The 58,731-nt window shown below is 43.0% G+C and overlaps 5 protein-coding genes across 7 annotated transcripts; 3 read left to right on the forward strand and 2 right to left on the reverse strand.

Moving 5' to 3' along the window:
* The first annotated feature begins 1,027 nt into the window (after positions 1 to 1,027).
* On the forward strand, positions 1,028 to 30,700 carry LOC128300366 (uncharacterized). Its single transcript, XM_053036393.1, has 9 exons — positions 1,028 to 1,102; positions 20,728 to 20,851; positions 24,255 to 24,340; positions 24,486 to 24,581; positions 24,930 to 24,992; positions 26,469 to 26,552; positions 28,508 to 28,649; positions 28,761 to 28,955; positions 30,582 to 30,700. The coding sequence occupies exons 1-9, from the start codon at positions 1,028 to 1,030 to the stop codon at positions 30,698 to 30,700; spliced, it is 984 nt and encodes a 327-aa protein (XP_052892353.1).
* LOC128300365 (serine protease SP24D-like) lies at positions 16,270 to 17,876 on the reverse strand. Its single transcript, XM_053036392.1, has 3 exons — positions 17,515 to 17,876; positions 17,080 to 17,452; positions 16,270 to 17,000 (listed from the first exon to the last, which is right to left on the reverse strand). The coding sequence occupies exons 1-3, from the start codon at positions 17,859 to 17,861 to the stop codon at positions 16,851 to 16,853; spliced, it is 870 nt and encodes a 289-aa protein (XP_052892352.1). The 5' UTR covers positions 17,862 to 17,876; the 3' UTR covers positions 16,270 to 16,850.
* Positions 30,701 to 37,206: 6,506 nt separating the features above from the next.
* On the forward strand, positions 37,207 to 39,075 carry LOC128301069 (chitotriosidase-1). Its single transcript, XM_053037380.1, has 4 exons — positions 37,207 to 37,356; positions 37,431 to 37,890; positions 37,973 to 38,498; positions 38,573 to 39,075. The coding sequence occupies exons 1-4, from the start codon at positions 37,257 to 37,259 to the stop codon at positions 38,996 to 38,998; spliced, it is 1,512 nt and encodes a 503-aa protein (XP_052893340.1). The 5' UTR covers positions 37,207 to 37,256; the 3' UTR covers positions 38,999 to 39,075.
* A 257-nt stretch (positions 39,076 to 39,332) lies between these two features.
* Positions 39,333 to 42,648, forward strand: LOC128301068 (glucose-6-phosphate exchanger SLC37A2). 2 transcript variants are annotated; one of them, XM_053037377.1, is made up of 6 exons: positions 39,333 to 39,634; positions 39,797 to 40,880; positions 41,073 to 41,114; positions 41,617 to 41,800; positions 41,866 to 42,014; positions 42,074 to 42,648. In XM_053037377.1, the coding sequence occupies exons 2-6, from the start codon at positions 39,933 to 39,935 to the stop codon at positions 42,440 to 42,442; spliced, it is 1,692 nt and encodes a 563-aa protein (XP_052893337.1). In that variant the 5' UTR covers positions 39,333 to 39,634; positions 39,797 to 39,932; the 3' UTR covers positions 42,443 to 42,648. The 2 variants fall into 2 exon arrangements, with proteins under 2 accessions (XP_052893337.1, XP_052893338.1); XM_053037378.1 differs by lacking the exon at positions 41,073 to 41,114.
* A 2,559-nt stretch (positions 42,649 to 45,207) lies between these two features.
* LOC128301367 (mucin-19) lies at positions 45,208 to 57,668 on the reverse strand. Of its 2 annotated transcripts, XM_053037809.1 has the most exons (6): positions 57,330 to 57,668; positions 52,187 to 53,678; positions 51,797 to 52,103; positions 49,864 to 50,066; positions 48,773 to 49,099; positions 45,208 to 48,263 (listed from the first exon to the last, which is right to left on the reverse strand). In XM_053037809.1, the coding sequence occupies exons 1-6, from the start codon at positions 57,582 to 57,584 to the stop codon at positions 45,931 to 45,933; spliced, it is 4,917 nt and encodes a 1,638-aa protein (XP_052893769.1). In that variant the 5' UTR covers positions 57,585 to 57,668; the 3' UTR covers positions 45,208 to 45,930. The 2 variants fall into 2 exon arrangements, with proteins under 2 accessions (XP_052893769.1, XP_052893770.1); XM_053037810.1 differs by lacking the exon at positions 48,773 to 49,099.
* Between the last annotated feature and the right edge of the window lie 1,063 nt (positions 57,669 to 58,731).

The raw sequence follows: 58,731 nt of genomic DNA on the forward strand, positions 1-58,731 counted from the left end.
GCGCGATTTATGTTGATTTCTGATTCACGTTCCAAAAATTCAACCCAAAACTTTTAAAAATTGAGCAAAACTGTTGAAAATCGAATGAACTTTGTGTATTATCCAAGGTTGGCACCTTGATCGATATCATGCTTGAATTTTAATATATTAGTAAAAAAAAATATTTTTTTATAAGCTACACCCTGTATTGCCAATTGTTTCTGTTACGATTTATTGGTTCTATTACGATGGCCATATGGAGTAATGAACAAACTTGTGAATAATGTGATGATAAATATTGAAGCAAGATAAGACAAATGCAGCCATCATGTTAGCTATAAGCTACAAAAATTGATAGATTTTTCACTAATCAGAAATGTTATAATATAACAAATTATATATAGAATAATTTATTTTATTTATTTTTCTCTTTTCTTTTTTTCAGCCCAATCGATGCAACGAACTAAGTGTATCTAGACTGCTCGGTCTGCCGCTGATAAATATTTATAAAACACCCTGTGCACGGTTTCAAGAAAATCTACACAAACACCTCATAGCCATGGCTATAGACGAATGGAAAAATCCACCGTGCGTTACGAAAATAAAAGTATTCGCACACAGAAGCGGAGGTTCGTTTCATGTCTATTGAATTCAGACGCACAGAACAAGGCTTCGGTGCGTTTGTTTTAACTACCGCCAACGAAAACATCGTCAGCTTTTCTTCGTTTCGGTTAAAGGTCAATCTATACCTGGTCCGCCTCTGGAGGGGGTTGCGAGCTCTAACCTCACCGCATCAAACGGCACGAGGAAATTCAATCTCACGGTTGCCACACAAACGAAAAAAAAGGAGTTTGAAAAAGCAGGACTGCCAACCGAGTGTATAAAACTAACCGATTGATGCGGCTTTTAAGTAAACAGCTTTAGATTGAGTGTGGTGTGTTTGTGTGCCCGTGTGTGTCTGTGTTTTATTGTTAGGAAATAAGGTGGAAAAGTAAATCAAAACACATTTGGTCGTGCGTTTGATCGTACGTCGCAAATATAATACAAAATGGCCATACTGCATTCCTGCTGCTTGTGGCGAAGCGTTCGTCGGGGAAGTTTTGCGAGCGTCATCTACACACTGGTAAGTACACGGTTCGATAAATAAATACTAATAAGTTCAACAAAAAGTATTGTAACCTCTTTAGTGAAATCACAAAAAGATAAAGCTACAATAATTAAAATTATTTTTCAATCCACTGTTTTAGTGAGGTGAGCAAGATTATTGTTTTAATTGGAACGCCACATTTTACTACCGGTTAAAAATGCTAGGGACAAAAATCATTTCCATCAACAATGGACAGATAAGCCCTGCTCAGCTTGGGCGAATAAATCACTCCAAATCGATAAAGCGACCGGTTGTAAAAGCAGATCGATAAAGTTCTTTCCTTCCAAGGCTACAGCAAGGAGGCAGGCAATTGATGACCAAAACCAAAAATGGTCAACCACGCCGATGCCGACATCGGTTGATGCGTTTATTAATAGCTATCAGCGTCCTAATTGGCCTCTAATAGCATTTGATCACGCAACGCGCACAGCCGGATGAAAACCGTTGGGTAAAAAAAAAACCTTGGGCGAGAGTTTCGGCAGTGGTCACCGCTTGGCTGGAATCAGTCACGTTGGAAATGAAGTCCTGAGTGTAGTTGTACATCTGTATTGATGCTGTACATTGTGCGAGGTCCGACGCGACTGGAAACGAATCCATACGAGGGCGAAAGCATATATCAAAGCTCATTCATTCGCCAGGAGTTGGAGAAGAATTATTCTAATACAGACCAGGCTGGCGTTCCCTTTGAAGAATTTATATTATTTAAAAAGGACGCAAGACATCAAACAGAATGTCCTGGGGAAGATTTTCGGTTTTTGTACCGCAACGAAGTTCAAAGTCATCCGAATAGGAAGGCGAGCATGTATTTCGAAATGTTCCAAATTTTTATGAGATCCTTCCAACGCTGCGAATTGTTTCCTTGCTATTTTTAGCCGTAAATAGCGGGCGCACCCCAAGAAGCAAGCTAACAGAAAATGACGCATCGAGCGTTGCACTAGATTAAAAATTAGATGGTGACGTACGCGTGGCTGGTATTTGCGTGTTTGTCGTACAGATCCTTGAAGAAAATGGACCTAAATTCACTCAAAAAATGTGTCTTTAAGCAAGTAAAATTGCCAAAATTCCTTTGGATTGTCGATACGTAGTCCAATCAAATATAACAACATAAATTCAAATTGAAGGTTCATGGGCTTTACAATAGCCAACATTGCAACATTGCACACCTTCAATTAAGCTTCATTTGTGCTCATAATAGCATTAAATTGGGCGTTAATACACGGCTACAATTGACGCTCGTTACAATGCCTTCAATCCATAAACGATCGTTCCCGGGAATAAATCAACTTTATTTGTTATTAATTACTACTGATTAAGACACATTACACACATGTGCCACAGTTGCGAATGCCATTGTTAATAGTACGGAAACGAACGAGTTGCAATTAACTCGTAACACAACCACCTTTAAACGGTTGAGGCCCATTAAAGAGATAAAAGCATGCAAATTAAATCACATGTTACCGCTAAACTTCATACAACTGAAAATGGTCAGAAATTTTCTTTTTTCCCACGAGTAAGGAACGGAATAGTTAGGGTGAGGGAAAATTGTTTTTCACTGTACGACTGTGGATCAACCTGCTCGGAGAGAGAAAGACAGAGAAAGAGAGAGAAAAACGTCACAAAAATCAATCAATCATTAATCAATAGATCAGAATGAAAGAACGATTTCTTCCACGCTAACCAATTTCAGTACCAGACTGGGAACACATTTTGCTGACCTCATTGAGTCCGAGCAGCTTGTATGTGTGTTTTATTTAGTTCTTTTTTTTCGGGCCATAAAGAAACAGACCATTGGCACAGATTCCGCGTGAAGCCGAACCAAGGACAGTAAATTTTATCCCGTATCAACGTTGTCACCCGCTGGTGCGGGTAGAATTGCTGTGGAGAAAAAGATCCGTTCATATAACCTTCAAGAACTGGCGATGGGGCAACCTGATTTTCCGGCAACCTACATTTTGCCATCCACCCCGTAGGTCAATAGCAATGGGATTAGGAGACACATCCGTCCCGAAAGTCCCGAAACTCGCTCGCTAAGTGGCCACACCATAATCCGGGACGACCGGGGATATGCCGGGTGCTTCCCGGCGGTAATTATTATCCGCCCGTTTCGAAATTGTGCCACTCGAGAGATTCGTTAGTGGCAGCCAGCGATAGAGCAGTAAGAGTAGCCTCTCAGGATTTGGACCGGGGTGTGACACGCGGTATGTGGATTCTCGGAAAGATTAAATTGCAAGCAACAGGAGAATGGACACGAAAAAGATCTTCAACCACCGCAAAAGGACACTCACAGGTCCCACATCCGGATCTCGACACCCGCGTTTTGGGGGGGGATTGGGGGGATACAGGAAAAACCGGACAGGCTTTTCGTGCATGTTTTAGCGCAAACAGAGAGAGCATTACCATTATTTCAAAGGTGTCCTGTCGTTTTTTTTGCGGTGGATTTTGTTGTTATTTCGTTGTCTTTTGATGCGAAGTTTCAGCTTGTTAAGGTAGTTCAAGAGTCACCCCCTGTCACTGGTTCGATGGTCACGCGCTTCAAGTGTTATAGGGCCAGCACACGGAGTAAATCTGACATGCATTCAAATTACAGCACCGTGCTGGTCACACCCCATACTTCAAAACTAACTACTGGTGAACTAGAAAAAGAAAAACAGGAAGTCTCTCGGTAATGGAATGCTTTGTTAACGTCGAGAGTGTACCCTTATTATTGCCGTCCCCATTCGAACCCCCGGAGTAGGGACGAACTGTTTGCAAAAACCATGCGGCACCGAGGGGGGTGTACCGATCCTGGAAAGTGCCCTGACCAACAATGCAGCACGAATTCTTTCACCGATCGTTCGGTGAATGGAAGCTTTCGAGCGAAAACATTTGCCACAATAGTGCAGGGAGCGTTCGAGAGTTCCCGGCACCAGCGGCACACGGCGGTGGTGGTGAGACGGAAATAATGGGGATCGGTTCACAAAAGGCATTTGCTTGCACGAACAGTGCTGCCAGTGGACAACAGTGAAGGTCATGTTTAACAATGGATAATGTTGCCATTATGCTGTCGTTATGGTGGAGATGAATATGAAAACTAATCCCATATATTGTATACGAATGCAGATTGTGCGTTTATAATAGTGTAGTTGTGCAGTTGACATGCCGGTTGGTGGTTGGTGTCGAGGTTGTGGTTTGCTTTTTTTTCGTCAAGCCTGAATGAGTTTGTGTTGTCCTTTGTTGATGTCGGTTTTTTAAGATATGATCATTCTCTTTTATAGTGCAATTTGTGAGTGTATTTTTTTTATTTAGTTTCATTGCTATTATTAGTATAATACTGTACAGAGCAGCTCGATATACATCTTTTCTGTTACATAGTGTAACTTGCTATCTTTTTATTGGTCTATGACATCAAAGCTCAGAAAATGCTACAATAGAAAGAATAATAAAAGACGAACTTTTAAGATTTTTTTTTAAGACGAGACTTTTAAGTGCAAAACAACTGTCAGAAGCTCATAATACACTACCTGTGGATGTTCCCACCACTAATAAAGCTTTTTCCCGTCCAAATTTTCGCTAACCATCTATCTTATAAAGCAGAGTGAGCAATTTCTTGAAATATTCTCTAATATTACTCTGTCTTTTAGAATTATGTTCTTACTGTCAAATTATTTCCTGTCATATGTGACCGGTGCAACTACCAAATACACCACAGGCCCTCCCACCAATCCAAGTAGCCCTACTCGAAATATAGTTCTACTGCCGTTATGGCATCGATGTTTCCATCGAAAATGAAAAGAATAAAGAGAAGAACAATCTCGCCCAGTTACTACGTAAAGCCGTTTGACATTAAAATACCAAATTCCCCTTTCTTCAGCCTATTGTGCATAGCTTTCGAATCGGATCAGGCCATACTACAGCAAGCAGAGTATTACATACATTTCATCCAATACAATCTCTTTAAATTCTTCGTACTACTCCGTGGCAAATGCGAAACGTACTCTAGCTCTATGCTTGCATTTACTGTGCTATGATACATTCCTAACTGACACTTCATTCGCAACGAAACTACGTCGACTCAACGGCAACAGGATTACGCGTTCAGTGCCATCAAAACACTCTCCCTCCCCAAAAACCCGTACGATGTGCTGCAGTGGTCTAATCCTTTTCCCATCCCAAGTGCATACGGCTCCTTCCCGTGCAGCATATTTAGCCGTTCATCGTACGCCACTTGACACCCGGCGCAGTGCGGAACGGTGCAGATTCGTTGCAAAATGAGATGAGGTTTCGGGCGGTGATGTTCCATGAAAGTGCACCCGTAAACCATCATTGCTTCCCGGGGATTAACGATTTAATTACGCGAATCGTACGAATGACATGCGAGCGAAGATAAACGAGCAGCTGCTGATAGAGACATTCCAGCTTCTCCAGTCTAGCAACGGTTGCCACGCGGTGAACCTGCTCGAATGAATGTTCTTAGGGCGGAAACGATATGATCATTGGTTGAAGTAGAGAAATAATTATCCTGATAATGAGCATGTGCATATCAGCGAAAATAAATGGGAAGTAAACCATATCAAGTATTTTTTTAATCTTTTAATTTTCGGTTTACATTTGGAATTATCAGGTTCAAAATTGGACAACAACTTTCAAAGTATTTTAATACACACACAAGAATGAACTTGTCCTATTCCTTTACTGTAATAAGGGCGGTCACGCTCACCCATCCCAAAGCAAAGGTCACCCAAAGCATAAACACGTCAATCCCAATGGCACGTCCTCGTTCTCAATTATTATTCCCCTAATGGGAATGCTCGGTCAATCCAGGGCAGCGCGCCCTCGACCACCGCCATGACACCTGTTGAGCGGCTGTGCTCCTGGTGTGGAACTTCTCGGAATTCTCACACCTAACAAGACAATATCTCGCCGGTGCGAGTGGGAAAATTCGGTAACAGTCTTCAGGCAAGGCAATCATCTTCCTTCCACCGACAGATACATCCGGAAGATAGGGGAACGAATGTCTATTTCCGGTACGGAACATCCGGAATATCTGGTTTCGTGCCGTTATTACCTTATGCCTTCCCGGCCTGCGCTCTCGATCGCCACTGTACGTTAAGGGAAGAAACGGCAGCAGTTGACAGAATCCATGTCGTTTATCTTGTTGACTAATGGCAGCATTCAAGTTCGATTCGATTTCTCGCTCCACCTACTACTGTGCCGAATGCCATCTTGACGCAGATGGTTGCTGTCACATGATTTCTGAACCGACTGACCGGCTCGACACGGCGAACTTATGGACAGTACGGGGGTGTGGTGGGTGAGTGTGTGTGTGATTGAATCGAATTCTCAGTAAAATAGGTTTGTTTACTTGCACCGTTGGGTAATTAGGACAATGCGAGTCTCGGTTGTCATAGATGGTGGACTCGGCGCTGTACTTGCTGGATGCTTTGCAATATTGAAAATATTTACGCCATTTGCGGCAACTTCCCGGAACGATTGCAATATGTAATGTCAAGTGCAAGACAGCATGAAGATGTAATACTTTGGATAGCATAAATTTGCTCAAAAGTTATCATAAACAATCGACAATGAGGGTGAAACAAGCAGGAGAAGTTTTGATTGCTTTCAAAAACTTATGGCTTGTATTCGATACCAGCGAACAGAATATCGCTGTTCGCTCTGGAATAACGGACTTTGGAAGTTTCTGGCAATAGAATAGGGATTTTGTGATTGTGTTCCACACGCGGTAGCAGTAACGTCGTTGTATAAATTCATTTGTTAATTTGTTTTGAAGCTTTAGACTTTATGTTGTTCTTCAAAATGTCAAAATTGCAAACATGAATTTGATCTTTTGCTGCGATTCTAAGGCTTTTAACCGGAGAGTTGTCACACGTAAGTTGGCAACCGGCATACCCGGGTATTCCATACGTTTTGACGTATACAATTAATGGTTTTCGTAGCTAAACAATGCTTTCTATCTATTTATATTCGTGTCAATCTTCATTTGGAATGTTAAATGAATATAGAACTATAATGCAAAATAATATACATTTTTTCATATCACACATATTATAATATAAAAAAACAAACAAGTAATAACACTCGAAACAAGTAATCTTTCGTATATTCGTAATGAATCATTTGGGGATCATTCGTAATTAAAGGAAAAATAAAATGGTAATATTAAAATGTTATTCAAATTTACTCGCAATAACATATTGCTTGAGGAATTAACCATTAGCGAAGTATGATTTGCCTCTGAGTTAGAAGAGTGAAAATGGAATTTAAGAATTTGATATACTCTTCTCAAGGTTTTGAGCACGGGGCGGATGTTAGACGGAGCTTATCTTGCAGGGTACTTTGCTGCATGTTGTTTGTAGATGGAATAATTCAGAAAAACAAATACAACGTGAAATGACTTTTTTGTTCAATTATAATTGTATTGTGTAATGTCACGTATTTATTTATTCTTTCTGTTGTTTTGCATTTATTTGATCTAAAATCTATTTGATTCATTCATTATGTTTTTTTTATTGTTTTGATATAATTAACGATCCATTTAAAATTTTAAAACGATTGAATTTGACTCGGAAATAAGCACAATATACAAAGAAGAAGAATAGAGAAACGTCATTGTCCATACAAAATGTATGGAATATCCGGGTATGCCGGTTGCCAACTTACGTGGTAAAGTTTAAAATAAATCAAAATAAAATACTTACTACTTGTTGAAAATTACAATGTATACATCAAAAAATCAAAAATAAAAAGGTAGGAGGCTACTGAAAATTTCAGGTCAATACAAGCAGTGAATCAAAAGTAATTGCAGTTTAAAGTTGACAAAAAATACCCGGGTATCCGGTTGCCTACTTGAAGGTTAATTGACAATCTTTTGAAAAAACTCATATTTTAAACTGTAATGATTTTAGAAACGATGTTAGGTTTAAAAAAATCGGTGCAAATATTGCTTATCTCGTTTTTACATAGAAATTACACAAGCCATTAGCATTAATAATAAAAAAACTAAACTGAAAGAAAACCAGTGATTAATTACCTTTTCTATATGGAACGTAGAAAGTTGTGTACTTATTATGTTTCAAAACATCTATCACGGTTTTAGTGAAATGAAACTTTACCTACATATTACGTTCGTCACAATTTCTCGTAAATTATGAATATTTGAGACACGTGCATCGACGTATCTGCTCATCAGGCACCACTTCAAACCATTTAACCAAGCGTAAGCCATCTATTTGCATTTGATAACAACATTCTAATGTATTACCACAATCCAAAACAATTCTTGTTTGATGTTTTGCTCCCTATAAAGTATATGAATAACACTCATCAAAGCATTCTCCCTCTATTCGTTCGGCTATGTTGAACCGCGAATATTGCTTCAATGTTCACTCATCCGGCAAGGCGCAGGATAATTGTATGCACTCATTAGTTGCACCGTATCGCTGGTATCGTTAATTGGTTCAATTAAATCGAACACACTTCAACAACTGGTGCCATCGCTGGAAGTGTAAACAGCAGCAGCAAGTGCCATTTCTTTCACCGTACATCAATGCAATGCCCGTAATTATATGCGCACGATACACGAACAATAATGAATACTTCTAACCGTTCGATTGAACAGACACACTGGCGGCGTGCGGTGCGGAAATAATTGCTCAGGAAGTGGTACCAAGAAGCACTCATGGGTCGGTAAGAATAGCCGGTTCGCTGCCGTATGGCGTTTTGCGTTCGAGTGCACGGCCGGAACGTCTTTCTAATTTCTAATTGGATTAGCATAAGCTGTCGAATCGTATCATAGCTCACAGCAGCCCTTGGGCAGGTGGAATGATTTAAGCTGAATGCTAATGGCGTATCGAATGGTCGTGTTGTGAAAACTGGACAAGATGTTCAGCACCTCCTGACCTTCACAGGGTGTATCTATTCAAATCAGTTTCTTCTTATGGCTAAGGTCGTTACAGGAATGATTAGTAGGTTGACTACCCAAATGAGTGTGTTAAAACGACAATATTATCACAACACGTGCCAACTTCTTCTTCTTCAACAACTTCTTGGATTGTGTTCTTACCTGCAATAACTGGCTTACTAGATTTCGTTTCATGTAGTCGGATAATCAGATCGTTACTTGGGGCAGTAGGCTTTGGGTGAAATTTGGTATGAAGTCCCATTGTGAGCGACTCCATTTTTCTCTATTTTTGCTTAATATAACAAGCGAATAGAAATTTAAATCAGGACTTAAAGCAGAGACAAAATAAATAGCATCACTACGTAAGTGTGACCTCAAAAAAAAAAATAAGCAAAGGAAAAGCGTGAAGAATTATTACATGGAGGCGCCCAGTATCTGATGTGCGTGACTTGAATTGAGAAACATTCACTCCAGAAACGGTGGATATTCACGTATTTTGAATTTCCGCCTATCCAGGTGTAAGATCGTTTATACTTGTAACTTATAGAGTCGGCTTCACTTGCTTGTTTTTATCCCCCAAAAGCCCCCTTTATTGGGGTTAACATGAATATGAAAGACATTTTGTTCAACAGCTTCGCTTCATCGAATGAAAAAGGCATTGTTTTTTTTTGCTCATTTATTAGAATTCTGTACAATGAGCACAACGACCTTGAAAAACTGAATTATGTAAAATCTAAACATAATTTTATTATGTGCCTTTAAGCAAAATTATATCATATTTTGGCTCAATTTGCGCTACCGACTAGGAGTACGAAGACAAATGATAACGTGTATGATAATACTTAACATGAATAGTTAACTAAATGGTAAGAAATCAACCATTATGATGGGATTGCGAATGAATCATTTCCAACGTTCATTTCTAATGAAGTTCTTCAACCTTTTCCTGACACACTAGATCAATTGCAATATATTCATTCCCGTTCGGCCTGCAGGAAGCGTATGGTATATAATCCTATTCACACAACGAACTAGCAGTGCCTTGGGATTTCTGTACGGATTGATAAGCTTCCATCAAGCATTCCCTTTTTTGCTGATACCACATTCGACATGTCCACGTCCCACGGGGTGGGCTCTTGTTGGTGTGACACTTCCTTTTCTTCTCTCTCCAGACCCATATTTCCCGACTGGCACTGTCAGCCTACCCAAGCAGCTTTTGTTGGTTCCGAAAATGTGTAGAAGCAAACAAAAAAACCAAAATGCTTTCAAAGCCAATCATTGTTTCAATGGGACCTTTCGTTTCGCAACACATGTGTTGGCATTATTACAATCACTGCACTCCAATCGTCTACCTCCATTGTTTGATTCGATTGAGGTTGGTTTTATTTATGGACCTGTCAATCCTTCTTGCCATACCTTCCGGATTATCGTTCGGGTTTCTTACACCCAGGCGCCGACTGAATAACAACGACTCAGTGGTTCACGTGGTTTGGCACGTAATTGATTTGGGTATTTTAGGCAAAACATGAAACATTCCACAGTTTTACAGCAAAATCAGCAAAGTAATTCAATGGTCAAAAATATGCTTCATCACTTAAATACTACCGAATGGAATTATATTTTTGCAACAAACAACAAACATGGGGATCATCATAAACAGCTCGTTCACTGAAAGCTTTTTGTGATGCGATGGTGCGCTTTTTCTTTTTATGTTTTAACACCCTTCTTCGCTTAACCCATCGGCACTCCAAACAAAACCACCCTTTTGTCGCAGCACCATTTAAGCCATGTCAATTGCAGATTCGCCTGTAAATGTATCGCGACAGCGCAGAAATGATAAGATAGTAATATGGCAACCCTTCGGGCTTTGGAAACAAGTTGGTGTATTTTGTTTTGTTCATTCCTTTCCGCTGTTACTGCACTCGACAAACTTATTCGATTACGGGGGATTTTTTCATTTCTGTTTTGTTTGTATGTGTATGCCGTTCTTCATTAACACTCACAGTTGCTACCATTTCTTGTTTTCTTCATCAGCAGCTATGCCCATCATTATGGGCCAGCGAGGTAAAGTAAATTACAGAATAAAGTTTAAATGTTCTGTTTTTTCTTTGTTTTGCATACAACTCTCATTTACACCTGTTGGTGGCATGGAAACAAACATTAAATGTAGTTTTAGTTTTTTAATTGACTACGGACCGTCAGCCGGTCATAGTGCGATAAAGAGCAGATAAAGGTGGGAAAGTTTTGATATAAACCATTAAAAAGAGAAGCAATTAAAGGATAAGACAGTATGGGATTTAAACGTTTTTGAATTTAAAACCTTAAACCTTCTTACGGTCTGTTCAAACAAATATTAATTATTATTAAATCAATTTTTCTCAATTGCATGTAACGGAAAAGGCATAATAAAATAATTCAAAACGATGAAATAGATTCAACTGAATAGTCAACGGTCTTCGCTTTTCCCACAACCCACAACACAATTTGAAGAATCCAATAAAGCATGGTCAACAATATCAAAACCCACTACAAACGATCGCATTTTGCGCTAACTTCATTACACTTTCAAGTGCTGTGTGCTTGGTTCGAGTGGCCGGAAAGGAAACATAATACAAAACCTGCAACCGGCCTGTTTACTTCCATACGGCAAGGTTCCGTGGGAAAGAGAGAGAGAGAGAGAGCGAAAATGGGAAAATTTTTGAAAAGAAAATGCGCCCGGATCAATGTCGCAAAATGATGGGACATTCGTGTCTTTTTTTATGCTTACTTACGCTGCACGTTATCGAAAGCGGATATTTTGAACTGGTTTGGTCGGGTTTGGTGGAGGGCAAGCGGGAAGAATGGAAGCGTCAAATACACACCATTTGCATAAAGTAGATAGGAAAAGTTTAAGTCGGTGGATTTTCTTCTCACCGCACCGAAGCGCTGAGGATTATGTGTCCTTCTGATCTCTTCTCAAATTCATAACAAGCCGCATTTAGAAAAGGGGAATCGATGTTAGGCTCACTGGTGCCGAGATTCTGGGCAGATAGGTACAATAGTTCTAATTCGAAGAATCTACTTAAGGTTCAGCCGAGTGTTAATTGAAATACATGTTAAGCACGGTGTAAGACGAGGATTAGTTTGGTGTGCGTAACAGTTGCCGAACGAATTGACTGTGACGAAGCCGTGCAGCATCTTGTGAATCTCATGGTAAATGCCAGTTGAAAATGGTTTTTCGGGAGAATTAACACAACTTATTGGTTATGAGAAAAAGTTGCAAGTTAAAGTAGCATTATCAACCAACGTTGATTAAATTGAAATTGTTTGCGTTAAGTTTTATGAAGTATTAAAAGGGATCAAATCGGAAGCTCTCAGTAAATATTGTAATCTTTTGGTGACATTTTAAATGCCTGGACAAGCTGCTCAAGCCTTGCACAAGCCTTTCACAAGCTTAATTAAGTAATATTTAACTCAAATGGACGTGAAATTAATCATCAGTCTAAAGGACTACTCAATTATTGATTAACATGATTAATAATATTAACATTAGAATATGTTATTAAACTTCTCAGCACCTTACTCTATACAATACTGAAATACAATCAAGAGTAGTTTGTTGAACAATCGGTAGGCAAAGAATTTGAAATTCACAACTTTTCTCGCAAATTTTAATGAAGGAAACTAATATTTGATGCGGCCCGGTGATGTATCGACAGCGGCGCCGGTTTTCACACGATAGAACTCGTCCAAAATCCCAACCGGACCCCCGTGCGCAACACTGACTATCCAGCTTCGCGTACAAATAAAGTCAAAGCCTAGACCTCTTGAGGTTGTTGTGCCCAACAAGAAGAAGGAGTTTAATGTCCTGTAACACTTCAAGGCATAACTTTTTCTTTACTGATTGGTATTATTCTTCTTTGTCGGCACACCAACCTTAAGAGGTTTAGGCCTGCCGTTTGTGGTTTTCCTTGACTTTATTTACTCGTAAACAGGTAGTCAGTTCTCCGTGCAGGACTAAATGCATCACTCTATTTTACCTCGCTCAAGAATAAATTCTCGATATGATATTCCATTATAGGACACTCTGCTGTTGAAATTACCTTTAGTGTGGACTAAAATATGTATATAAAATATGTCCACTTGAGGTATAAAATCTCATATCTGTTAGCTTCTAAAGTCCTCTATTTTCAAATAGGTGCAGAGCCACGAGAACTCACGAAATGCTGACAAATTTGTCAAAACGGAGCTTTTGTTACTATTTGTGAGCTTTTGTTAAACTTCATTTTGTAGAAAATCCACGACAAAAAGGTTGACAAAATCCTGACAAAATGCTGACAAAATTTTGCACCGCTTGCTAATTAAAGCATTATGTTAATATTATTTTTTATCGGAAAATTATATTTTATTTTGCATTTAAAGTACATAAGCTTGATTTTTGAATGAACTATAACTTATATTTTATCATTATTCCTCAAATCTGTTAATATTTACACAAAAAATAAAAATATGAAATCAGTTATTTTTTGGTAACAACTGCCGAAGGCTGCTTCGATCAGATGGATATTCTTGTCAATTTACTTTGTCAAAGAGTACAGTTGTGTGCGCGGCAACGGTAGAACGGTTTTTTGCAGTTGATTGTGTCACTTGACAAATTTGTCAGCATTTTGTCAACTCTCGTGGCCCTGCACCTAATCATTTCACAACATCCACAGCAAAATTTGCATATTTCGTAATATTAATAAAATCTCGCTTACACTAAATCGTGCCCTTTTTATTGTGAATATTACGGGCTTTAAATTATGTTCCCAATAGCCCACTTCACAAAAGGCACTGAAGTAGCACTGCTTAACGAAACGATACTTTATCATCCATCCGTTGGGTGATAACTCAAGATCATCTTCCAATTGATTTGAGTAGCTGCGTCAACAATCATTCAAGCAAAAAAAAAGTAAATCTTCCCACCTCATCTGCTCGACCTGGCGGCTACCATTTTTCCCATACCTGCACCCAATGGTCATCTGTTTTTGCATACGAAACCACCCATGGCCACCATGAGCACCAACGGTACGGTGTACTGCTCGCATGACCTAGCGTAGCGTCAGTCAAGGTTCTGCTGGATAGTCATGCCCGTTTGATGTCCTGAGCTGTGCTGTGTGTGTTGCGAATAGTAGCAGGCGGGCCGTTCCGTTCCGGGTTGATTTTTCCCAATGCCGGCCGGTCCGGACCACTTGTATGTATGAACGCTCCGTCCTAGTAGTAAACAGGCGCAAGGCAGTTTCATTCATTCGTGCACTGATCCGTAAAGCATAACAACATAAGCAATAAATTGTGTTTGATGATATTTTCATGCTCTTCCGGAGGAGAGCATTTTTCGTTTGTTTGTTAGTTGCCATGCTCTATCATTCTCAGCGCACATGCACACATTGAGCACCATTATCGTTTGACCGGCCCCGATTCGATGATCGGTCCACGTGCCATATAATCTGTGCGTTGGTGGAAATCAGGAAATCGATGCCATATTCCTTTTTTTGCTGCAAGGCACAACTCAACCGCATTTAGGTTTGGGGGCTTCCCAAAAGTTCTTCTTTAATTTGTAAAGCTTCTCCACGGCGCAAGACTCATCATCGTTACATAATTCATCATCAATCACCGAAACAAACCGGCATGTTTAGTAATCGACGGTACGGAAAAGTAGATATCAGGATGTGCGAATTTTCGCCTGCCAAAGTCGATATGTTTAAAGCACACGGAGCAGAGGCGTCCGCCGGCTCGGGTTCTGATCGTGAAGTCAGAATCAATAACATTAAAGATCTCCTTTCGTGCAATGGGTGAAGGGCGATGGTGCAGGAAAGTGCCATAAATAAAGACTACTCGAGGAAGTCAACACATAAACTTTCCTTCGCTTCTATCTGACGCACAGAGACTTCCAAAATTCATCTTTTCACTCCGGGAGGGTCCTTATCGGTCCCACTACTCTCAGTGTGGCTTATGCTTTTCTTTCGTTTCGCTGCTCCACAGGCTCGCCTTTGCCTGTTTATCATTTGTTTATGTGAACTTGATTATATCTAGCGTGGCAAACGAAGCAAAATTAATCTTTCCATGCGTGAACGTGCTTTCTTCGCCGAACCGAGTCGCATTCGCTGTGCAGGGTGATTTGTGGCAGCGGTTAGTACACTGTGCGGTACGATATGAAGCGTTACCACGGCTGGCTGGTAAGCTTATTATACTGCTCTTGTGGCAGAAGTAACCGTACTCGATCTCTCGGAAGTACGGTTACACATCTGTTTGCATTGTTAGAAACTCCCCCACCCGCATGGCCTAAAGCTACCACAGGCTGCAAGCTTTTGATGCTAATCGTTGAGCCCTAAAAAGACTTCTTGTAAATATAAACAAAGCGTAAATGGGCTAGACGTCTTCGGAGTGTAGATTTGGCTGCAGTTTTTGAAAAAAATCGACTCTTCTTAAAATACATTATATTTATCTTTTTGATTAGCCGCACCGTGTTTGTTAGGATTGTATTTCAGTATATTTGCCGAGATACTTCTAATGTTGTTTAATTTATAAACACTAAGCTAAAAGTATGTACATAGCTATTCAACACTGACTAAGAATATATAAGAATAAACCGCCAACAGTAAAAAAGAAATAAAAATTAAAATAAAGGCTAATTTTCTTTCCAAATAATCTAAATGACGCTTGCAGAATTCTGTTCAACTCACCAAAACGACAAAGGCTTATATTTAACCTTAAAGAGTGAGTTGAATACCCGACGGTGGCCTTTCGTTTTCTTCTTCTTTCAGGTCATATCTGAATTATGATTTACCATGTAATTATGATTAACTAAACATATCATGTGTTACACACGAGACTGCTGAGAGCATGGAACCAGATTAGATTTGATAGAACATGAGACGACCTCCATAAGCTTAAGTCTTGTAAATCACTGTAAGACAAAGTTGACAGGAACAAGTTTATCAAGAAGTTTGCGTTGGAACTGAAACAATTTATACAGTTTGTTAACAGCTAACAGTATTGCGGTAAAGTTTAAGAATAACTTTAATGAAGTCACAAGTAACTTTATATCACACTTCCTACTAAAATTATCTCAACTTTCTAACATCAATCTTCTTTTGAAAATATGGCAGTTAGAAAAGAATATTTAGCTGACAATTGAAAATCATCAAATTAATGTAACATTGAACAATACAATATTATTTTCACTTTTAATTTTAATTAATTTCAGTAAATTGTTTCCCCTTAAAATTTTTGCGTTAAGAAAAGCGTCATAATTCGTATGAAATGTTAAATGTACTTATTAAAGTTTTTATTGTGAACTTTTATACAAAGCCAATATTTATTGTCGTTCAAATGTTATTATTAATTCCCAATAAATGACAACGAAGCACCGAAACAATTATTTATCAACAAATACTTTCACCTAAGAACAAATCTTAAGAACCGCAGAAGGTGTTACCTAGCTAATTTGTTTTAAGCGCTTAATAAGCACGCAAGTCGAAAGTTCGAATGGACAAAGACTTCGCATTCTTGTGTCTTCGTTATTTTACGCAAATAAAAAATTCCATTCCCCGATTTATTTACATGGTTTCTTTCTAAAATTGTCAGACATCACCCAAGCTACCAACAACGCAAGGGATTGTACCAAACATGCCCACGCGCGTGCAGCTTGCAAACAACGATGCGTTACAATTATTTTCCGGTCCACACTCGCAAACAGACGTCAGTGAACAAATATTTTCCCATCACATTTGTTTTTGCCCCTCGCTCGCGCTCGCTGCCTCGTTTTGGCAAATCATCACAGCACAGCACCGCGCCGCGGCATGACTAATAACGGCGCATCGTGGATTGAATCCAGGGTACAAAGTCGGACACCTTCGCGTAGCCGTCGGGGCTGCTAGACCCACAGTAGTTGATGATAAAGTTAGCAACGCCGACGAGCTGATTGTTCAGTACGGCCGGACCGCCAGAATCACCCTGCGAGTGAGAGGAAAACATGAGCCTGTGTTGTTCGCTACTCCGTCTTGGGGAGATCGGAAGGAAAGGATTGGCTTACATTGCAGGCACCATTGTTAGCCGGTGAGGTAAAGCAGATGAGTCCGCTCGAAATACCGGTAGCAGCACGGCACTGTTGATCCGGAATTACGGTGGCGCGATTGTATCGAAGCAGCGTTGATGTTGGACCACCTTGATAAATACGGCCCCAGCCAGAGATAACGATCTCGCTGCCCGCTGGCACATTGGTCGTGCGCAAGGAGATTGGTCGGATATAGGTCGAACTGGGCAGTGACTGCTGCAGCTGCAAAAGCGCCACATCGTTCTGGAAGTTACCGTACCGTTCGTGCGGTATCACTCTCGCCACGGCACGTCGTACTCCACTGCTCAGGCTAACAGAGCCAGCTAAGACTACGATCGCCGATGCTGGAACACTGCTCGAACGGGGTTATTAGTAACAAGAATGCCCTAGAGTGGCAAGATCATTCGCACTTACAGAGCTCCACCATTATAAACACAGTGTGCCGCCGTCAGTACCCAGCGACTATCGATCAGCGATCCTCCACAGGTCAGTGCGTTCGATCGGAGTAATGCGACCTGATGCGGGAATTGTCCTTCCGCCGCCACCGATCCTCCCACGATGCGAGCCCCCACGTAGAACGGTCGTCGCACAGAACTGCTCGGTAGAATGTCATTCTGCTCACTCAGGTGAAAGCGTACCCCGGACGCAACAGCTAGACAGGCTAGCAACACCGTCACCACACACCTTGCACTACTGTTGATGATCATTTTTTTATTACTTTCGTTAGCCCAGTTCAGTTCCACCGGAAGACTAATTTCCATCCCGTGCGGTGGAGGCTTATTTAAGCGGAAGCAACCATTCGGGTGGCACTTATCGGGCGTCTTCCGTCGAGTGGACGCAAGTCATCAATGCCATCTCTCGCTCTCCCGTCGCAACGGTACGAGCGGAAACCGGTGGGCCACTCTACCGGGCCAACATTTTATCTTGCAACACGCGTCTTGGCGCGTCAAGATTGTATTGGGAAGCCCGGTTGGCACAGTGGGCTGACCGGGTGGGTGACTGGTGGACAGAATGAGCAACCCGTTTCATGGTGCGCCTTAGAGAGATTGCAGAGGGAAGCTCATTGAAAAGGCGGAGAAAGAACTAATCTCAAGGTTGACGATGGCCCATGAACTTATGTCTCATGGCTTATGTGATGCTGCGTGTTTTAAGTAGCCCAATCCCGCTGTTAAAATATTAATATGCTAACTGCTCTCTTAATAGCTGAATATAGAAGCTATATTCAGTCTATTTGGATCTATTCGCATTATAAGCTTATGATTTGATGTGCTGCACAAAAAAAACATTAAATCAGTCTTTTAATGGCATAAGTGAATTGCTAAGTATGCCCAGTCAAATCTTCAGTCCTTTCTACCCACGAGCTTTGAGATAATGTCCCAAATCACTTTACCAGGAGCTTTACTCTAAGTACAATAATTAACAACAATCGACAATAATTAATATATAATTAGCCAATCATTAGACAATCATAGTAAAGTCACTAATTTTTAACTCAATAACGAATAAATCCGTGCGATCAATCATAAAATCCCACTTAAGTCATCAGTTTCTATAAAAAATCAATTAATTTTCTTATCAAGATTATATAATTTTTTACATAAAGAATTATAGAAACATGATGCAAACCATTTAATTTTTAGGAATTGGCGTTAGTGAAAAGCTTAATGTATTAATTTTACAAAAAAAATAGCAACCGCTCGGTTTTTCCCCCATGCCAACACCGGACCTAGCAACATGCAATTGCAATCAACTAACCCATCCCTCCGTGTGGCAAACCCCCAACCCACCTTTGGTACACGGAATTGTACGATAAAATGTAATCTGAAGAGCCATCGCCATTGCATTTATCAGATATCAATCGCCGATCGTGTCTCATTTCACTTTTGCACACTGTAAACTCACGTTACTATTTACCTTACACTCGACGCCGCTGCGCGCCTTCCGTCTAGCACGGCTCGAGCCCATAGTGCGGTTTGGACATTCGCAAGGTATGCAAATACTTGCAAGCCTAACGATAAGATACCGAAACTATAGGGCGCTACACAGATGACAATACTCTCTTGTACTTAACCCCTTAACATCCACCCTCCCCCACCTCCCGCCCGTATGAGGTGTGATATGGTCCCGATAAGATAAGCTACCGTCCTCTATCTGGAACCGAGCGGCCTATCGGCTTGAAGAATAATTGGGAAATTAAGGCAAAAATATTCTCCGTCCAGCACAACGACCTAAACCTTGGACAGAGTGGCTACGAACTCATCATAAACCCCCCGGATGGCAAGGTCCCCCGCTCATCGGCAGGGTCAGGATAAACAAAGAGGGTCACCCATCGCCCGTGCCATTACCGGAAAGGTCGAAGCACGTCACGCTGTGCTCTGTTTGACTTAACGCCTTTCCACCGAAGAGCCACCGGTACGCTTATCTAGTTGCTCCAGTTTGTCTTTCGGCTACCTGACAACTTCTTGGCGGTGGGAACAAACAAAAAAAAACGTAAACCAAACACAGAACGTTAAGCTTTTTCTGGGAAGATATTAAAATCTATACACACACATACACACACACGTGCGGGTCTCCGTGGGGGTATATTTAGTTACGAGTGTAGATTGTAAAACCGAACAGGCAAAGCATACTTCGTGAAAACATTCTTTTCCACGTGCCAAAGTTACCGAAGGTGGCCAACGGAAAACGCGCAAAAATTAAGTTTAATTATGTTTGGGATTTAACGGAAGCACTCGGGAATGAAAGTATGAAGAATTCGGCACTGCCGCCCACCACAGGCAAACCTTTTTCGCATCTAATCCGCTTTGATAAAATGTACCAACAGCAAAAAATACCAACAAAAAAAAACACAGCAACCATAAACCCGAAAATAATTGTGCTAATAAATACACCGATAGGGCGACCGAAAAGGGAGGTGAAACTTTCCACCGTTGCATCAAGCTGTCTTTCAACGCTGTTCAATATTGTCTATTGGGAGCTTCTGGTTGCTTAAAACCCCACCCCGGTGCCGGCAAAACATGATGGCTAATTTTGGGAAGACAAATTTTTGTATACACAAGGTGCTTCATATTTCCGAAAAGCGAAATTGATAAGCCACAGGCGAGTTCCGTTTTTCCAATAAATACTTGTTTGGCTTACACATTCTTTCGACCTCCGTAGCCTCGTAATTGGAGATGATTAGACAAACCAGCGGTACTGGGCTGTGGCAACGTTTGACTTTATGCTAATGATTCCACCCCGCAGAGGGAATTTTATTCGAGAAGAATTTTTTTTCTTGGAGAAAGCATTCCATTGAAACTGATTAAGGTGGATTGGGATCAGCAGCAAGCGACTGATGCTTACGTCAAAACGGATTGCGAATAAACAGGCAATTAAAATTCTCTCATAAACTAATTGCATTTCTGCGGGGTTTTGTGGCCACCCTTCATTATGTCGTGACATTTCAATTGATTTATTTATATGCGATATTAATAAATTTGAAAAATTCACCCTACTCTTTCAGCCTCATACATAAGCAAAAACCCGAACCAGAAACAAAACAAAAAAAAAAGTTTGCATCCACACTCAATTCACGCGCCGTGTTTTATTTTGTGTGTGTGCTTTTTTTGCCTGGAATTTTACTTGCAGATTTATTTCAGCATATCCTGCATAACGATGTCGCTGTTTCTGCACGAGGAACGCCGGTACCTGCGGGGCGAGGTCGACAAACCGATCGGGGAAAGCTTCCTGGAACGGGACACCATCTCGGGCGGTACGTATGCAAAGTTATGCAGAGAGAGATTACCCGTCCCTGCGTTCTATTTTTTTGTTTTCGCTTCTTCATTTCGCCCAGTAGATTTCTTTGTTTTTTTTTGTAACGGTTGTTTAGCGACACAAGCAAAGAAATGTGTCTGAATAAACTGGTGATGCGGTAAGGTTGCTAGATAAAAAGTTCATCAAAAGGAAATTTCTTTAGTTCTATTCCGAATTTTTGTGCTTGCGTGTACTTTACCGCGTCATAAGCTTTGGCTGGATTCGTGTGTAGGTTTACATTATTTCTTTAACAGTACTTCTTAGCGGCAATAATCCGTCTACTGTTAATATAAGTTTGTTCTGTTTTAATTAATTTTATTATAATTTTTATTTTTATTTTTATTTTATTATAATTTCTATAATTACTAATAATGAAGGCAGACGTAATTATATATTTTATCATAGATTTATCTCTAAGTATTAAAAATAAAAACACACACACATTATTTTGGTCCCCAAGTTTGTTTGGCTGCACGTGGACTTATTGAATAATTAATGATTTTTTTTTATTTTAGTAATTCATTAATTTCTTAATTCATTAGTTTTTTTACATTTAATTTTTCTTCCATGTATTTTCTATTCTGTATTTTTTATTTTCTTTATATTTAATGCAATGTAATGTAATTTTTATACTTTTTTCGCATTTTCTACATCTTCAACCAATATTTTGTGATGTTTCATTATTTCATTTTCTAACTCCTTTCAAACTTCTGAAGCAGCTGCTTTTAGCTCATCAACATAAACCAACTGTTTTTAGTATTTAATTATGTGCGACACAGTTCTTTATTCAGAGTTATTGTAATTGATTAGGTTTTTAAGGTTTGCTTTAGGTTAAATTAGATGTACAGTTAAGTTAAGAATTAAATATATTACAATATAATTCTATATTCTATAATATATTAACAATATAATTCTAATATAATTCTATAATTATATATTTATATATTCTTCAGACAATAGATCTATTTTCATATATTACACTTCGTATTTTGAGGCCTGTATCAGGCCTGGCGTTATCTTGTTGGACGACAAGCTTTTTACAATAATTTTAATATAAATGGCACTAAACAGCTCTTAATCAAGTCAATATATGAAGGGGTTCTTTCTTAGCTAAATTTAGCATTCCTGCTGATCAAAAACCCATCCGTATCATAAGCGATCGTACATAATAATTTCCTGTAGAAAAGAATATAGGGCCTTTAATTCGTAAAATTAACTCAAAGTTATCTGGGTTAGTTAGTTAACTTTGAGGCGCAGCTTATTTTAGAACAAATAATATTCTAACTGACCATTAAAATAGTGCTACTGGCAAGCCAAGAGATGGTTTTATCTGCGTGAGTGAAGTGGAGTAGTTGGCAAAATTTATTTTATGTCGTTTGTCCCTCGGAGACAGCTTCGATTGTCGTGGATTTCGTCTGGCTGCACCATAACTGTCATTATCTTTTATATAATTTTTGACAACATTGTCCGATCGGACGAATAGATTCATTCTACAAGAATGGCATTAGACGTTTTTGTTGTTTTGATTACAAAGACTTTAAATCAAGAATGAAGTTCAATAGATTCGAAAGTGTTGTATAAAACTTTTGTATAAAAATGTGTAAATCAATAACGCAATAACTTCGAAGAACAATACTTTGATTTAGTTTTTCACCTTTTTCCAGTTATAAGCAAAACGATCGATCGTACAATTGCGATCAATAAATTTTTCAGTTAATATAAATCTTTTATCGCTATCGAATCTTCACATATTTCATCCTTCCAATCACGTCTATCTCAAACATCGTCATGCCTGTCAATGGGTCCATTCCCATCCCTCTCAAAAAATTGTTACAAAAATAAACCTCAAGAATTGCAGTCAATCTATGACTTATGAATAAAAACAACCACATTCCCAGCAACACCAAACGCTGTGATACTTCCTCAAATTGAATCGCCAATTAGCTCATGGAAAATGCATTTGCAACAGCTCCACACCCACAGGGACTGTCTGTCACCCTGAACCGTCTGTTTGAAAAGGGGATGTCCTTACAGCGGGAAAAGTGGAGACACCCAACAGCACCTTGTTAATTTTCCAATCATCCTTATTTTTTCTTTTATTACTACCACTGCTCCCAAATCCTTTTGCATCGCATCAAAAATCAACACACAGCACGTTTCCCATTCGGCATGGCAGGATGCTTGTTCCATGGTACGAACCATTTACAATCGAGAGGCTTCATCTTCAAACGGATAATTACCATTGCATAATTAATGCAGTTACATGACAGGTTTCCGAGCGTACAACGTGGTTGTAATTGTGCCGCTCGATATAAAAGAATGATACAGATCATTTCCTTTCACATGAAGGAAGCCGGCAGAAAACTTTTACCAGCAGTAAAAATGCTATTCTCGGCAATTGCCTGATATAAAAATTGAGTAATGAATTTTCGTACCTTGCAACGCTTCAATCTGCATCTGCAACAAAGCATTCAAAACTGCAATCAACTGATTGATATGTTCAGACAAACAGCAACAAATATTCCTCCCAGGGCTTACAAACAATGTTAACACGTATGGTTTGAAATATTCATAATGAAGCAGCACCCAGTAAATCCACTTTGGTCCCGTTTTTTTGCGTATTCAATTTGACACGATACAGTTCCCAGTTCGATGATAGGCGTAAGCACAACGTAATGTTGCAATCATCAATGTTAACGTTTGGATTAAACCATTGCAAACAGTAAAAGTAAATAAAGCGCATCGAAGCGTGACGGTAAAGCTTATTGTAATTATTGAAGTTGATTGAGCAAGGCATGACAACGAGTCTTCTCCAGCAGAGAGTAAATTCCACACACTCAGCCCTTTCAGACAAAGCATTGCCACGAATAAAAATGGAAACACCCAACGCGAGAATGGTAAATAAAAGTTGCAGCCTGTTGAATGTGGTAGATAGGTTTTCCGAGTTTTCGTTTCGTTTATTTGATTTTTATTTTTCAAAGAAAACCCATCGATCGGCAACTATTCAAACAAAAGCATTTTTCCAGTCCAAATTCCTCGAAGGCAGCCATTTTCACAAACTTTGCTCTACTGTTGCTGGTATGTTTACTCTTTCATCCGTTGTCCAATATCCGGAAGAAGCGCCTTTCGGAAGCTTACCAAAACACTTTTATTACCTTTTCCAAGGATAGATGATTAATGCTACTCAGCGATACGGTCGCTTTATGCCGTCTTGTGTTATGTATTAATGTTCTTTCGTTTGTCTTCGTTTCGGTGCTCTGTCGCAACATTGTTTTCAATAAATATAATATTAAAGATTTTAGAATAATTTTACACTTTGTCCCTTCTTTATAAGCCTTTTTTTAAATAATCTCTCGTTCCAGTGACGGTCAAATTTAATGTGCTGCTGCTCGTCTTCGCCACCCTGGGAGTGTTTTCGTCTGTGCTCGTTTTAATCGGATTAAAAATGGTACGAATCAACAAGCACACCTTTTCCCATTGCCATTTTATGTTTTATGTTTCGTTTGCAAACATTCGGTTCGTTCTGTTCTGCTGCCTAACCTTTAAACGGATTGTTTTTAACCATGTTTTTCTATTACGCTCTCTTTTCGCAGAACAACCGTGGCCTTCTGTTGCCATGGATTGGGGTCATGATAGCGGATCTGTTGGTGGAGTGTGCACATTTCGTCTATCTTATTGCCATAGAAACGGTACGGTAAAGGGTGTTTTCATTACATTAATGAGCAATAAAAAATATATCTTGTAATACAGCAGGAAACGCCGTCAATCGACCTTACTAATTGACGAACGACCGTTTTCATGTGCACTATTGAGTGACACAAGCTGATCGAATTACTGTCAGAAGTTGTTAAAAATAATGCAATTACTTTACAAACGAGATACCTTTATTTCCTATAGAACTAACTACAGAAAAAAGACTTTAACCGTTTCAAGAAATTGATGATAAATGTTCTCTGATAATACCGAAAAATTAGAGATGATTATTACTAAAATTGATTTATTCGTTATTCTAATATTTTGTCTTGTCTATATTGCAGCTTAAATTTGAACCATTAACGGCAATGCTGTTTACCATAGATTTTTTCATCATGTGTCTTAATGTAAGTATGCGAATATATCGTCAGATCATAAATTAATTTATTCTTTAATCGATCATTTGCCTGAAAAAAAAAACATATAAATAATAATAATGCTGGAGACTGGTGGTGTTTGTGTTGTGAAAATTATGAAATGATTGCGAGGAGATATTTGACGTTACTAAAAGTCTTCTATTTATTTACGGTAGCGCCTTGCCGTAGTGTCGTTGTTTTAAGTTTAAGTTGTTTTAAATCCTTTTCATAAAATTATATTAGTTAACGATTCATGATATATCGACTACAGCTGCCTAAAAAATTGCTGACCGAGTTTTTCATTAAAATATCCATTAATCTGCGCCGCTACAGTTTACAATTTTTGCCAGTGTATTTTAATATGTAGTAAACATCGCAATCAATATAATACGCTTAAATATTGTAATCCAATAAGGAAAAGAGCGTCATCATTGATGGAATTTTTCAGCAGATTTTTTTCATTTAGACGTCAAGTACCAGGCGCCTCCATTGATTGCTATCCTGTTTACTATCTTTACCAGGGCATTTTGCAGTTTGATAAACATTTTAAACAATATCATACACTCAACAATAAAACAATATTATATAGAAGAAAAAATAAAAACACAGAATACTTTAGCTAAGTTTTTTTTTCAGTAAACTTTTTTCCTAAGTCGTCAGATACTGGGCGTTTCCATAGGTTTATGTTTTCTTTATTTAAATAAGTTACTAGCACGTATAACAAAAACTATACGGAAATGTTTTAAAACTTGTAACGTGTTTTACTCAAATTCATAAATTTTGTAATTTTATTTGTCCTATGAATTTATACCAACACTACCGAACATGCCCGGGATAAGGCAAGACAAGCAAGGAAATTTGTACTCTCCTCAGCCAATATATGGTTGAAAATTGTCAAAATGTCATATGTCATAATGTCAGGCATATTTGTAAATTAAACAACCAAAGCAAAATAATTATAACCTTAATTAAGCTAAAGAGATAGTTGGACCACTAGGGTATCGTTGGTAGTCAGAACCAATACAGTAATGGAGAAAACTACCAGCTTAAACCAGATAGTTAAACGTCATGTTAAATGAAGTTAAAATAATAATTAAATTTCATAAATAGTTCATTAGCGTCAGGAGCAGTTCAAAGCATATCGAAAATTGGGTAATTGCTGCTATTGGCAACAGAAAATCGCTACCGAATGGTAAAACCCCAATCCAAACCCGATGATCTTCAGCTTCTTCATTCTCTTCCCGTGGGGGAGGAGCGAAACATGCTAACCGTAGCATGATTGCTGTTCACAAATGCTAATTTCTTTCCCACAGTACTGCCGGGTCCAGTAAAACTGTACCGACATAAACAACTGCCACAAGCCTTTAACGCACTAATCTATTCACAGATCCCATTTACTGCATCCGCATGTCCGTTACAAAACTTCTCATGCTACCGCGTTCCCGCGTTATGTTCCGTGTTTTCCAGATTTACTGTTTGCTGTGCGTGATATCGCAGTACCAGGAGTATAAAGCAGGCCGCGGACAGGCCGATGACGATTCGTACACTTGCGTAAGTATCTCCCATTGCTGCCTTTTCCACTAAATCCCTTTCCGGATGGAAACTGGGGTAAGGGCGAAAATCTTGTACGATTGCTATCGGATGCTATCCGTCGATCTGAAACGAGTCAGTTAATTACATTTCGAAACGAACCGGCGCAAGGACTATCATTCCCACGAGCACTTAATTATTCCGTTTGACATCGATTTGACATCTTTACCGGTTAACGGCTGTGTATTGATTCTGAGAAACGTCACCAATACCTAGCAAGTTTATTTGATCGAATATACGGAAAAAGCGCTAAAAAGCTAACTAAACGAACCATCTGCTTAAAGAAAACCAGACAAAATCGATCCAAAATAACACCGGGGTTAGTGCCCGACACTAGTGAAGGATTTTTCCTAACCAGTTAACTTTATTTACACCGCGTCCGCGTAAATCTTACCAGTCGAAATGGAAACGTTTGTCAAGATTAAATTTTGTACAACACGTTCCCATGTTTTTCCTGCTTAGTTTGTTTCACTAACCCCAAACACACCTTTCCCGAAAACTGCAACTACCTACCTTCACCACCCCTGCACAACTTCCGGCCTTCGAATTGTCCTCGGTTCTCATGCCAACCATAGTCGGTGGCGGCCAACCAATAATTCATAACTTCCGCAGTAACACCGACGATCCCAACAACCGAACCGAAATGTTCAAACCCATTAATCATAATGCGAACAAATAAATTCTGAGGTTTTCAGTACCGAACGACGACGGCTTTAATTTTACCGACCGGAATGAGTTCCGATTTTTCCTTACCGGTGTGTGATGGAAAAGCGGCAACTTGGAACATTCCCTTGTTGTTGTTTTTTTTTTCTCTCTCCCTACCGATGCCTTTCCCATGAATGATTTATCCCCATGGAAAATCCCAAATTGGCCTGATGAGGCTTTAGAGAGCAACAGCAAAAGAAATCGCACATTTCTTTTCCACTCACACCGGCCAGTGTCAGCGCCACTCACTGTGGGAGTCAATGTACACAGAGAGTAGTGAGATTTTTGGCGCGATTATAATATCAAAACGGGAACGTGGAAATGCTTTTTTTCAGCGCCTATCGTTTGATTGACGGTGACAAATTAAACGTCAAACGGTGTAATCTTTTTAGCGGATCAAACAATAAAGCAAGGCTCATATTACCAATGCTGGGATATATTTAATGAGAGGCCAAATGACGTTAGCAATTTGGATGAAGATGTTAAGTATCTGTTTCGTTCATAATTGAATTGGAAGATTCTAAATTGTATTTCCTCTCCCACTGGAGCTAGACTAAGCACTACCGAATTTCAAAAAGCTAGAACCAAGTGTGAGTGAATTTCAGTGAATCAAATTGTTATTTAAATAGTTAAAATTAAAATACTTCATCTTTGGAATTAATTTTAAATTATCGATTCTAATTTTTAAAATTCAATTTATATCCAATTCAATTCAATTTATATTTATATATAAAATGGCTGTTAGATGTTAGATTCCTGAAAAAACACCATCAACTTTCCCGAATTACATCGTTTTAACACAAAATTAGTCAAATAGTAATGTACAATGTCGCTTCTAATTTCAAATTCCTCTGCTGTCCGAGATTCAGCTTAGATAAGCGTCCTGGCGAATAATATTTTAATTGATTTCCACCAACTCCCACCAAGTCAACCAAGCGAGAAACTATGATTAGCATAAATGTGTTCAGCAGAAACGAATTGTCTCGCTCCGGGACCTCCAGCAACGTCTAGAAATTCGGCCTAGATAGCCCTTTTTAGCATCCCAAAACAACCTTTCGTAATCTGTGCGTTGGAGGCGGTTTTTTTTTGCTGCAAAGCTTTCCTTTTTTTACAATCAAATCGTACACAACTCTTTCATCTGATTTTCATTCGCTCTTACGCTTCCGCTTCCATGGCCCATCCTCAATGCACCAACACACACACTCTTGAAGCCCTCCAACATCCAGTACAGTCCGCCGGCGCCCACCTGTCTACCGCAGGCCAAAACGACAACGCTCAGCCCGGTGATCTGTCCACACTCCAACTGCACCCTCATCCCGGAGGAAACGCAGATCAATGGAACGTTCGTGGGAAGTATGCTAAAACCCGCCCACTCACCGGTACGGTTCGGTCGAGCGTCCTAACGGTGTATGGCTTTTTTCTTTTTTTTTTGTTGGTCCTGCTCGTCCGCTATCCCTTTCACAGGTGTAGCATCGTCCCCGCTGAGAGCATTGCCCACGGTACGTCCACCCCGAAGCTCGCTGCTAAAGAAGCACGTCAAGTTTTCGGCCGGCGATAAGCCGAAGGGTTGCTGTACGGGGATCATTCATCCGGAGAATATCATCAAAGACGGTACCAAACCGAACGGTCACATGATGGTGTCGATTGAGGCACTACCCGGTAAGTGTTTGCGGGCAGTACTGCTGTGTGTTGGGTTTGGGATTTTTGGGTTTATGTGTGGCCAAGGAACCAAGGAACCACAATTAAACAAGGAAATGTTTGCTCGTTCCCCGATAAAGAGATGATGAGTTTTTAATGAAAGAGTACCCGCAACGATCATTGACATGCGATGCGATATGTCGATCTGGTTGGTTACTGGTGAGAGTTTTAGTTTTTATCTTCTTTTACAACATCTGTTATCCGGATTAAAGGAGCTTACACATATTACACAAGCATGGTCGATTAAAAGTTGAGTAGTATTCCTCAGAACGCCCGGTGAATAGTTATGGGACAGCTACGAAGACCGAGCCATTTAATGCTCTATGATCGGTCCTTCAAGAATGCAGACCAGGCGAAGGATTCGACCAGAACAAATCCTGGGTGTTTAATGTTTTTGTTACAACTAAAACTTACACAACGAAAAGGACGCTTACGACGAAAAGGATAACCGAATTATGATTTTGAGCAGGGCGTTAGTACCGTTCAGTGTATTAAACAGCAAATGGAAGCCTGTTTACTAGCGACGGATCGTTGATTGTTCTTAGTAGTCGATATAAAGCAGACCTGGGCCCTGTTGCCCCAGATACTATGCACAGAAGTAGATAACGTTGGTTGAACGGGTGGTAGCCCATGCATCGATTTATCGTATAAAGGTGATTTATCAGAGTTCGATCGAACATCGATCATTGAGCGAGACAATGCTTACTTTGCAATTGTGTATATCTTAGTATAGACAGTACAAAATAGCTTGGAATAATCCGAGGATTGATTTGAATTTTGATCTTATAGAACACCTTTACGATCTACGTTGAGTTTGTTTAATATCACTGGCACTTGATCAAGCGAACTTTAAGCTCATTTTCCGCGAACGTCAAGCCTAATTATATTAAAATTTGTTGAAATATGAAACTGGTCTTGTGTCCACATCTTCCACAAGGCTACTTTTATCTATTTTACTGTCAAAAATAATTTGAAACGCAAGAGCTTCTTAATACTAATTTGCGCCGGAAGGTTTGAAAAACAGCGATTTAAAATAACAAAACACTCTTTTAGTCACCTTTAGGCATACAAGAGAAACAAGACACTGTTTAAAGCATTTTACGTTGCTCTATGAAAATGCAAAATCTTGCTAAACTTTCAATATAATAATAATTCTATACAGCTTTTCAAGATATACACAGTTTCTAGCAGGGATTTATAAAGAAACTCAGAACAAAACGGTTTTGCGGTATATCCTGTTTGTCGTGGTACTTTTTATGGAATTTGATGAAGGACCTGGCTATGATTGACATGTGTTTGTTCTTTTCGTATGTCTCAAGCTGAGCTACTTGTACTTAAAAATTAAACTTTGACGAAACGTCAGTTTACATTCGAACAAGTTGTCAACAGCGCTCAATAATTAAGATCGATTGCAAATTATTATCCATGAAACATTTACACAACCATTTACCAAGATCTATTTATCTATTTCAAGACGATATCCCATAATCATCGTTATTGTTTTCTCCTCATCCTTAATCCTTATTGTACTATACAGAGAAGATCTTCAAGCTTTAACTTTCCACTATAACGCTTGCTTAATTACAGAATACAGCGAGGATAAGCTTTCCTGGCACGAGCAGAAACTGACGAACGTGAATCAACTGTATCCCAGCATCAAAGGCTCCACCATGCATGAGAATCAGCACCACCAGGCAGAACACTAACCATGTTTCGAACAAAAAAAAACCCAAAACACACACACTTTTTTGAGACACAACACAAAACCCAGAATCGAAAGACTTGTGGCAGTAATCAAAGCGGCAAGAAATTGTACACGCCGGTAGAATGTCAATCGCCGCACACGGAAGCCCACAACGAAGGGCTCATTTGAAAAAGTAACACAAAAAAAGAAAAAAACCATTCTTAGAAATTGGAAAATGACCACCGCCCAATCTAGTTTCATGTGCTCGATATATAGCTATGCTGGTGTGGCTTGGGGTGCAAGAATGCCGAGGACATCATAGAGAGGAACTTTTACGACTCGACTTCCGCCTTTTCAAGACGGCCAGCCAGTTTGCAAGCCAGTCAATGGGTGTTTTTGGTGTGTGAACGATCCAAACCGTGGAGGCTCATTTCCCTTTTAGCACCGACTGTCAATGACCGCAACCGGCAATGGCGCCATCGTTGGCAAGAGCATCATTAACACGGGGAAGGACCCGTTGAAATCGTTAAAAACAAAAATCAATGACCACACAACAACATTCCGCATCGTTGTAATAAGCACACACACAGACACACGGGACAAGGAAAACAAAAGGACAAAATAGCCTTCGGTACAATTTCGGCCATTAACTCGAACACGCTACAGAACACGATCGACGGTTCACTTTGCGGTTTGTGTCGAGAATTTCATCACCATCTTCAAAAGCACCCACCAAAAAAAAGTGTCTCCGCACTCATTTACAGAATGAAAAGGTTGTGAATTTTTGTTGCTTATTTTTTCGAACCGTTGCCATTTTGTTTTGCAAGCGAATATTTCTTTCGCTTCCCCATCTCGAAAGCTAAACCAACGTAAATCATTTGGACAGGGTGAAAAGTGCAAAACAAAACGATCCACCACATCGAAATGACTTTGAAAGCTTTCTTGTTCGAGGGTGTTGTTGTCTCATCAATAATATGTCCCTTACCATTTTCTTCACAACATTTGCCAACATGTGACAAAACCTCGGAAACGGAACTCGACCATAATTTACGTACGTACCTTGGTCCCCCAGCAGATCGACCAGATTTCGCAACACCACTTAATCAGGCGGCGGTCTCTTGCGTTACACGCCGTTCGTTAGCGAAAGCATGGATGAATCAGCGAAAACTGGCGGCCTTTTAAATGCTCTTTTCTTTTGTGCCCACGGAACACTCCATGCAACATCGCACCGAACCCAACCCACTTCATTATCGCCGGAAACGACGGGTGTCTGTCACCTGGTTCTGTACGCTCTCTCACTCTTTCCTACAAGGGTTCGCCCTCCATTGCCCACCCATCAACAGGGATGTAAATGAAATCTGCAAACTTAAGCCCCTTTTCTTAAAAGAACGCTGCTTACTACCTTGTCTACTACTGGTGTCGTCGCTGCCCTCCCACCCCTGAATGTATGCAAAATGAGCGCAAATTATTTCTCAAGTGGCCGCACTTCGCCGCTGGAAATAAAGGGGCAAAAAAGGCCGCACAATGTGCTCTTCGCAGGCCCTTAGACACCGGGTGGTAGTGATACTCGCGGCCCATCCAAACTGCTGCCGCTCAGCTACGATGATCAACGAACTTGCGCGGCTGTTAATACCTGGACGCGCGGGAAATGTCGCTAGTCGTAGGATAAATGACACTTCCTCAGATGAGCAGCGCCTGGGCAGAACGGTAGGGAAGAAGCAATTAATTAGTGCACGGAAAGCTCGTTGATGTTTTGTATTCAGTTCGAGACAATTCTTACCACTGGTGGAGGAGGTTTTTTTTTGTGACCGCCATCTTACCGACTACCTATGGGTTGAAGTTGGTGCTTCTGTAACAGTATTTTACATTTTCTTCTCCGCTTGCAACAACGATGTGATGTGGAACCGGGATGGTCGGCTGCGGATGGATCGAATTACCATTCGACCGAATATCCCCTTGGGCTCGCTGGCTCGAACGGTGGCTTTCAAGAGCTTCGCTCTTACGCAAGACTAGAACGCACACACCTTGGAGACCGGACCATTGGCATGGTTTGATGCCCCGATCGAGGTTAATTGTAATCGCGCAATCAGCGTGAACCGGAGCTAAAAATGCAATTATTTTATAATGAATCAATGCAGCAGTCGTTTTGTGGTTGTCGTACGCTCTGTGCTTGGTACGAATGGTGGCCTTCCCTGTGTACGGGAAGCGGACGCAATCTTAGCAAATTAAAAACCGTACTCGAAAAGGTGAAACATAGAACGGGACTATTAATTCGAATGGCGGCCACATACAGTTAGAATAATTGCTAAAGCTGGCAGCATAGGATATGGTGAACATTGCATCAAAATAGTGTGCAGTTTCATTACGAACATCTTACCGCGAACATCAAATACATTTACAGTGGAACGCCGATTATCCGTGCGTTTTTGGGAATAAGCGCCGAATAAGCGGATAGCACGGTTAATAAGTATGTCTTCTTTTGTCGATAAATAATAGAGCATTATTAATAGTGGGTGAATTTACTGTTAAGTTGACCTTGAAATGCAAGTGTTGCAAAAATGCATCATTTTCCATTGCATCCAAATTTTGCCTTCCCCAGTTTTGCAGTTATTACGTCAAATCGCTGTCATTCATCTGTCATTTCATCTGTCATTTCCGAGTAGCACGGATAATCCGACACCCGGATAAGAGGTGTTCCACTATAATTGTTTGTGTGTTTTTTTAGTATTTTTTTGAGCTGGAGAGAAGAACTGGGTTTCCGTAGAGCAGTTAACGAAGAACGAACCAAAAACAAAACAAAAAAAAAAGCCCGTAGCACGTACGAAAAAACAAGTTGATAAAGCCACACTCTTGAGGTGCTTTGCTAGTGGACACCAGATTTGTATTGTAGTGTACTATTGGCTGGTGAAAAAACCGACCAGAACATGATGACCAGATTACAGGAATGCTAGCAAGGGTATTACTGGAATGGGATGCCAGTGTATGTTTTTAAGGAAGTTAAAAGGCAGGAATGTAAGCTTATCGATTGGAGCGGACCCGATAGCCGAGGCTAAACTGTGTGATATTTAAGAGTATTTACATAGAACAAATAAAAAACCAGAAACAATTGCATGTAAGGAAATGATAACAACAAACCGAACCGAGAGGTAAACACTGTGCGTGAAGAAATATATTTGTATCGTACCGTTTCACGGATAGATATTGAATCGGTGTCTTAATTGCATGGTTTGTGTACCTTTTGGGCGGCATGGAAAGAACACGGAATGGAAGGTAAGTTTTCCTTTGTTGTAGTCAATAATTGGACTTTTTATGTTAAATCACATAATGGTGGGAAGCAGTCCTTGTTTAAGGCTAAGTTTATGAATTATAATTTGTTGTTATCTTGGATGATAATAACAACAACACTGTTACTTTTTGTTTGTGACATTTACAGTTTCTTCACGAAACGATATGCCGTTGTTTATTAAGATACCAAACCATCAATTCAGCTACGAATGATGGCCGCTCTACTGATACTATCAAGAAAAATCGTTTCCACCCGGGCCGTATGTCTCATTCGACAACTGAAGTGAGATCAGAGTGGACCTTATGTCTCATGACCGATAATCAAAATGAGACCTACAAAAAAGGCAACACCACAAAGAAAGTTCCCTATCATGTGACAAATTTTCTACCACCATTTTGTACCATCTTCGCTGATGGTTTCCTGCCTGCGCCAATCAAACCGAGACATCATAACCCGGAAACGGTTCCGAAACGTACGACGTCATACGCCCGTGATATCTTGATTGAGGTTTCGCTTGCTTTGTTAACAGCGATCCCGCTTGTTTCTACGGCCGGTGCGCTAAAGACACCTTTTTTGGGGCACATATTTTTTAACGAACACAACAACGCAACGCCTTCCAGCGCGGTGGACAAGGGTTTACGGTTCGGTGAATCTGATGGACCTGCTTTTTTACGCCCGATTTTCCGCCACATCGCGTGAATGACGTGAGCGAATCGCAACGCAAACCATTTAGGGTTGGACCGGTCAAAACACGTGGCAAACCCTAAGAATGACAACCGAAATGTGGAAAATGAACTAGTGATGTTCGGGTGCCACGCTTAAGCAACGGACGGATGACCTTTAGATGATGGGAAAAGATTGAGAACTGCAGAGTTTTGTTTGGTCAAATTTTTCCTTAAAATTGTTATAAATAGATAATAAAAGCATTGGGGCGGCCCGGTGGCATGATGGTAGCGGAGCCGGTCTTCACACGAACGGCCCGGACCAAAATCCCATCCGGACCAATCCCCCGTAGCAAGGACTGACTATCCTGCTACGTGGTAAAATAAGTCGATACGGCCAGGCCGTTCTAACGAAACAAAAAAAAAATATTAAAAGCATTACTCTAATAAAAATTATTTGAAATCATGGTGAAAGGGACATAAAAATAAAGAAAGTTATAGATAGAGGCTTCAATTTTCAGGATCATCTGATAAGTCTTTTAAATCAAAATACCGCCTTATATTTCTTGGAGATCCGGGAACCGATTGGCATTAAATTCAATTAAGAATTCTTTATGTAATTTACTGATACTAGTATCATAAATTATTACAGTAACTTCTCTAAATTTTAAGGATAAAATACGTACAAAAATTTCAAGGAAAGTTTCCTTTTTCTAGTTTAAATGTAAATATGTAAAATTAATTAAAAAACTGAAAATTTGGCATGGTATGTACCAGATTTATGTTTATATTGAAGGTGTATAACCTACTAAATCCAAGTACTAAGGAAGAAGGTAAATAATACATGATTTTACCACATAGTTGCAGTAAAGGTAGTCATTAAGTCCCTGCTGTATCCCGTGGACCATGTATAGTCATTTCTCGATTTAAGTATCTTATTTCAAGATAAAATGCAACTTTTGGACTACGATGATGTTTAACGAATCCACCAGAGGAGCGTTTGTTGGCAGACTCTTGAATAAATAAGCTTTAAAATGAAAAAAAAACTTGCCATCTATCCATAAGAGCTAGTTTTTCTAATTAAAAATCCAACATATTACCCTTTTCCAAACATTTCAATGTACATCTAACCTTAAGCGTTTTTGTTTTTCACGCACAAAGCGTTTACGCCGTAAAGTATGCAAACCTATGAAGCTTTATTTGCGAGCACGTTGCTAAGCAAATACACGTGGAGCATTTTAGTCTGGCACTAATTAATCGTTGGTTATTAAATTGTTTAAACTATTTAGTGCTTTCACTGCTATTAAATAGACAAAATATACTAATTACGAACATAACTACACTATAAGGCAGATAAGTAATGATACTACATCCCTTTAAAATCACGTTACACATTTTTGTTGAGATATTACCCAACCCAAATCTTGAACATTTTGATTATGTTCATGCTTATGAGCATTCTCAACGATAGATTCCACACAATGCACCAACACCACAGTCGATTCTTGTCGGATGAACCTTCCAAATAGAACATAAAAAATAGCAGTATTGGATTTTGCTGTTACGCGATGAAACAAGCAACGCGGCCGTTAAGTGGCTGAGAGCAATTCAACACATCACAAATCAAAAAACGCATTGATAACACACTTTTGCACTGAAGATGTCATTGAGGTATTAAGTCATTCAGACAGATAACATAAACTTTTTTTTTTCGAAGTATACATTGAAGAAGAACCGGCTAGCCTCGCTAATAGCAACAACGGAACAACCCCAGAAAGATACCGGATATGTTCGATAGGCAATTGCGCGTAATTGGAACAGTAAACAGATGTTTTTCAAGTAGGAAGTTACTCATTTGTTTTGCGCTTTGTGTGGCGTTTCCTTTCTCGCGAGCGTACGATACTTCAAACATAGTAAATTATACCATTTCCGGGCGACGTTAAGCTCGAAACGGCTAGGATTCACCGTAAAGTAGTGATAAGGTGTGTGCTGGTATTGATTCGTACCACACGAACACCAACGCAGCAGAATTTCAATCAATAAATGGAATAATTTTCGAAATGATATAGCTAGAGTCATTTTATCACACATCTGTCCAGCCGAACCAGTAATGGACGACGAAAAACAATGTAACACAAAGAAATGGAGAATGTACAGTTTGTGTACTGAATACCCACAATGACACAGGACAAATGTGCTCCGGCATATAAGCTGGCACGTTTGTAGGAATGTGCCTAACGGGGCCGAGTTTTTGGTCCATCATTTGTAATTAAGTGCATTCACTTCGCAAACACAATTGATGTGTTTTCGCACGCGCTTTTGCTCCAGTTGGACAGCCGCTGGAGAAAACACGTTCGTCGCAGAATGGAAAAGGATAGTCAACAGCACTTGAATGCCGCGGGCCGCTGGATGCACGAAATGCGTGCCTGAACGTCTCGGGGCCTGAGAAGCCTAACCACTTCACGTCCAGTATCTCTCGATAACGGACCTGCTTCTTCACAGCCGGACTCAGCCGGGATTTGTCCCGCTAGCTATAAAAATGATGCATCGCCTATCGAACACGTAACAGTTGCAGTGTGGCCTCGGAGAGGGCATTCAAACAAAAAACGCTGGGTAGCTAGTAGTGTAAAATGGTGCAAAAAGTTACAGTGCTAAGCGTAGTGCTTCTGGTGATGCTACTAGTTGCACCAGGATTTGCAGGCGAAACACAACAGGTTGCGCGTGCCGAAGGTCCGGACACTCTGGTGCATGCGTTTGTGTGATACGTTTTAACAAAACCCACATCATCGTTTACATTTTCGTAGGGAAAAAAGTGGTATGCTATGTGGGCACCTGGGCTGTCTATCGGCCCGGTAATGGGCGCTTCGACATCGAGCATATTGACCCGTCGCTGTGCACTCACCTGATGTATGGGTTCTTCGGCATCAACGAGGATGCAACGGTGCGCATAATCGATCCGTATTTGGATCTCGAGGAAAATTGGGGCCGTGGACATATCAAACGGTTTGTCGGGCTGAAAAACCTGTCACCGGCGCTCAAAACGCTGGCAGCGATCGGTGGCTGGAACGAGGGCTCCCGGAAGTTTTCCGCAATGGCTGCCAGTGCCGAGCTGCGGAAGCGCTTCATTTACGACTGTGTGGCGTTCTGTCAGCGGCACGGGTTCGATGGAATCGATCTGGACTGGGAGTATCCGGCGCAGCGTGACGGTAATGCAGCAATTGATAAGGACAACCACGCACTGCTGGTGGAAGAGATGAGAGTGGTGTAAGTGTTCGCGGTTTTGTTGGGAATCAAACGGGCAAGGAAACGGGCTGCTTACGGTATCTTTCCCCGGGATGTATTTCAGATTTGACCAGTATGGATTACTATTGACGGCCGCTGTTGCGTCGGTAGAGTTTTCCGCCGGTGTATCGTACGATATACCGCGAATAGTGAAAAGTTTCCACTTCCTGAATGTCATGGTTTACGATATGCATGGTGCTTGGGACAGTTACTGCGGTATCAACGCACCGCTATACCGTGGTTCGGCCGATGCGACGACAACGCAGCAACAGCTTAACGTTAACTCCAGCATACAGTACTGGCTATCGCAGGGTGCTCCGGCAGAAAAGCTTGTGCTGGGTATTCCTCTGTACGGACGAAGCTTTACGCTGGCCAACGCCGCCAACAGTCAGACAGGGGCAGCTACTGTCGGTGGTGGTACAGCTGGCCCGTATACACGCGAGCCCGGCGTAATGGGTTACAACGAGTTTTGCGAGAAGCTGCAAACAGAATCGTGGGACCTGCGCTGGAGCGAAGAACAGCAGGCACCGTACGCGGTACGCAACAACCAGTGGTTAGGATATGATGATCTTCGATCGGTACAGTTGAAGGTAGGGACGGATGTGCTGTAAAGCAAGGATAGCAGTAATTATAGTGATCATTTCATTTTCCTTTGGTCGTTTAGATAAAGTACCTGCTAGATCTTGGACTCGGCGGTGCCATGGTGTGGTCCCTTGAGACGGATGACTTCCGCGGATTGTGTGGCGGCGGAAAGTATCCACTGATGCATGAGATCCATTCGCTGGTAAATGGTGGTACTCCAAGTCCAACCACTCCACCACCGGTGCCTGCACCGTCTACAACCACTACCAGCGCGTCAACCACTGACAATCCGGGTGGAAATCCCGGTACAACGAGACCACCTTCCGATGATAACCCATGTTCCGGTGGGAAGATTGGATTCGTACCAAACCCGAACCATTGTAACCGGTACTACATGTGCCTCACTGAGGATACGTACTTTGAATTTACATGCCCGGCAGGCACGCTGTTCGACCCGAACCTGAATGTGTGCAATTGGGCTGACCAGGTAAAGTGCACAAACGAATGAATGGAATGAGTAGGTTTAGTTTTTTCTTGAGTGTGTTGACTTTGTATTATTTATAATGAATAAAATCACCAAACAATCGTAAAGTGCGAATACTGCACCTTTCTTTATGAGAAAATATAACTTTTAAAAGCGTTTTCAAACGCAGCACCACGCTTTCAAACAAAAAACTGAACGTTTCCTTGGGGGGTTTGGAATGAAGTTTGGACTCCAGCTCAACCTTGGCGATGTAAACGCGCTCCATTCAAGCGTTCGCAACGTCAATGCAATTTGACATGTTTACAAGCAGCGTGGTGTGTGTGAGTGTTTTATTCTGCATCTTCCCAGAACAATATCGCGTATCGTCAGCTGGAAGTGGGGAAGGAAAAACAATACTTAAGCATTGTGTGTACTGGCATAAAGAACTTGCTGATGCGGGCTTCCAATTAACAACGACGGCTGCATCATGTACCGCTGGTGATTGCGTGATTTCCGACACGTTTATTTTGTGCAAAAGAAAATTGAAACATTCCTGCAGAATGTAGTGTTCGCTTGCGCACTGATTGCGGGCAACAATCCTTCGTGGCAAAGTGTTCAAACGAAAGGCAAGAGATCTATCAACGAGACGCATTTGTGGCACTTCCGGCACTGCTGTGCAGGGTAAGTGAGTCATCCATCCCGAAATGTGTACGCTTCACGGTCCGTGAGGACTGCGACAGTACCCCACTTATCAGCTCGTTAACAACCACAAAAACGCCTGTTTTGTTCTGCGCGATTAAATGTTTGTTTGTTCATTTTGTTGTTGTTTCTTATGTTTTACAGAAAATCAATCGCCCACGTAGCCAACAAACGCCAAAAAGCAATACAGAGGCACACATACACGCATCACACTAGTTCAAGCATCGAGGCGACCACTAGGGAAGAGAACAGCTCTCTTTCTGATTACGTACACAATTGAATGCAAAGGACCCGCATACCGTCCACGGGGCGACAGCAAAGGATGAGCTCAACCTACCCGATGGCGCCGATTGGCGTTCGCGTGATAAGCTACCTGTCGGCCAAACTATGTCCCCGCTTCCAGGTCAACCGTGTCCTGTGGTTCAAATGTTCCGTCCTTGGATTGACCTATCTCGCTTACACCTGTTACCACATGACGCGGAAACCGATCTCGGTCGTGAAATCGGTACTGCACCGGAACTGTTCATCCGTTACGCTTCCGCCGGAATTTGTCACGCCGGCTGGTGGAAGCGACCCGACCGCACCGTCCCCGCTTCCCACCGATGGGACCTGGTGTGATTATGCCCCGTTCGATCAGCCGGACTTTAATTCGCTGCTCGGCGCGCTGGACTCGGCGTTCCTTTTCAGCTACGCGATTGCAATGTTCTTTGCCGGATTTATCGCCGAGCGTGTGTCGTTGCGCTACTTCCTGGCCCTCGGGATGGCATTTTCCGGAGTGTTTTGCTATCTGTTCGGAATGGCAAAGGTGTACGACATACATGCGCTGTGGTACTTCATTGCCGTCCAGGCACTGGCAGGCATGTTCCAAACGACCGGCTGGCCCGGTGTCGTCACGATCGTGGGCCGATGGTTTGGCAAATCGAAACGTGGGCTTATCTTTGGCATCTGGAACAGTCACACCTCGATCGGGAATGTGCTCGGTACGCTGATAGCGGCACACTACGTCGAACGGGACTGGTCGATGTCGTTCGTGGTGCCCGGATTTCTGATGGGGTTGTGCGGATTCATCATGTTTCTGTTTCTGGTCGAGCGGCCAGAAATTGTCGACTGTCAGGAGAAGGTGGCCGATTATGCGCACCAGCAGCGTGGGCCGGCTGCTGGTTCGAGTCAGCGACCGAGGATGGACGACTCCGTGAGTGAAGAAGATTACACCGTAAATACAGAGCAGGTAGGAAGTGGCGGATTACAAGGGATCAGTTTCATCTCCCTTCCCAGCCCGGTTGTAAACTAACCGTATGCCGTGTAGAGCGTTATAGACTAATCCGTTTTGTTTTATTTTTTCTCGCTTCTTATCTCGTGCCCCTTCTGTTTTGTGTTTTGCGTATGCAATTGCTTTTCTTTCGGCGCTTCCGTTTCGCAGGATAATGCTTCAACGAGAAGCTTACGTGGCAGTTATTATTCTGTAAGTGCATGGTGTAGTAGCTATTACAGGGTTCCGCACATTACGGAGAATGGAACGAACAAAGTAAACTGAAACGCGCAAGCGGATAAGATAATCGTGGCAACTGATATGGAATCACAAACAACTTTACTAACTAAGAAAAGCTAGATATTGATTTGGGTGCACAGATTGATTTGAGGTCTTTTCATCTACTATTAACTGGCATGTGACGTTAGCTTGTCCGGAATTCCAAGAGAACTCCGGCTTTGCATCCTGCGATTGATTACTGTGCACACGTGCGAATGTCTTATTTTACTAAGTCAGTAAAGTAGTTTGTTGAGTTTACTTAATGTTCGTTCTATCCTATCCATTGCAGAACCCTGTAAAATGATAGTAATATATTTGTTGTAATCTTACGTACTTATCATTTTAAGGCAATTTTTGAATTTAATGTATATGTTGGATGTTTTGTAGATGCTTGAGCTGTTTGATATTTATTTACAACGTTTGATACCATTTTCAGGAGATAAACGAACGCACACCGATCATTGGAAGCATCAATCGGGCGCCACCCCATCAGGACGCGATCGGATTCTTCGGTGCGCTGCGCATTCCAGGCGTGGTCGAGTTTTCGCTCAGCCTGTTCTTTTCCAAGCTCGTCAGCTACACATTCCTTTTCTGGCTACCATTTTACATACAACATTCTAGTGAGTATTGAACAGTGGTGGGAACAGTGTTTAGAGAGCGGTTCTAAATGTGTTCGCTTTCACAGCTTCCATGGGTGCAAAGCTGTCCGCGGATGTATCGACCGTGTTCGATATTGGCGGTATTGTCGGTGCGATCGCAGCCGGTATGCTGTCAGACGCTAGCGCCATGCCTGCCACAACGTGCACCGGAATGCTTGCGATCGCTGCACCGCTGGTATGTGTCCGAAGGTGCAGAATCGTTACGATCTTTTAAACAACTTCGCCTTTTTGCAGCTACTTATCTATCGATACTGGGGCAGTGTATCGCTTTCGGTCAACATTCTGCTGCTGTTCATCGTGGGCGTTACGGTGAATGGGCCGTACGCACTGATTACCACCTCCGTCAGTGCCGAGCTGGGACAGCACAGTTCGTTGAATGGCAATTCGAAAGCGCTCGCCACGGTAACGGCCATTATCGATGGGACGGGATCGATCGGGGCCGCGATCGGGCCGTTGCTTGCGGGCATGCTATCCGGATGGAGCAACGTCTTCTACATGCTGGTGATATCGAATGTGTTGGCGCTCGTGATGCTGCTGCGCATCAGCACCAAGGAATGCTCGCGGCGCAACATTAACCGACGATACAACGTTCGTATCGAGTGATAGGCGCAGGAGAGCGAAAGGAAACGCGCACAAAACTACACGAATTGCGTGTATGTACAGTTTTTACGTCAGCTCTCGATAGAAGATCTGATGGACAGATTCGGGGCAGTATCTGTTTTATCATGATTCCTTTTGTTTTAAAAGGCAAGTAAGGCTTATTACGTATATTCGGAAATAAAGGCTCTTTACCGGTGGTCTCATCTTACACAACCAACATCCTCCCGCCGCCGCCGTTCGTTGTAGTTATCTGAAATATCGCAAAGAAAAGCATCCGTGTTTCGGTTGTTCGGTGTTCCCTGTGTCTTTCTCCGCACATGCCCACCCAATTTCGAAACTCGGTCACTATTGTTTGCTATATCTTTTATTCATTATTACGTTAAAATCACAGCAGTCTTTTAATGATAAACTTGTTCAACTGTTTTGTGGTTTGATTTGTGTTCTAGTTTGTTTTTTTGTTGTTGTGTGGGGTGGTTATTTGTTTTTCTATTATGCTTTTGCTTTTTGCTTGGGGTTGTTAGTTCGGGCAATTTGCATTGCGAAAACTAATGCCGAAATAGGTTTTCGTTTTGGGGTATTGTTTTTCTTTTTAGGTAGCAGGTTCGGGGAGTTTTAGAAGTTGATGGCCTGCGGGGGGGGGGGGGTTCGTGTTGCGCCAATTTGATAGTTTCTGTACGTGTGTGTGTTGCTTATCCTGGCACCTTGCGCATATATAGTAAGGTTGGTACGGTGAAGGGTGTGTGTGTATATCTGTGGTTTGCTTTATTTCTTTACGTACTAATTTAACCATAAATCCATCATTTGCGGGGCTGTCTTTTACTTTTTTTCCTCTTGTGTGTTAGTTGTAGTAAGTTCAAAATAGTAAACGCAGTAGAGGTTCAATATGGAAATACTAGCCACACTATCGAGCTATGTAGTATGCATGTTTTGTGTGTATAATATGTAAGGGGAGGGGATTTACTAAACCTAAATTCACTTACATTCGAATGTTTTGACGCTTCTGCCGGTTTTGATCTCACGCCACCGTACCATTTAGCCCCCCTTGTTCGTGTTTCCACCGTTGACGATCGCAAAACGTTTTGTCCTTTTTTGTGTGTTCACCATCACCATCCAACGCACAACTTGCTGGTTTTTTCCCCTCACAATTTCTTCCATTCATCATCGCCACGGTACGATATACATATTATATATATTTGCACTTGATCCATTGCCTTTGTCAACATTGGTTTTTGTTTGTTTGTCACCGACTACTTTCAGTCGAATGGCGTCGTCTCTGCTCTTCTGCACGGCAACATGTTTTGCTTCTTGATACGATTTTGTTTTATGCTATTCTACGCTACCCTATGTAAAGTTTAAAGACCGGGGAGGCTACAGACAGACGGGGGTTTTGCTTACGTGTGTATTGGTTCATGTAATTTGCTAAACTTTTCTCTGTTTAGTTAGTGTTTTCCTTTTATTACCTTTTCTGTTTAGTTGCTTTGTGCCGATGCGCTGTTTCAGCAACAAGAGTGTATTAGCGTCCTGGCCGAATAACACAACCGCGCAGTTCTTCTCACGAACTGGGCAATAACTATAAACTCTCCTCTAACTGTTTTACAATGTTCCACACCATTCCACAAACATCAAGCTGCATATGGGGGATGGGAACCGTTTTTGTTCAGTGTGTTTTGTTTGTTTGCGCATTTTGTGTTGCTGTTTTCTTCCTCCCTCAACATCAACAGGAATGTCCGTTCGTGGTTTTTTGTTTGTCTCCATGATATATCTATATGTATGTATATGCTTCATATAAATTAATATTCCACCTCCTACGCGCAGGGATGTGTATTTCCCGATTCCTGCCAGTGATTCAGTTTTGCATCACACCACAGCACGACAGTTACACCGTTTGGAATGTATTCGGCTTAGAAATTGCACATTATTGGTTCAGTGTGTGTTCCAGGACATCACATATAGGTTTTCAGAATGGATATTGGTTTCCCCGTGTGAATCCTACCACGGCTTTTGCAGCATTCCCTTTTTCTTCCTCTGCTGGGTTCTGTCTGAATGTGTGTATATATATAATTAGTAGAATTCGTTTTCAGCTGGCACTCTACCGCTCTCTACCGATCGCCTTTTTTGTTTTGCCAAATTAGCTTCATTGAAAACTCCTCTTACAGAGTAAGCAACAACAAAAGAAGAAAAAAAAAGAAATCTTCATCACCACTGAAATGATCAGTCGCCGACACGTGGTCGAAAACGTTCGACAGCTTACGGAGAACAGCTTTACATAGTTAGTAGGACACTTGCACCATTATTGGAACGTCTCTTTCGTAACGATCGCAGCGTACTCCGGTATACCACGCGCGCATTGCGTTTGAACACAACATATCTATACATCTGAGCCTGATGATCGCATCGATTGAGTGAATAAGTCTTAGAGATTTAGCCGAACCGGTAGTAGTGAGTGTACACACGTGGCTTACGACAGTTTATAACTGAAAAATCAACCCTCTGGACAAGGGGGTTTTGCATTGAACTCACACGAAAGTAATAGTAACTAAACGCGCCTAAATAACTACAATGTCAAGTGGTTTCCATGTTCCTACTCTCTTCTTGCTAGACGACCCACGCGCAAAAGTCACCCGCAAAGCGAACCATTTTAGCCACATCATAATTAGGTGGTGTTGAAAACGCATCATACCTAAGTTCCTTTTGGCTTTGCCCGGTGTAGTGAACATTCAAAGTGAATATTGCTAGAGACACATCATGGGAAACAAAACGGGAAAACAGCTTTCCTTTTCCTTTCTCTCTCTCTCTCATTGGTAGATACGCTATCAATTTACTTACTGATTAACAATACTATACATGTACGAACAAGGATAAAAACTATCTACTTGGCTATTGCTGGGAGGCTGGCGGGGGATGCGAAAGGAAAGGCGCGCTCCTTTTTGCTTTCTTCGATCCATTCGGCAAACTCAAGGCATATGTATATATATAACGCTACTATAACCAAGCTCATATTGTGGCCACCCCCTAGTCTCCTATAAACACGAGCCACTGCCCGTTTGCCAGCGGCGCATTAAAAAAAGGGAGGTTTTGAAATCGAATAAAATGATACAACCTAATAAATTAACTACCATCAAATCGTACTACGCTGTGCTGGCGCCATATCCAGGCCATTAGTCTTGTTGGCATATATCATTGAACTAACCGTAACCGGGTGAGATTAAAACATTGCAGCAATATTAACGTTCACGTTCGGGTGAAAAAGTGTACTAAAACATTGCACGTAACGGTATATAAACAGAGGTAAACTATAAAGTAACACAACTTATTGCACCACAGCACGATCGATATTGGGAGGGAAGGATCGCCTCTTGATAGGGATTTACTACGCTCAAGTCACTAGCCTAGTTGGCAAGCTGGGCCAAGTGACGCTCCGACTGGTGCTTAAGCGCTAACTAACTTAACTCAAACCTGTCAAACGTAAATCTTGAGCGCCGCCGGTGCGCTCACACCGTCAACGATGTGATAAGCTGCTGACAGAGCTTACCATACTCGTACTGATCGCCGGAGATCCGCCGCAGCTTAATGCCCTTGCTTGTATTGCTGTCTTTGCTGTTGCGTCCCTCGTACACTTGCAGCTCAATCTGCAGTCCGCCGGAAAACTCCAGACTCAGGTTAGATCTCCCATCCGCACCGGAACTGTTCCGGCCGGAACAGGTCGCACCGTCCGCTCCGACAACCGGACCGGACCGATCGTCACCGCCAGCCATCGACGATCTGTTGCTGTTCGGATCGGATCCGGACGCTTTGCACCCGTAGCTTCCGCCAGCCACACCGTAAACGCAACCCTTCGGTGGCATCGTAGAGTCGAGCGTTCGCTTGACCATCTCGAGAATGCGGGCCGAATCGAGCGATGAGCATTCCTGCGGCAGTGGCAGTTCGTAACATTCGTCCGAACTTTTCGACCCATCGCACAGCGAATCCGGGCTCAATCTGGCCCCGTCCTGCTCGGAATTGGAGTCCGCACTCTTGAAACCCGAGCTGGATGCCGACGGTTCCTGGCTCGGGGACAGATTCGAGTGGTTCGAATCGTTGCTCAGGCTGTCGTCACTAAACCCGAGCGATTTATCGCTGCCGCGCCGTACGTACGACTCACTAATGTCGGACGTATCGAGCTTGGCCGAGGTTGTGGTCGCGCTGGAATTGTTCTCCGTGTCGAGGCTGGCCTTCCGCCCAACGCCACGCGTTATCGAAGGCATATCGCTCGTCGGTTCCGTTATGAGCAGGCCGGAAAACCCTAGCCCGCTCGTTGTCGCACTGCTGCCCGTCTGACAGTTGAGCGAATCGTCACTATCGCCGTGGCTCGAGTCGGACAACGCGACCAGCGTTATTTCGCTTCCCTGCACATCGGTCAAACAGATCTGCGGATGCGTATGCTGGAAGCTTAGATCTTCCGGTGACGCATTCGCCGAATGGCTCTTGAACGGTACGCCCGCAGACGTGGCCGTCGTCGACGCGGTCGAGTGTTCCTCCTGAATAATGCACAGATTGTTGGGCGATGTGGGCGGTGTCGCGGAGATGCGCATGGTTTGAGGCGGTGGCGGTGGCAACAATCCGTAATTTTTCGGATCGAAATAGTTGACCGGTGTGGTAGCGCCCGAGTAGCAACCCGCCACTATTCGCCCCGTGAAGTCGATCTCGACGCTGTTCACGATGTCCATGCTTAGGTCGAGCGGTTCGTTACAGGCGACGGAAGAGAAGGGTGTCACCGCGGAGGATGTGCCGCGCGTAATGGAACCACCCGCCATCGTGATACTTCCCGCTCCTCCCGCTCCTCCTCCTCCTCCTCCAGCGCTTCCCCCGCCGCCTCCCGTATTCAGTGTGCTGAGGCCGCGGGTAATCTGATGCATCGGAGAGGCGGCACCACCACTTGCCGATCCGGCCGCCCCGCTTGTGCTGACCATGGTTCCGCTACATCCACTCACGATCGAAGCCGGCGGTCCGGGCAGGATCGGCGAGGAGCAACCGCTGGCGTAGTATACCGGCGACGGACATCCACTGTTACTGTTGCTACCCGCGTACTCCAAACCCGACAAATGGCACATTCCCGTACTGGACGCATTCATTGTCGACATACCGCCCGGTGCCATCAAGGTCGGGAACCCGTACGGATTGCCAAACGCGCCAAATGCGGCCGCTCCGCCACCCGTCGCACCACCACCGGCAATGTAGCTCGGCTGCATACCGCCCCCCATCGGGAATCCGGAAGGCCGACCGGCCACGGGATAACCGGTTCCGGCACCACCACCACCACCGTGCCGGAGTGTCGCATTCAGCGGGGAAACGCTCTGGCTGTGCTGTAACTGCAGCAGATTCATGCCCACATCCAGCGTACCACCCATCATACCCGTACCACCCGCACCCGCCACCGTGCCGCCCGGTCCGCCCCGAACCAGTCCCAGCTGGTGGCCCACTTCGTACGGCATCGTGCGCGTGTTCAGTATGCTGTTGGCCGTTTCGATCTGCAGCCGGTTCTCCTGCACCAGCTTCTCCAGCCCCGGTACGAGCGATAGCAGCACATCGTGCGGTACGGTGATGTCCGGGTAGGTTGTCCGATCGTCCATGAACGCCTTACAGTGCATCGGTGAACCGGGCAGACTGACGGAGTTGTCCGCCAGCGGTGGGCTGGGCGTGATCAGCAGATTGTTGCGCTGCTGCGATGCCGCTATGGCCGCGGCGTGCAAACCTTTCTGCAGCTGTTGACACTCCTGGAATGGGCCCTGGAACTGGGACGTTATGCGCGAACCTTCCGAGGCACGGCGCACCGGACTGTATCGACCTGGGAAAGAGGAAAGGGCACACATTAGTTAAACACTTTGCTCGTTTTATATTTCGTTGTGAGTTCTGTGTACTGTGATGACAAGCGATATCGTGCTTAGGATGAGTGTTCTAGCTAGATTTAGGAGGGAGGTTGCGGAAAGAAAAAGCATGCAAGACATAACACAGTTTCAACTACACCGTACACCGAAACGAAATCACTACACGATATCTAAACCAAACGATCTACACCCTAACTGGCGATGATCGCGATGAATGTTTGATAGGACAGTGAGCATGAGTAAAGCGGCGAAAACGGAAGCTTATTAATGTGTGTTAATCGTATGAGGCGTATGTGTGACGACTGCTGTCCCCCAACACTCCCGGGGGGGTATGGCTTCCCTCAGATCGGTTCACATCCAGGCAATGGTCGGGTTAATCGGCGAATGTTCTGAATGCATCATCAACCTTCCGTGATATGTGGCGCGTTTCCGATTTCCCGCGCGTGGCCGACCCCGTGGCTTTACTTACCGATTTCCTGCACCGTCGGTAGCTTACATGTGCGGGTGGCGTAACGCCGGTTACAGATCTGCGACTGCACTACCGTTTGCTGCTGCTGTGGTTGCTGATGGGCGGGCGGTGGCGTCGGCACTGCTGGCCCGGCAAGGTTCGTGTGTGGCGCTGGATGGTGCTGACTGAACGGGGCGGCAGCTGTCTGTATCGCGGAGGTGGGCGCAGCATCAAGCGGACCGTGCTTGGCCACGGAAGAGGCGACCGTGCCGGCGGGCAACAGCGCCGGTGGCAAATAGTCTCGGTTCATACGCGCCTCTACCTCCCGTATCAGGTCCGGGCTTATCACTGCGCATACCGCCGCCGGCGGGGTGTATCAAAGCAGCAAAGTGGTTGTGCAGCGCGCGACCGCAATTTATATTTGGGTGTATTGTTTAGGAGCAGGCGTGTGTGGGTTTTGATTTTTATTTCGGCATTTACCGATTACGTGTATTCGTACGTTTTGTTTGATTTTTATATATATTTTGCGAACAGCACAACAAACATCAATCGCACATGTTTGCGATTTACAACAGAAAAAGTAAAAACATATTTACACAAGAGAAAAGAAAAAAAAAAGGGGGAAAAAAGGCAAGGAGAAAAATAATATTGGTGTAAAAATAAAAGGTAAACAAAATGAAAGTGGAAGTAAAACATGGAACAAGAGGATCACTAAACGGTTCATCAAAATCGAAACAAATTATTTCGCCAAACAAAACATTCTTACAAAACGGAAAGAAGATACAAAATTTCGAACATCAAGTTGCAAATAAGTTAAACAATTTTAATACCGCGTGCAGAAATAGTAAACACACACACAAAGAAGTAATTTGAGAAGAAGAAAACAAAAACAAAACTAAATGTCTCACAGCACTAGCAATAGTTGTTTTTTGGGGAGGCAAAACGCATGCAAACAGGGTAAAAGAATGCCCGAAAGTCATTCGATCACTTTGCGCACAGAGAACAAAGTAAACTAACATCGATCGTGTACAGCTAAGGCTAACGATTGACAACGCGTGATTCGTATATAGCTTGTTCGAATCTGTTTTACGACAGCTGTTCGACCCACTTACCGGGCGGACGTTCCATGACGGTGAGCAGACCGGTACGGCGTGTTCTACCGCCGCCGCTGACACCGCCGGTGCCGCTGACGGTTCCCGTCGTGGGGGCCGGCGAGTGGGCCTGCGGCGGTTCCATCGGTGACGCATTGCCGGCGGACAGATCATCGGTGCAGCCGACGGTATGACGTTTGGTGCATCCGCGACCGTGCATGTATCTAAAACAGAAAACCAGGAAGGCACAATCAGTATGCAAGTTCGCTATCAGTTCGCGACCATCGACACAAATCAGCTGAGCACGCGCGGTTTGTGAGAGCCGTTGTTGGATGTTGCATCATTTCCATATCGATTCTACTAGGCGAGACCAAGGTTCATTATAATACCATCTCCGGTGTTTCATCTATTCCGCTTATAACCGATACGGTGCGCGCGGAGTTCATCATTTACATCCGCAAAGGGCATCCGTTAGTTTCGCTTTTATGCCCGGGGAAATGATATTCATTTTCCCCGATATATGTGTGCCACAGAGGGTGACCCTGCCGGTGACATAACCGTACTGGTTGGCACGTTCTTACCATGCCGACACCGTTACCAGTGCATCGATTTTGTGGTGCGCTAGCGCTAACTGTAGCGCATGTAAGTAAATCCAGTTCAAAAAAACATTTCGGTTCTTGCTAAACAACAATGGTGTCAGATTGATCAACATTACATCACTCAACCAGTTTTATGTAGGTTGAAATTTTTAATCTCAGTTTTATCTGCCTGAACATGGTGATTGTTTTATTACGAGCGAGCGTAGCCGGTTTATCGTAGGGCGCTCGCGATAAGCGTACCATTTCCTTTTATCACAACGTGCGTAGAAAGGAAGGAACGTACAGGGTGTTCAGTGCACCAAGTAGTGCTATTCGATGTATTTTATATAACCCAGAGGGTAGATCACTTAGATTGATAAAACTTTCGAATTTACTTACTTTAATTTTGCAAAATTAAATTGAAACACTTAAAAACTTACATTAAAGCATACTCTTCCTTTATGTCTGAATGCAAAAGCCAAAAGGTGAATATGCAGTTGTTCTAAAGATTATTCATGTTTCGATAGTAAAAGTTAATGTTAGAAAAAAAATCGACAATTTCACCTGCCTAATGAGTCAAAGTTACAATACGCCAAAAAAAACGCTACCATTCAATGGAAAAGAATAAAAAAAGTGATGGAAAATGTTAAAAAAACAGTCCAGTATGTCAACCAAAAGGCAATTAACCTGCCAAATGGCAGATGCAATTAACCACAAGTGTCCAAATCAACTCTAAATGTCCTTTTTTATCATATGTAAGAAGAAAGAAAATTAATCTAAAAAACTACACTAGACGTCACGTTATTTGATACAATTATCGGACACTATATGATACACCCTGTGGATGTACTTGTACATGTTCTTCCTGTTTCTTAATTCGTTCACTTTGCTTGAGCAAAAAGTAATCGCGTATGAGAGATAAAAAAAAAGCCTTTTACGCACACACACACACGCACATCGTATGGCAAATCGGTAACCTCGATAGGACACGGTGCGGACGGGTGCAAAGAAAGCAAAAACAAACAAAAGGTAAGCTACGCGTCACGAACCAACGAACGGCGCTTCCGATAGGAAGCTCCGTCTAAACAAAGTTCACATACAACCGGGTGTTTTGATTTCAAACGTACGAGAGAGCGCGCACCTTTCCATTCCAAGGGCACACACAATTGTTTTCAACTGAAGAATTGAGTGTGAGATTGAAAATTAAAACCATTATGTACACCACTGACGCATTTTTGATAAGTCATGAAAAGGAAGTAATAAAAAAACGAGTAGTTGATATGATTCACCACGGCATTGGATCATACGGTCCGCTATTACCACCTGGTGGTCAAATTCTTCTCCCTATAGACCCCCTTGTGGTTCGAGTACTGTACCTCTGTATTTCATCATTCGAATCGTCCGTTCCTTCACTGTTGGGCGTCTGAAGCATCACGTGGTCCATCATGATCGTGGCACTGTTTACACCACCGCTGATCGGCCCTAGGGTGGAATTGCCAGCCGGTACCAACACTGAACCATCCACTCCTGGCTGTTGTTGTTGCTGCTGCTGCTGCTGTTGTTGCGATTGTTGTTGCTGCTGCTGGTGTGGATGGTGTTGATCGTGGAAGTTTGTAGACGACGAAGGATAGTAGATTTGCAGATTCGCCCCACCATCCGATGCCCGTCGTCCGAAGGAGCTCGCTGAAGTGTGGCATGGAAAGAAAATACATAAACAAACATTAAGTGTGTTCGGTCGACCCGCTTGGTGGGATTCGCCCACTTACTTGCACCCATCACAGTCGGTGGCTTCAGCAGATGCTGATCCTTAATGGTTAGATTGTGGATCGGTTGATTTTGCAGCGACGGAATGTTGATCGGTACGTTCGGTGTCGGCGGCATCGATGGTTCGTGGACACCGCCACCGATCTTGAAGCTGATCGGCACAACGTTCGGGTTGACCAGCACCTGCTCGTGGGCCACATCACCCGGGCCGACCGTGTGCCGGCGCGTGTTCCCGCCCGCACCCACCGTCCCATTGGCACAGCTGGGCGGGAACAGATAGTGATCGCCGGTTGCTGTCGATTCCGACGACTTCACCGTACCGGCCGTTCCGGACGGGCCGGTAGTCGTGGGCGTGGTGACCGTCGAGCCGGCCGTCTCCAGATCGTACTTCTCCAGATCCTCCGTACCGGCCAAACCGGATGATATGTTCAGTATGGTCGAGCCGACGCTCGTCAGCGGGCTTAACCGTTCGAGCGAATCGTTCTTGATGACCTCGGTGCGATCGACCACACCGGTCGTAATACTGGTTTTGCGGGACCGCGAGTACGCCAGGCTGGCGTGATGCTGCAACCGGCCCTTCTCCTTCCGCTTCTGGCGCAGCTTGTCCACCAGCAGGTTGTAGATGGCGTAGATATGATCGAACCGGCTTTCGTGCACCGACTGCGCAATCATGTCCGCGGTCAGCCCGGGCAGCTGCAGCATGTGCGTCATAACGACCGTGTCCAGAATTTCCGCCTCACGCTGCGGTTGCCCAACCGTGCCAACCACACCACCGTAGTCCCCAGCTTCCAGCATCGGAATGGAGTTGTACTGTTCCAGCCAGCGGTGGTGTGCGATCTGTTTGAGCGTGTAGCGTCGTTCCGGTTCCACCACCAGCATATGCCGGATCAGCTGCTCACACTCCTGCGACATGAAGAACGGTATGCGAAACTTGCCCGCCACAACCACGCTGCGCAGATCGTGCAGCGTCGTACCGTCGAACGGGAGCGCACCGCACACGAGCACGTACAGCACCACACCCAAGCTCCAGATGTCCGACTTCGGACCATCGTACTCCACGCCCTGGAACACTTCCGGCGCGGCGTACGGCGGCGAACCGCACCACGTCCGCAACGGTTGGCCCTCGACGAACGTGTTGCTGAACCCGAAGTCTGCCAGCTTCACGTTCATCTCCGTGTCGAGCAGAACGTTCTCCGCCTTCAGGTCCCGGTGCACGATACCCTTCCGGTGGCAGTAGTCGACCGCGGCCACTATCTGCGAGAAGATGCGGGCCGCTTCCTCCTCGCGCATCCGCCCGTTCGCTACGAGATGGTCGAATATTTCACCCTGGGCCGCATGTTCCGTCACCAGGTAGATCTTGTTGCGTGACTCCATGACCTCGTACAGGCGCGTTATGTGCGGATGATGTAACACCTTCAGTATCGATATTTCGCGGAACGTCTTCGCCAGGTTCTCCTCATCGAGACATGTTTTATCGATTATTTTAATTGCAACCTACAAATAAAGCCCGGAAGCGAAGAAAACACGGAAGGAAATTAAAAGAAAGTTTGCGTTATATTCTGAAGGAGGGTTGGGGAGTTGTTTGGGGGGGGGGAGTCACTAAGAAAAAGGCGAACATTTAAACGAACGCAAGAAGAGCAATTGAAAGGTATTTTCCCTTTTGAGTACTGACCCCGAAAATGCCGATAGCGATTTCGCTAAGTTCTGTTTTTTGTTTTGTTTATTTATTATCGAGGTCGGTGGGTTATGTCAATAAAGCGTGGATATTGGATATTCTCTCCCCCCGCACCAACAAACCCACTGACCCCATCCTAACCCGTCGCAAGACTTCAAACAGAACCGTGGTGCGTGGAGGAGCAAGTGTCGAAAGATAGTTATTAGGGTGGTGGTGCCTACCTAAACCGGGTTGTTTTGGCTAAATTATTCAAAACATCTGATTCTCGTCCGCCCGGTTGGCCTTACCCGCTTACGGTAAAGTGAGGTCACAAATCGGAACAACAAATGTGTATGCAAATATGTTTCAAACCCTTTTTCCACAGCCTCTTCTTCCTTGTGTCCACATGAGCACGCGAAAGGACTTATTTTAAACTGTCCCAGGGCATAAAAGTGGACGACCGCGAAGTCCCAACCCACCCAGCGGGTGGACAACAGTACAAGGCGGCTTTCCCAACAACAATGTGTGTCGGTACTATTTACGGGTTAAAATACTGCCCCAGGGAAGCGAGGGGTCACAAGGAACAGGGGAATCCTTTTTGTCGTCATCAGTTTTAGATCGCGACGTAGTTCGCTTTTCCTCTGCCGCTCGTCCCGGATGGCGATGGTCCACAGGAGGTCTTGGGTGGTAGTTAGTGGAGTTACACAAAACCATACCGTTACACCATTTCCGAGGTGAGGGCTCGCTTTCGATTGGGTCCCCATTTTAAACTTCTGCCAGTCAAGCCTCCGTATTTATAAAGCGAAAAGCAAGGAAAAAACCCCACATCTTTTCGTTCGTTCTGTCCATTTCAGGACAAGTGTGTGCATGTGTATGAGAGTGTCCTGAACCTCCCCCCCTTCCCCCGGCCATGGTTGACCATAATAGATGGATTTCCTTCATTTTTAGGTCATTAAAAGTTCACCATTTCCTACCCATAATACTGATTCCCCCTTGGCTCGTATCCTTCCGTGTCCGCATTCACCCTCTTTGCGCTTGGAATGTTCCGTACGCCGACATGGACACCGGAATTGCATCGGTTTTGGACGAATGGAATAGCGTCCGGGCCGGGCAGTGACGCGTAGTCACTACACGGAGGCACAACAACACACACGCTGTTTCTGATCGATTCGTCCTCGGCCCTTTGCTGCAAATGGTGCATTATTTCGAGGTTCACATCGTACGAAACGTTCGTCTGTTTGCCATTGCACCGATTCACCCCCATTTCGCTACGATCGATGCACCACACGCACACACATACACCTGGTGTACCCCATTGTGCCGTCCAACATTTGGACCCAATCCAATGTGCAATCAGGAAGGAATGGAAAGCAATGAATCCAGAAGGACACCATTCCGGGACGGAATTATCCATTGGCACACACACACACCCATACACAATGATAGATGAACAAGATCGATTATTGTGATGAGCGTGGTGGTGGTGGTCCGCAAATACCCACGGTGTCCACTATAATAATTGGACATTAGAGGATAATTGTGCCCCTTTTTTTGGCCTGTCACATCCCTATACAGCAATCAACTAAATGTGACCCCCAATATTTCGCAACCAAATAACACATACCGGCCATATAACAACAACGCACAAACACATAACCACACCGCACACTCCGGCGTTAGTGTTGTTTGCGATGACAATTAACATGTCGCACGTCTCATCAGCTGATATTCACCTTCGAAACAGAAGCATTTGCAGCGCGTTTTCTACTCTATCGCTCAACTGTGTTAGCATACACGTGATTGTACTGCTGCTGTTTGTTACAACAACGCACAACAGTTTTTGCGTCGTCGAAGAGAGCATAGAAACAAAACAACTGTCTGACCGATAGCGCAGATCGGAGGCACAAAGATACCGCACGTTATCAACCATGGTAACGATGGGTAACGCAAGCCCGCCCCCCTGTGTTCTGCTCGGTTGAAGATGGATACACGTTATCGTGTCGTATCTTGAGGTAGCGCACTGTTGACATGTTGTTAAAAGGATGTAATTTTTACTATTGCATTGCGAAGAAAGCTCATTTTAGGCCATTAGATCTCTTGTGATCGTCTATGAATTTATCTACCCATCCCATCCCATCCCAAGCGCTGCCAAGCGACACAAAACCGGCTGAATATATCGTATCTAGCGGATACATAAACTACGGCACTATCAACCAAGCGTAGAAAGACTGGTTTTCTACACACCAAAGCTGTTTCTTAAGCCCCGTCGACAATGCATAACCAGTTGGCCGTCCAGTAATACTATCGTGGCAGGCAAATTTCTCCTCAAGGCTCCGTGCTATTGCCCGTGCTGACCTTTAACCTCCTGCGGGTGAAGGATGACCACGGAGGTGTGGTCGCATGATTATGCATTGTCTCGTTTTATGTCACCATCTTCTTGTGGTTTGTGCATCATCAACCTCCGGGTAATATTTTAGACAGTGGCACGTTTCACAAACTAGTTTGTTTGATTATTTAAAACAAAAACATTTTCAGTAAAATATATATATGTTTCCATCATACTCATTGTGTAATAGAATAGAAGGATAGAAGACTCTACTACAAAATTGACCATTTGAACTCTGACACCCGAAGGCTATTGAGCAGAAACATGTGTAAATAATAATTAACGCTAAAGCCTCAGTAATACGGTTAAGCTGTCCTTTTAGAAACAAAACATATTCCAACCATTTTGAAAGCATAATAAATATTGAGTATTATAACTATAGGTTTAGCGACAGATACGCTGGACTTAATGTGATAGAACCGGCATCAATTCACATCTGGGTTATTCTCCTAAATGCAGATCTGTAATTATTCAGCTAGCAGTACAATAAAGCCATTTGGAAAGTGAAAAATCACAATCCCAACATCCCCAAGACCGTTTAAAGTTATCTCCAAGATCATTTAAAATCTTCTGAAGTCTGAAAATTGTTCAAACTTCACATGTAAAACAGGTGTGCCAGTACGATCCGTAAATTCCTCTCCGAAAGCGATAAGATAAAAAATTGTTTATGTTCGATGCGAGTTAAAAAGTTACTGTGTTCGACCACCATCCGAACCAGTCGCTGGATAAACAACTTGAAGATGCTGAGAATGCTAATTGTGGAACAAACAAACAAATTCCCACTGCGAAATCTGCACTAAAGACCCATAATAAGGCTGTTCTAGTGAATCATCCAAGCGTGCAAAATGTGTTGCTAATTTACATCTCAGTTCGTGCTGATCTTCGTAGGGTCGCCCTTAGCAACAATTTTGTGACCATCTGGTTATTCGGTGTTGGAACTTCCGGGCAGAGGCACGACTCCCAAAGAGTCGCGTGAAAGTGATTTACGATCTTCCCAAGCAGATCTTCAACGATCCATTCATCATATGATCCGATGAGATTCCGTGAACTATCTAAAATACAATGAGTGATCGTAAGATTATAATTTCTCTTTTCGCGGACATACCTTCGAGTTTGTGATGACATTGGATGCCAGCTTCACCACGGCAAAGTTGCCTTTGCCGATTGTCTTTTCCAGCTCGTAATATCCAACGCGCACCAGCTTCTCGATCGACATCGCGCCCTGATGCGGATGGTGATGATGATGTTGCTGTTGCTGCTGCTGCTGCTGTTGTTGTTGCTGCTGCTGCTGTTGCAGTTGCTGCTGCTTAATGGCGGCCATACCGATGCCACCAAAGGCAGGGGAAAATGATTCGGTCATTGCTTTGCTTTCAGTGGGCAATTGTCAGACGGTAAGCAACGTTGTTAGCGGGTTCCCGTCTGTGTGCACACCCGAACCGGCATCCACCACTACCCGAGTGGCTAAAGTGCATCCGACGTCGATCAGCTGTTGCAGGTGGAGTGATGGCGATGGTCCCGTTGTCTAGCAACATTTGTATGCCTCCGTGTAGATGCAGCAGGGTTTGTGGGGTGCTTAAGCCCAACCTACACCTCCGTCTGCAGGGATGACCGCACCAACACGCACTTCATTGTTAAACGATATTAGACGTTCGTTTTCGAGTAACACTGGCACTAGCATCTAAATACACGCGTGCTCCGTGTATTATTTAATGTGTTTAGTAGGATCTCTCCAACAACCAAAAAACTGATCGTATTCGCACGTGTTTTTCTTCCTTCTCCACAACTACGGGGTTGATTCACTGCACTGCTAAAATCACAATCATCTTGCTACCCCCTTTACCAAAACACGTTTATCGGTACAGGTTCGTTTACCATTTTATCACCAACACATTCGGGGAACGGTTGACGGTGATCAGACACTTTTTAGGGGTCGTTTTTCGTACACTTCGGCCTGTATATATGTGTGGTCGGTTGGAAAGTGGTAGCAAACAGAATGATAAAATAACAATTGAACGCATAGATTAGGCGGGAGCATCACACCACCGTCTTCACCCTCAAGAAACGAGAATCAACGCCAACGTCGTCGATGTCCGGTGGCGTATTTTATCACTCTATCACATTCGTGATCATCACCGTCATCCTTGTGTTAAATGAAATGATGGCGGTGGCAGAAACGGGACGTCGTCAATCCGGCCGATCGATCGCGATTTTTACAACCACGAACAATGACGACGTCCACGACGTCCACGAAGACGACGACGACGTTGGTTCCGCGGGGACAACTACACACGCATCAACAAATTGGGATGAAACTGGTTCTGCTGATTGGGGGGAGCCCGAGTCCCCATCCATCCAAACCCACCCGTTTCATCCCCCCGGTACACGATTGCGGAAAAGCCGAACACACATATTTGTCGCTTGATTGGTCTGCCCTCACAAACAGCACAGTGGACACAAGGGGCTTGTGACAGGCAAATGAATTCGCATTTTAATCAAATCATAACCAT

This window comes from Anopheles moucheti, chromosome 3, assembly GCF_943734755.1.
Source record: "Anopheles moucheti chromosome 3, idAnoMoucSN_F20_07, whole genome shotgun sequence".
NCBI lineage: Eukaryota > Metazoa > Arthropoda > Insecta > Diptera > Culicidae > Anopheles > Anopheles moucheti.

What these genes read in the sequence shown, in the direction of transcription:
- LOC128300366 (XM_053036393.1), top strand. Translation starts at nt 1,028, where the DNA reads ATGGCCATACTGCATTCCTGCTGCTTGTGGCGAAGCGTTCGTCGGGGA. An exon ending in ACGGGACACCATCTCGGGCG is followed by an intron (nt 20,852 to 24,254) that starts GTACGTATGCAA and finishes CTCTCGTTCCAG; the next exon opens with TGACGGTCAAATTTAATGTG. An exon ending in TTTTAATCGGATTAAAAATG is followed by an intron (nt 24,341 to 24,485) that starts GTACGAATCAAC and finishes CTCTTTTCGCAG; the next exon opens with AACAACCGTGGCCTTCTGTT.
- LOC128300365 (XM_053036392.1), bottom strand. Translation starts at nt 17,861, where the DNA reads ATGGAAATTAGTCTTCCGGTGGAACTGAACTGGGCTAACGAAAGTAAT. An exon ending in GTTTATAATGGTGGAGCTCT is followed by an intron (nt 17,453 to 17,514) that starts GTAAGTGCGAAT and finishes CCGTTCGAGCAG; the next exon opens with TGTTCCAGCATCGGCGATCG. An exon ending in CTAACAATGGTGCCTGCAAT is followed by an intron (nt 17,001 to 17,079) that starts GTAAGCCAATCC and finishes TCTCACTCGCAG; the next exon opens with GGTGATTCTGGCGGTCCGGC.
- LOC128301069 (XM_053037380.1), top strand. Translation starts at nt 37,257, where the DNA reads ATGGTGCAAAAAGTTACAGTGCTAAGCGTAGTGCTTCTGGTGATGCTA. An exon ending in ACAGGTTGCGCGTGCCGAAG is followed by an intron (nt 37,357 to 37,430) that starts GTCCGGACACTC and finishes ACATTTTCGTAG; the next exon opens with GGAAAAAAGTGGTATGCTAT. An exon ending in GTGGAAGAGATGAGAGTGGT is followed by an intron (nt 37,891 to 37,972) that starts GTAAGTGTTCGC and finishes GATGTATTTCAG; the next exon opens with ATTTGACCAGTATGGATTAC.
- LOC128301068 (XM_053037377.1), top strand. Translation starts at nt 39,933, where the DNA reads ATGCAAAGGACCCGCATACCGTCCACGGGGCGACAGCAAAGGATGAGC. An exon ending in ATTTTACATACAACATTCTA is followed by an intron (nt 41,801 to 41,865) that starts GTGAGTATTGAA and finishes TCGCTTTCACAG; the next exon opens with CTTCCATGGGTGCAAAGCTG. An exon ending in TTGCGATCGCTGCACCGCTG is followed by an intron (nt 42,015 to 42,073) that starts GTATGTGTCCGA and finishes GCCTTTTTGCAG; the next exon opens with CTACTTATCTATCGATACTG.
- LOC128301367 (XM_053037809.1), bottom strand. Translation starts at nt 57,584, where the DNA reads ATGACCGAATCATTTTCCCCTGCCTTTGGTGGCATCGGTATGGCCGCC. An exon ending in TCGAATGATGAAATACAGAG is followed by an intron (nt 50,067 to 51,796) that starts GTACAGTACTCG and finishes TTTCTGTTTTAG; the next exon opens with ATACATGCACGGTCGCGGAT. An exon ending in CGTCATGGAACGTCCGCCCG is followed by an intron (nt 49,100 to 49,863) that starts GTAAGTGGGTCG and finishes CGGTATGCGCAG; the next exon opens with TGATAAGCCCGGACCTGATA.